The sequence below is a fragment of the Pinus tabuliformis genome, chromosome 8 (genome assembly GCF_031772625.1).
Source record: "Pinus tabuliformis cultivar Carrire ecotype Pingquan chromosome 8, CPIR1, whole genome shotgun sequence".
NCBI lineage: Eukaryota > Viridiplantae > Streptophyta > Pinopsida > Pinales > Pinaceae > Pinus > Pinus tabuliformis.
In genome coordinates, this window is record NC_142294.1 from 518979096 (window position 1) to 519051184 (window position 72089).

At 34.8% G+C, this 72089-nt stretch overlaps 2 protein-coding genes across 2 annotated transcripts; both read right to left on the minus strand.

Moving 5' to 3' along the window:
* Positions 1 to 5585: 5585 nt before the first annotated feature.
* Positions 5586 to 7189, minus strand: LOC149236420 (polygalacturonase-like). Its single transcript, XM_089368902.1, has 5 exons — positions 7120 to 7189; positions 6828 to 6909; positions 6621 to 6729; positions 6339 to 6455; positions 5586 to 5813 (listed from the first exon to the last, which is right to left on the minus strand). The coding sequence occupies exons 1-5, from the start codon at positions 7187 to 7189 to the stop codon at positions 5586 to 5588; spliced, it is 606 nt and encodes a 201-aa protein (XP_089225028.1).
* Positions 7190 to 34361: 27172 nt separating this feature from the next.
* Positions 34362 to 37649, minus strand: LOC149236421 (polygalacturonase-like). The gene is made up of 10 exons (XM_089368903.1): positions 37632 to 37649; positions 37334 to 37478; positions 36721 to 36839; positions 36474 to 36644; positions 36229 to 36252; positions 35873 to 36080; positions 35581 to 35662; positions 35397 to 35505; positions 35115 to 35231; positions 34362 to 34589 (listed from the first exon to the last, which is right to left on the minus strand). The coding sequence occupies exons 1-10, from the start codon at positions 37647 to 37649 to the stop codon at positions 34362 to 34364; spliced, it is 1221 nt and encodes a 406-aa protein (XP_089225029.1).
* Positions 37650 to 72089: the final 34440 nt, after the last annotated feature.

Below are 72089 nucleotides of genomic sequence, written 5' to 3' on the forward strand. Positions count from 1 at the left end.
CTATGTGATCATCCAACTGTGGGCCAAGGGTTTTAGGAATTTTATTGTATGAAAACTTAGGAAGGTTTTCATAAGGGACGTTTGTGCAACAATGGAACGTCCCTCATCGCTCTAAAACCATGGGTCGAACTCAATCAGGGGGCGTGGTAAAGGACACGCTTTGAACAACCACACAAAGGGTCATTGGTGTGGTAGTATTGATCATTTGGGTAATGTAGCAGCTAACACATACAGAATAGGAACTCCTTCGCGGGCCAGAAATATAATTAGTGAATGGAGGGAGGAAATTAGAGTTGAGATGGATCCCAACGACCAAGAGATTTTGGCTAACTTTGGTGATATTTTACCATACCCATGTGAGACGCATGGTAGACGAACCTTGTTAATGAAAAATATTCATATCTATTAGATGATGAAGGCTTTGTTGGCTAAGGCATTAATGTTGCCACTTACAGGTATCCCAGAGCCCTTAGAAGATATTCATGAAATTCATAGGGAAGTCCAACTAATTGAGTGTCAAATCCAGCGGCAGAATGCAAGTGTGGCATGCATTGAAAGACATATTTCGTGCATGCCTGTGAGACAACAACCAAGATCTAGTGCAAAATATCCATATCCAGTTGAATCTTCAGATGATTAATGCCTCTTAGATGTAGAGGAAGGATTTTTTGGCGTTATTGTGTAGGTTGGTCGATATTAAAGAATATAAAGACAATTATTTGCTGGAAAAGCTTATGCATTTCCATTTTTGGACTGGTTATAACACAACGAGATGGTGAAGATATCTGGTTTCCTAATGGGCAGGTTGAGGCCATTTGGACACGGATGCTTATGTTGTAATACCTATTATAGTTTGAAGTAATAGAAAGGCACCACCCAAACATACAAAAACAAATTAAGGAAATTAATTTTCCAATTGTACGCTGTATTTATTTATAAATATTTTAAATTATTAATAATCTTAAATAAATATATATATATATATTAGCTTTTTATATCAAACAATACAAAATATGAAACTTTTGTTAAATATAATAATAATTTATATTTGTAAGTGTTTCAATATTTTTAAATACAAGTTTTTGTTTGGAAGTTATGTGAATATATAAAGTAAATGTTAATACAAGATTTTATGTTTAAATCTTCGAGATATTAACCCATGGAATTGTACTGAGTTAAGTTGGCAAAGATCAACCTAGAGATTATAGTGGTATAAAATCAACCATTATATATATATATATATATAGAAAGTAAGTAAACACAAAGAACCAAATTAAACAACCATTAAACTAAAATAAAAATATAAAACATTCTTGTTAAAATTTACCATAACAATATAGAAATTTAATCTGAATTTGAGTAAATTTGGTCATAACAAAATAAATGAATTATCCCATTAAATATATGCTTTAGAAGAAATAAAAAGGACCTCACTAGTTTTCAAGGCAGCTGGGTGGCGACGTAGTTCCAAATCCATTCCCAACTCATATATTGATTTAGCCTTATTTAGGGTCATTGACATTATCTAAACATTTGTCAAAGTAATTCTTGTGCACACAATTATTTACTTGCACATAAAATTCACCGCCACATTGGTCTATGCCATTATGTCGATTCTTTTATAAGTGACATCTTGTATTTGTACTGTAAATGCATAAAGAAAACTATATGCGACAACCTGTATTTGTACCATAAAATCATAAAATTCACAGCTACATTTTTCAAATGGATGCTTTTATAAGTGACATAATGTACTTGTACTCTAAAATCATAAAATTCAGAGTCACATTTTTCAAATGGATGCTTCTATAAGTGACATCATGTATTTGTATTGCAAATGGTTGCACGCAACGCCATCACAAACATTATTACTAATTCCAAACTTCAAAACCAATATGCTCAAAAATCATTGTCATATATTTCGATTGAGTTTGTCATATATATATATTAGGAACAAGTAATCTATTTGAGAAGAAAATTGTAAACAATGTCTCAAAATATAGGAATAAGTAATCTATGTGAGAAGAAAATTGTAAACAATGTCTCAGAATATAAGAGTAGGCATGAAATGGTGATTGCAAATGATTCTTTCGTGTGTTAATGATGTAATAGCTAAGCTGATGGCGTCTCACAAGGGTGATGTAAATTAAAAAAAGGAGGTATAAATATTAAATGTTATTTGAGTGAATTTTAGAGATATGCTACAAAAGTTTCGATTATATATATTTGGATAGTGTTTATTTCAATCCTAAAATTTTAATATTATCTATTAAATTATTAATATCATCAATTAATTTTTTTGTAGGAGCTCATCTAATTTTTTATTTTACAACTTGTAATTTATTTATTAATATCAATATAATTTTAATAGTTATCAATATCAGTAAGAATGTTTATGTAATTTCATTTTGTATCCATCAAATTATTTTGTGATTTGTTCATATTATCTTCTTTAATAGTTAAAAAAAAATATTTAAGCGCTTAACCTTGTCTCCTCATAAATTGTGCAAACTTTTTATATATAAATAATTTAGTAAACTATTAATAATTTTACTACTCTTTTTTTGCTTAAGCAAGAGACGGTCCTTCTGTTAACTTAGGTAAAAAATATTTTACACAGGTTACAACAGACGTACAGAGGCACAAACTCCCACAAAGGGAGAGTGAAAATACCCAAAGTACACATAAAACCCTCCAAAAATCAAACAGAAACAAGGCCTAGACTGCCCTGGAACCAAAAGTGGGCAAGTGGATCGAAAGTCTGTTGATCTGTCTTCTAACAATCCGGCAGTCAAAATTCAACCCACGCGGAGGCGAAGCTCGCAGAAAAACCCTTAAGTTGCACGATCAACGCTGATTGTTGACCTTTTCCTTCTGATCCTACGGCTGGTGTCCATATCGCGCGGCTTAAAAGCCCGCTGAATACCGCGCGATGAACGCGGTTTGCTTTTCTGGTCCTCCACCATGTGTTGCTTCCTGAGTGGAATCACTGACTTTTCATTAAAAAAGTCTGTGGTTTGGATGGCGCTTGATGATGGTGGTAAACCATTAGTGGTTTTATCCTTTCAGGCCCACCAACTTGCACGCCAAAAGGTGGCCATTGATCTTCCCTCTTTGGATCTGACGGCCACAAACCAAATTGGACCGCACATCCTCTCGCGGATTACCCAACGATTTTACTATTCATATATAAAATCATCCTTATGATTATTTATTTAATTTTTAATTTATTTTCAAGCTTTTTTTTATTCATCTGTCATTATTTATTTTTATTATTTCATTGCATGTTTAACATAATTTGATATTTATCATGATTAGTAACTCTAGATACTTTCATTCTCGTAAAATAATAATTTTTAATTAATTTTCAACAGTTTTTTTCTTTTTTCAATGTGAAGAGTAGCTATTTTTAATTATAATTCTAAATATTTTGAAAATATCATATTCATATATTTAAAGTAACTAGATATTTTATATAATATAAATTTTAATTAAACCCATAGGGTGTAGTGTTTTTTCATGGTACCTGATGTTGTAAAGGTTATAAGTTTGATACTCTCTCGACTGGTGTGGTTGAGGAATCCATTCGTGCTTAGGGCTGGTGTGGGTAAGGATAGGTCTAGTGTGCCCCACGATGAGTAGATTAGGCATGCTAGTCATCTTAGGACTCACATAAGTGTGCTCTCTCTCTCTCTCTCTCTCTATAATTTGATTATTAACTTGCAAACTAAAAACATATTATCTCTCTCTATAATTTGATTATTAACTTACAAACTAAAAAACGTATTATCAAAATTTAGCTATTTTCGATATCGAAGTATTGCATTATTTTCTCTATTATTAGGAATTTTCATTTTTTCAAATAAATTTATTATCAAAATTTATTAAATTCTTATTTTTTTTTTTTTTACCTGGAACGAAAGTAGAGGAAACTGGTAGCACTTCATCGTGAATGTTAAATTGAATGGCAAGTCATGTTTGCGGGACACAAGGTAATTAAAGAGTCAAACCTAGAACCAACAACAACAAGAACCTCGTGTCTAGGTCTACACCACTTGGGCTAACTCTTGAGAATAAACCAATTTTTATTGATTTATTATAATCATTTTAAAACCTAAAATAAACCTTTTATAAAAAAATAAAGTTATTATCATTAAATTTTTATTCGTCTTTATAATTATCTTTTATAATATTTTTTTATTGATTATAATTGCGTGTTTGATATTTTTCCTTTTATTTATTAAAGTGATTATAATTGAGTTTGATATTTGTTCATTTATTTATTAAAATATTCATAAATATTAGATCAAAAAAAATAATTTTAAATCAATTTTATGATGTAAGTTATTACAATTTGTTTTTTTCTCATAACAAAATATAGAATATATATTTTTAATATAATCCACTTCGTTTTTCCCCAAATTCTCAATAATAATGATGATTATACAATTAAACAATTATATTCATCAAGTTATTATTTTTTAAAATTATATATTTAATTTTACTAAATACATTATGTATATTTTAATGGTTTTATCATTATAAAAAGTATATGACTATGGAATGCATTTTACCTGAAACCACGATTTGAATGTTTTGTCATTTTTTTTCTCTCCATTTATGATTTAATATTCTTTTAACAATTTTTCTTATAACATTTAAGATAACATAATGAATTTCCAAAATATATATTTGAATTATATATCATTTAATTCAAAATTATTACTATTCATTTTAAACATGTATGAATCTAAATGTATTTTAATGCTCAATCTATTATATATTGAGGAGGAGTGAATTCTAAGTACAAGTAGTAATTTTGAATACAAAGTATTGTAAAAGATTAGTATAAGATGTAAACTAATTGAAAATTTGACATTCATATATACAATCCTTACTTTGGAGTGTAAAAACATTTAATATTGAAGTAAGAGGCGTATTAGTAATGGATAAAGAAAAATAAATATAACTAACATAGCCACTTACTCTACACCAATAAGAATTCAATTTATGCTTAAGTGTTTTCCTACAAGATAAACACCAAGAACTAGTTTCAAATATGAATATACATAAGATTTTATTCAAGACAAACGAATTATTTCAAATTGAGGAAAATATTGTTTTTCGGTCAAAATTACACACTTTATTTCTAATTATAAATCTTTTGAATTATTGTATTTTTAAATATGAGTTTTTTTTAGGAAGTTCACTTAGCAAGTTTGTGAAAATGTAAAGTAAATGTTAATAGAAGATTCCATATCCAAATATTTGGGATATGAAGTCATGGAATTGTACGAGTTAAGATGACAAAGATCCACGAGGAGGTTGTAGTGGTAGCAAGATGAATCAACCATCAAAGTATAGATAAGCATATAATACAATATCTTAGTCTAATATAATAGAAAGTAAGCAGACAGACGCAAAGAACCAAATTGAACTCACGTTATTCAAGAAAACAATATAAATGAATCTTCTTAATTTTAGCAATAATAATATAAATGAATCTTGTTAACTTTGGCCATAACAATATAAATGAATTTGGCCATGTTTTATTATGAAGCTTTTGAACAAATAGAAGGACCGCACTAGTCTTTAAGGCAGCTGGGTGGCGAAGTAGTCCCCAAAGCCACTCCCACCGCATTGGTACATATTGAATTTGCTGCGTTTGTAGCCGTTGAACTTATGTGAACATTTTCCAAAGTAATTCCTATGCACGGAACTGTTTCGCTGCACGAAAAATTCACAGCCACATTCGTCGATGACGTTCCGTGGATGTTTTTAAAAGTGACATCCTTTATTTGTACTGCAGATGACTGCACACAACATCATCACAAACATTATTGCTGATTTCAAACTTCAAAACCAATATGTCCAAAAGATATTGCGATAACCGATATGTATGAAAATTATTGTGTTATATACTATTTGTCATTTCTATGCATTTAATATGGCGAAAAATTATATCAGAGACATGATTACTGATTCCAAACTTCAAAACCAATATCCAAAATTTGTTTATAATTGGAGTAGTTGTAACTAATGATGCTAAAAATAATTAATTTCCTATTTCAAGCGAATAGATACTAAAGGGAAAGAAATTGTACTTTCGTGCTTATTATATGCACATACACTAGTATTTCAGAATTGACGACATATATGGGAACTATATACCCACAGACTTCAAACTGATATTTGAAGAACAACTGGAACAAAACGCAATCTTAAAAGAGACAAAAGTACTATGATACCCAATTAATTAAGATGCGTGTTGTATATGTTTTTCCCTCGGGTATGTTATGAAAACAACATGGAATTGTGCACAAAAGTTAGGTGATCACCTGAATTCTGCATGGTGAAGACGAATCACAATAATACTGATCAATGATAATCGGATTCTTGACATTATCAACAACTATGTCCTCAAATGTGATATTCCGTGTGTAGCCAGAACCACCCTGTATATTTAGAAAAATCATGAATTATGATATAATCATGGTAGATAATGAAGATTAATATCAATTACAAATTGTAATGGATTGTTGTTGCATAGTGAAAATTTCAAGAGAAAATTTTAAAATCAATAGAAATAGTTAAAAGAGTCATACACATGCTAAACCAACCTGCCAAGTCTTGATTCTAGCTCCGTTGGATGTTCCGCTAAAAGTGATGTTTTGGACAAGAATGTCATCAATTTTGGCTACTTCTCCATTTTCTCCCAGGCTTCCAATACTGCAGAAAATAAGAAGTACAATTAAAATTGCATTCTTAATGTCTCATCTGACTGTATTGTATTTTCTGCATGATAAGAGCAAAAATACATATCTCACCTGATGCCATGGCCTGGGCCACAATTTATATTTTTGACATTAATTGTAGATGAGCCCGACGAAATGGAAATGCAATCATCCCCTGGTATACAATATTTACAATCATAATTAGCATGTTTGTCAATTTGAAGTTTAGATAGGTAAAATTAAGGTTTGCAGTTATAGCAACGTTAAGATAGGTCTAAGCTAGACGGAAATATACTAAATTATTATTAAGCTATTGGATCTATGATAAATGGGTTTATGTGAATGAACAAATTAACACAAAGCAGTGAAATTAATAGTTTCCAACCTGTCTCGATGACACAGTTGTCGATTTGGGCATTCTGAACTCTTTCTATATGGATACCATCAGTGTTCATTTTTAACATGGGTATTCATTTTTAACATCACTTGGTGCTCATTATCTTTTAATAAATGCTTCTTCCTTCCCACGAAATCTTACATAAACTCAAGTCAAAATTTAAAAAACATGCCTAAAATACCAAAAGGCTCCATTTTATGTGCGACGTTTTCGTAATCAGGAAATCAGTCTAGTCGTCTCAGTGTGTCGCTGTCCGTCTTCTTCTGCGTACTTAACAATAGCAACCGTTGTTGTCAACGAACTGCTCGTACTTATCCATTTTGTGGTCAATACGAGCGCCAAGTATTTTCTTTCTGTTTGATTGTAGAGAAAAGTTGAGAAAGAGAATGTGGGTGCAATCGCAGGTGTGGCGGAAATATAAGTTTTTCTTCATCCACGTAGAGCTGTAGGACGACCCAGAGATAATAAAACTGCCGACTCTAATTACAAACGTCCCATTTTCTTCATTGCTACAACCGACTACGCCCCAAATCCTCCTGTTGTTGCACTATAAACGTGTCAAACCTGATCTACTCTGAAATGAATGCTCAAACCGAGCTCTCAATTCCGCAGTCGACCCGCGCTATAAACGTGTAAAGCCTAAATCAACTAGTCTGAATGAATGCAATTTTTGTGTTTTACAACTCTTCCTAACTGAGCGCTCAATTTCGCAGGGGACCATATAGAATCTAACCTCCTGTTAAACGCATCTTCTAAAATTCCTCCATCCATGCATGCCTGCGTCAACTCATACATTTTTCTACACAAACTTTTCTTTTCCTTTCAATTTTGTACAAATCTCGAAATTTCTCCGGTGGGAAAAAAAGTATTAAAAAAAAAATTAGTGTTTGGAAAATATAATTAGGTGGGTAGATCTGTTTAATTAGGTGGGCATAGATAGTTAGGTTGACCGATGTGTTTATATGGAAAAAAAAATTCCTTCTAAATAATTATTACGCCCATGATAACTATTTAACTATTATATTTTTAATACTAACTATAAAATAATTAATACTAATTATAAAATAAATGGTTAAGATTTATCTAGAAAGTTATTATCTCTTTTTTGCCCAAGTATGCATCATGTGAACACGAGTTATGTTTATTTAAACATGTGAATTCTAAACTATTATTCTGGTTAAATTATTCTTGTGTAGGAGCTCCTTATATTCCTCTTCTACATTGTAATATATTTGTTAATTCAAGATCAATACAATTGCAATGGATAGTAAGGTCAGTGATGATGTTTACAAATTCATTCAAGAACTTATCTAACAAACATATGGAAACATTGTTTGGTTTTTAAAGTATACAAAAGTGAATTGTATTTTCATTTTAATTTCAACCAGAAGAACTTACACTTTGAATTAATAAACTTCATTGGCTTTTTTATTTCTCTTTATTTGAACTAAGTTGAGCCTCAACAACATTGGATGGAAGAACAATCACCAATGGAATGCTAGTATTCCTTTACATATTTGTAATATTTCCATAATAAACCCCCTTGCTATCTATTCACTTTTTCTACCCTAAGATAAGATGTTTATACCATTATATATGGTTTAGTTGGAAAGATAGTTTGAATATTACGTACATTTTTTCATGCACAAATTATTTGGTAAGTTATTAATATTTTCAGTTTGATATTATGATACTTCAGTTTGTGTCATTATGTATGGTTTATTTTAAAAATTAGTTCTACTATCGTGTAGATTTTATATGCATAAATGATTTAGCTAGTTATTAATATTTGAAGAATGGTTAGAAAGAAGAGGATACACTCAAATTATTCTTGAAAGGGACCAGATTACTGTGATCCCAGTTTAATTAATTAAGATGTCTACTATATATGTATTTCATTTAACCACATTGAGAAAATACATAAATACCTACTTGTAAAAAAAACTGTATGCATTTTCAATCACCATCTTTGTACGAGATTTTCACAAGTGGGCATGATCAGAAAATGCATGACATATTTTGTACTTCATAGATTAACATGACTAAAATGACTTTTCCTCCCTCGCTTTGAGGGACCAAATTTGAAAGGCATTTTGCCAGTGTTTGAGGTTCAGAATTTTTTAATGCTCGTCTCTCTTGATGTGTTTGAAACTATGTAAAACACGACAACCATTTTCCCAGTATTTGAGGTTTAGAATTTTTTAATGCTCGTCTCTCTTGATGTGTTTGAAACTATGTAAAACGTATTTTTGATGTTTTAGCTTTTTGTAGAAAACGTCATTAATACCCCATTAAGGAAATCCAAGGAACTAGAAATAGATATAATTTCATAGAAACTACGACATGTTACAAGCATTAGCAAAGGGAGTAGACATGTCATAGTGCTCACCCATCTCATGAGTCACAAGGAATTTTTCAAATATTTTCCTTGCCTCAAATATATTGGCCAAGTGCTTAACTAAACAAGAAATATATAGATGAAATTGAATGCAAAGACATAAGCAAAAAAACACAAGATTTTATGTGGTGAAAGCTTGACAGGGTGTCAAGGAAACATCCACCGGGCAAGGGATTGGATTATTTATTCAATCAAAAATTATTTTCCACGATTACTTTAGTTTGGGCATTCATCAGTTATATAAGAGCCTCCTTCATTACATAACTGCTGCTTCGGTATAAAATTAACTTACCAGTAACTAATACAATTTACACATATTTACTTAATTAGTTGTCAAATTCCAACAAACTCCACCTTGACAACAATTTTCCTAATCCCTTGCCCATGCCCATTCATCATCTCTTCTGCAAGCCAAGAGAAGCTAAACACCATTGCAGCTTCTCTATTGTAACTGGCTTCGTGAATATGTGTGCATAATACTCCCGTGTATGGACCCTCTTGAGAGCTATTTTTTCGCCATCGATCACATGTCTCAGAAAATGATACCTTACATCAATGTGCTTGGTATTTCCGTGATAAGCTGGATTTGTAGCCAAGTGAATAGCACTCTGACTGTCACATAGTACATTCACTTTCTCCTGCGTCCTTCCAATCTCATAAAGTAGACCCTTTAACCATATTTCTTCTTACTGGCATCTGAAGCAGCTATATATTCTGCTTCGGTAGTGGACAACACAAACGTTTCTTGAAGCTTTGACATCCAACTAATTGCTCCACCCGCAAGAGTAGAGACATAAGCTGTAGTAGATCTCCTTTTGCCCAAATCACCTGCATAATCAACATCCACGTATCCACAGACTGTTCCTCCACTGCCATTAAAGATGATGCAATGATCACTTGTGCCTCTTAAATATCAAAGCACCCATTTCACTGCTCGCCAATGTTCTTCACCTGGATTTTCCATGAACCTGCTGACAACTCCAACTGGATGTGAAATGTCAGGTCTTGTAGATACCATCGCATACATTAAGTTGCCTACAACATTCGCATATAGTACATGAGACGTATACTGCTTTTCTTCATCAGTTCTAGGACTCAAAACTGAAGAAAGCTTAAAATGGGAAGCTAATGGAACATTAACAGGTTTCACACTGTTCATACTTAACCTTTCAAGTACTCTTTCCACATACTCCTGCTGTGATAACCAAATCTTACCATTTTTTCTGTCTCTGTGTATCTCCATGCCCAAGATATGTTTTGCTGCTCCAAGATCCTTCATATCAAACGTCCTAGAGAGATAAGCCTTTAACTTGTTGATTTCTTCCATGCTTTTGCTTGAAAAAATAATATCCTCAACATACAAAAATAAGATAATGAATGTGCCACTGAAACTCTTGAAGTATACACAATGATCATACTCACTTCTAATAAAGTTCTCGCGCACCATGAAGGAGTCAAACTTCTTGTACCATTGCCCGGGAGACTGCCTTAGGCCATACAATGCTTTCTTGAGCTTGCAAACTAATCTTTTGTTGCGACCTTGTACAAAACCTTTTGGCTATTCCATATATATCTCTTCATCCAAATCACCATGTAGAAATGTTGTTTTAACATCTAACTGTTCTAACTCAAGGTTAAGTAATGCAGTTGGTGCGAACACAGTACGAATAGAAACAAGTTTTACAAGTGGTGAAACAATCTCATGAAAGTTAATACCTTCAACCTGAGAATACCCTTTTGCTACCAGTCTCGCCTTATACCTTTCGATACTCCCATCAACTTTCCGTTTGAAGACCCATTTGCATCCAAAAACACTTCTCCATTCGGGAAGTTCTACAAGATTCCAGGTATTGTTCTTGGCTAAGGAATCCATTTCTTCTTCCATAACCATTTTCCATTTTTCGTTATCCGTATCATCTACTACTTCTTGATAACAACAAGGTTCCCCATCTTCAGTAATTAAATCAAAAGATGAAGCAAAATCTTCATACCTTTTGGAAGTTTTTCTTTCCCTTGTAGACCTTCTTAGAGTGGTTGGTTGCTGAACTGGTTTAGAAACTTGAACAACTTCCTTTGTGTCTTCAACAAATTTTCCTCCAAAATTCTCTCCTTCTTTTCGACTTTCAAAAAACGGTCTAGCCTCCATCTGAATTTGTTGATTTGGCGATACCTGTTCCTGTTCAATTCTTTCAACATTTGATTTTAGAAGAGAAGATTCATCAAATGTTACATCTCTACTAATGACTATCTTTCGCGACGTAGGATCCCATAACCTATATCCTTTCACCGCATAGTCATACCCAACAAAGACATAAAATTTCGATTTTGGGTCTAATTTTGAACATTGATTTTTAGGAATAAGAGTATAGGCATCACAACCAAATATCCTTAAATGTTAACAATCACAAGACTGACCTGACCAAACTTCTTCAGGAATTTTACAATTAATTGCTATTGAAGGTGATCTGTTAACTAAATAACAAGCAATGGATACTGCTTCTATCCACAACTCCTTTTGCAGGTTAGCATTGTTGATCATGCTTCTGCCTCTTTCCATAAGAGTCTGATTCATACGTTCAACAATACCATTTTGCCGAGGAGTATAAACATCAGTTTTGTGTTTAACAATTCCTTCATCCTTACAATATTGTTCAAATTCTAGAGAAGTAAATTCACCACCATTTTCAGTTCTTAAAATTTAATTGATTTGTGTGTTCCTTTCTCTACCATTGCTTTAAATTATTTAAAGACACTGAATACATCAACTTTCTTTTTCAACATAAAGACCCAAACTTTATGGGAGAAATCATCAATAAATGTTAAAAAATATAAAGCACCTCCATATGATATAACAGGAGATGGTCCCCACAGATCAGAATGAATATAGTCCAAAATTTATTTACTATTATGACTTCCATTTTTAAACCTCTGTTTACACTATTTTCCATACACACAGAGTTTACAGAAATCCAACTTCAAGGATTTCAAATCAGGAAGTAATTTACGGTTCATCAGTACCTGAAGACCTTTCTCGCTCATGTGATCCAACTGCTGGTGCCATAGGCGAGAACCTTCTTCTTCTTTCTATGACACATTCGCTGCTTCACTGACTTGAGTACTTCCGTTGAGTCTGTAAACGTTAACACTAGTTAATTTTCTAACGGTGTTATCATACATTTTAATCCCGATATTTCCCATCCCAACAGTGTGACATGATACATTATTACCCATAAACACAGAACTACCATTTACGACTTTATATGAAGTGAACCAATTTCTATGTGGACACATGTGATGAGAAGCACCAGAGCTTAACATCCAACTTTCAAAATCCTGAGAGACATTACATACATGTAAAGTTTCATCTACCATACATAATTCTTCAGCAGATAAAACTTCGTCTATCATACCTGAATCAACCTGATTTGCTTCCTTCTTTGGTTATCAGACTCTTTTCGTTTACGAAAGTCTTTCTTGAGGTGTCCAATTTTATTGCAGTGCCAACATTTTGCCTTACATTTTTTCCCTTTGATTTTGGTCTAGAAGACCCCCTTGTTTTTTCTCCTCTCTCCTTTGACCATCCTCTGGCTATCATGGCTTTTGGTGCAGTTGTTTCAGTACTGGATTTCCTCTATACTTCTTCAGATAAGAGAGCTACCACAATTGATTTAAATTTCAAAGAATTTGCAGTGCTCAAATTGATTGAAGTTACTAAGTGGTCCCACGACTCGTGCAGAGAACACAACAAGGTTATATCTTTGTCTTGTTCCTAAATTTTAACTTCCATATCTGATAATTGGAATATAAGTGTATTAAAAATATTTAAATGTTTTGCAACTTTTATAAACTCCATCTGTAGACTATACAATTGTCTTTTCAAATAAATTCTATTGGTTAATGCTTTTGTGATATATAGTTTTTCCAGTTTTTCCCATAAACTTGCAACTGTACTCTCTTCAAAAATGTTGAAGAGAACTTCATCCGCCAGGCATAACCTGATGGTACTGAGAGCTCAAGCATCCAAGTCCTCCCAGTCTGAATCTATCATGCTAGCAAGTTTCTTATTTTCCCCTTCTAATGCTTTGTGCAACCCTTGTTGCACCAACAAATCCCTAACTTTCAGTTTCCATAGAGCAAAGTTGTTCTTGCCGATGAATTTCTCCACCTTGAACTTTGCATTCGTCATCTTGGCCATTTCTCTCCTCATAGGGTTTCAGTATTTCAACAAAATAAAAATTTGATTTGTCTTCTTCCAACAAGGGTTTTCCAAGTTTTCTTTTTTTAATTTTTCCTACTTCAATTTTATAAGAAATTTCACAAATTCCCAACCAAAATTCAGAATTTTACTTTCCCATTTTTTTTTCTCTTCAGATTGACTTAGAAAACCTACAACAGTTTTTCTGGAAGAATTCCCTTTCCTCAGTTCTTTAATGAAATAAAATCCTTTTATGGAAATAAGTGAAATCCTTTTCTGAAAAAGATTCGCAAATTCCCCTTCTTTTATTTAATTTACTTCACAGACTTCAAACCCTGAGATTTCCTCAAATACTCAGAAATTTTTATATTTAAAACTTCAAACAACTAAACAGATCTTCAAAAATATTCTGATTTTATTTTTTGAATAAATACCCAGAATTCTGATCGAAGGCTTTCTTCTGAGCTTCTCCTCCTGACTTCAAATTCGGGCTTTATGTGCATTCTTAGTGGTTTGTATGCAGGGACAGGGGGTCGACAGCTGCAAGTGGAGGCATCTCTCTCCAGCAACAACACGACTTCACCTCTACAGGATTCTTTCCAACATGGCTTCTCTCCCTCCAGCGTGCACGACTTCAATGTATAGGGTTTTCCAAAAGAACACAACGATTTCTTTTCCTTCAGCGACCGCTCCTTGTTGGACTGGCGGATTAAACAAGAAATGACGGGAATGAACCCTGTTCCCTTCAATCTTTCTTGGCTTAGACTGTAGATGAGCTTCTCTACTTCCTCACCGAGTTCAATGACCCTTGCCTAGGTCGGAATCTAAGCGAAAGCTTCACCGACTTCCATAAGAAAGGATCATGCACACTGGTAGCAACAGTGACAGATTTGGATGTTTCAGTTTCATTCATCGAAGATGATGTTGTTTTCGTAGAAATACAATGCCCCTGCAAACACGGCGTGTTCTGGATATAATGCAGAGACCGAGCAGCCTCCATCTGGACACTTATTCTGTTTCAGTCTTCCACATCTGATAAAATCTTTGCTGCTATACTCAAAGCTAAAATTTAGGAAATGTTTGGTGTAAATGACACAACCTTCCTTTGATACCATGCAGCACCTTCGAGGGCTCCCAATTTTCACGCAACACTGATACCACGTGGCGTCTTCGAGGGCTCCCAATTTTCACGCAGCGTCTCTCTTTCACCTTTTCTTATGCAGCGTCTCTCCTCGAGGGCTCCCCAGTTTTCTCAACTCAAATCAATAGCTCTGATACTAATTGTTGGCCAAGGGGTTAATTAAACAAGAAATGTATAAATGAAACTGAATGCAATGACACAAGTAAAAAAACACAAGATTTTACATGGTAAAACCTTGACAGGGTGTCAAGGAAACATCCACGGGGCAAGGGATTGAACTCTTTATTCAATCAACAATTATTTTGCACGATTACAATAGTTCAGGCATTCATCAGTTATATAAGAGCCTCCTCCATTACATAACTTCTGCTTCGGTATAAAACTAACTTGGCAGTAACTAATACAATTTACACATATTTACTTAATTAGTTGTCAAATTCCAACGAAATCATAATTGGATTCTCCATGGAAATACTTGGAATTTGGATCCATTCAACTAGGATGATCATTAAATACCCTAACTTTTATTGATTAGGGTGATGTAGGCCAATCCATAGTTTTAAAGCATCTTCGTTAATTTTTTTTGCACACAACACAACTATAAATGAATGGTGATGTAAATAATTTGATATCCAAATTGCATTTTTGCAATTTCTAACCTGTGCTCAGATCAAATTCTGAAACCAACCAGGCTATAAACGAACCAAACTGTTCCAAATACCAAAGGGAGAGAAAAGGCATCAAAGCCACAACGATTGTTCTTTTAAACTGAATCATTTACTCATTAAAATAAATAGAAAAACATTTGCATGTCAAATAACATATTTCATTTCAAAGATCAAATTATTTTAAGATAGGGAGTGCGACCGTACTGACAGTATTTAGTGGTGCAACCATTTGTAAGTGTAATAGATGTTTCTCTTTATATATATATATATATATATATATATATATATATATATATATATATATATATATATATATATATATATATATATATATATATATATATATATATATATAATCGAAAATTAAAAATATTAGAATATCAAATTTGAATAACGAATATAGTATGATTTTTTCATAACATTGAATTTATTTATACATTAACAATAATATTTTAAACCATCAAAAATAAAAATCTCATTCCAAATGTAATTTCTAACTTAAAAGGCAATAAATATCAAATTGGACAGCCCATTATATTCCATATTCTCACTCCAATTTCCCAGTCATCAATGCTGACCCTAATTGATGTGTACACTATTATAATTATAATTTTTTAATGGAGTTTATGCTTAGATAGAGTCCTTATTCACAACATGGTCTCCTCGAAATAAACTAAACATCCTAAAATTGTTTAGTCAAAATATTTGTTTCTTCCTCGAAAGCAAATATATTATCAAATATACGAAGATTCTCTTTAATTCCAGTAATAAAATGACAGTCGAAGAAAAGAACTACATGTGAATCAAACTACAGATGGGTCACCACATACTTACAGAATGCCGTGAAGAAATGAAATTAGGTGATTCAATGAATATTGACATAAATTAGAGAGGATTATGGATGAGGATTTAAAGGAAATGCGTGAGATAGAACAAATATTTGGTTGATTAAAAAAAAGTATTAATTTTGATAGGAAGTCACTCTCTTGATGTTTACAATAATAAATATAAGTTCCAATAACTAGATGAACTCTCGAGACTTGCACCTACAAGTGAACCCTTAGTTCTGTAAGTTAGGTAGCAAATCCATGCAAAGTCGTTTATATTTTACTTCTCTCAAAACGCTTATTGAACTCTTGTTTCAAATCATTTACTTAGGTATTCCTTCCTTTTAACATTCATGTAGTTAATTCATTTTTTACAATCAACACAACACTATTTTCTCTTCTATCTTGCTCCTTGATGATTAGTGCTGAGACCACTATAAACATAGGACACCATTGAATTTTCATACAACATTTATGTACAAACATATCAACAAAATTAAGTTATTTTCAATATCGAATTATTGCATGCTTTTCTATATTATTTATGAATTTTCATTATTTTAAATAAATTTAATATTAAACATCATTAAAATTAATATTGTTTTACTTACAATAAAAGGCAATGAAACCTCAGAATACTTCCCCGCATTTGATGGATACTAAACCATATAAATCTAGGTAAATTGTGAAGTGTGATTACAGGGGTCGACACTAGATAATCAAAGACAATAAAACCTATGATCAACAACAACTAAAAACAATATCAAAAAATTCCATATGTAACTATTGAGCACTTAAGCTAACATTTGAGAATAAAACAAATTTTGTATTTATTATCATTTAATATTAAACATCATTAAAATTAATATTGTTTTACTTACAATAAAAGCCAATGAAACCTCGGAATACTTCCCCGCATTTGATGGATACTAAACCATATAAATCTAGGTAAATTGTGAAGTGTGATTACAGGGGTGGACACTAGATAATCAAAGACAATAAAACCTATGATCAACAACAACTAAAAACAATATCAAAAAATTCCATATGTAACTATTGATCACTTAAGCTAACATTTGAGAATAAAACAAATTTTGTATTTATTATCATATTTTTCAAAAATAAAATGTACATTTTATAAAAATATAATATCTCTATTTAATATTATTGAATTATTATTGATATTTAAATTATCTCTTACAATAATTTTTTTTTTAGCATATAAGTTAGGGCTTGGAAAATCTTCTTTTATTTATGAAGGCAATTATACCTTGTTGAACAAAAAAAAAAAATCTCTTAAATTAATTTTATGATGCTAATTATTACAAATTGATTTTCATTTCTCAAAATAAAAATGTATAATATATATATTTTTAATGTATTGTATTTCTATTTAAATATAATAAGAAACTTTATTTTTTACAAAATTTCAATAATAAATTATCTTTAATTGTTGTCTATCATAATGATTATACATTTATATTCATCAAATTATTATTTTTTAAAATTATATATATAATTCGTACGCAGGTTTTAATATTTAGGCTCTTGATATGTTCGAGATTTAATAGTTAGGCTCTTGAGATGTTCATGGCTCACCTGGTTCTTCTAGTGGCATATCCAATCTAGGTTGCATATGCGATTTTGTGGTTCTGGCCGAAATCTATTAAGGCCTATGCATGTGAGATTGGTTTAAGGTCTCTCTCTTTCTTCAACATTTCTGGATATTGTATGACCTATGCCTATGGTAAGTTCTTATCTCTTAGGGCCCTAATAGGTAACCGATGGTGGTTCTAGGTTTTGTTTAAGATGTGCCTCTTAACAATGTTTATCGTGACAGGTGCTCCAGTAGAGGGCATTTCCTGGCCACTCGGGGTTGCTCATTTGTCTTTCAGTTAAGTGTTTGCAGGTTGATAGTTTGGTATTTTGAAGTCAACCGCATGGCTCGTGCAACAACTCGAAATAGCAGAGCCACCTGTGGCTACAATGGTCGTGGGAAATAGGTTAAATCACAACCTTTTAATTTAGGTTCCTCCTCTGGTAAACCCTGTGGACGAAAGCCCACCTCTAGGATAATTGAGGACACAGTGAGGGCATACCATGCAGGCTTGACCCCGGTATGCCAACTTATAGCTGAATGGGATGATTGTAGGAATTTACAGGGTAATTTCCTCAGAAAGAATACCAAAAGGACACCGCTCACAACAAGATCACAGATCAATACACCAATATTTTTGACGTGGTTAAAACCCTCAAAGTGCAAGGAGGGAAACAGTCCACGGCCTGTCCCAACGTGGGTACTACAGGCAATTTATTAATCAAAGAATGAAAATTTACATAAGCTTCTCTCATGCACGGATTACCCGAACAATGACCCTCCATGCGCTTTAAATAGAACTCATGGACCAATCGGGTGTCAAGCCACGGATCAAGTGTCGGTAATACCGAGGTGAGAGTGAACCGTCGGATCACTACATATCGTGACCGTCGGATTGTAAGTTACAAAATGTACAACGGTAAAGAAACACACTTTACCTAACTCTAACCTAACTCTATACTAGAACAAGTTGAACTTAACTATATCCTATGTGTCGGAATATCCTAACATCCCCCCTTAAGAACAACTTGGGATAGGATTGAAGGATTTACAAATATGACACAATAGGAGAAGGAAGGAGGCACTAGAGCCTATCCCCCCTTAGTGACAACTTCCTGAACTCCAAGCATATATCGAAGTTTAGTGAACTTCGCCTCTGTGAGAGCCTTTGTGAAGATGTCTGCAACCTGATCATCTGTTGGACAATATTGCACTTCAAGAACATGGTCATGAATGAGCTTTCTGATGAAGTGCATGTGTAGTTCAATGTGTTTGCTGCGCTGATGCTGGACTGGATCTTTGCATAGCTGAATGGCACTTTGATTATCACACCAAAGTGTGGTTGGATGCTGCTGCTCAAAGCCAAACTCTGATAGGATCTGACGAAGCCACAAGGCTTCCTTACTAGCTTCCACGGCACCACGATACTCTGCTTCTGCTGACGAAAGAGAAATGGCAGCCTGTTTCTTACAAGCCCATGTAATAGGTCCTGAACCAAGAGTGAAGACATAACCGGCAGTAGACTTCCGATCATCAGGGTCACCAGCCCAATCAGAATCAGTGAAACCAACTAACAGAGGAGCTGCTTTGGCACTGTAATGAATCCCAAACTGTACTGTACCTCGAACATAACGAAGTATTCTTTTAGCTGCTTTCCAATGACTTTCACGGGGGTTTTGCATAAAACGAGCAACAAGGCCAACAGCAAAGGAAAGATCAGGACGAGTATGGGTTAAATACAAGAGTTTTCCGACAAGTTGACGGTATAAGGTAGCATCAACTTCAGGAGAAGTACAAGAGACTGAAAGTTTGACTCCAGACTGAAAGGGAGAAGGGGCTGGCTTACAGTCTTCCATGTGAAAATGACGAAGAATATCACAAGCATACTTGGACTGGGAAAGGAAAATACCCTCCTGGGATTGCAAGACTTGAAGACCGAGAAAATAGTGTAAGTGTCCTAAGTCTGTCATTTCAAATTTCTTTTTAAGGCTGGACTTCACATGGTTTATAAGGTTGGGATCACTACCAGTAAGAATAAGATCATCAACATAAAGAACAAGGATGATAAGAGAGTTGCCCACTTTCTTGGTGTAGACAGTATTGTCAGAATGACACCTAGAAAAGCCAGATTCTAAAAGAAAGCTATCCATTTTGGCATACCAAGCCCGAGGAGCTTGCTTGAGGCCATAAAGGGATTTCTTAAGTCGACAAACAAGGCTGGAGTCTGTTTGTATGAAGCCAATGGGTTGTTCCATATAGATTTCTTCCTGCAAGTCCCCATGCAAGAAGGCAGATTTAACATCCATCTGATGGACTTCCCATTTTAAAGAGGCAGCAAGGGAAAGAACAAGGCGGATAGAGTTCATTTTGGCAACAGGGGAGAAGGTTTCAGTGTAGTCAATGCCTTCAACCTGTGAAAAGCCCTTAGCAACGAGACGAGCTTTATGTTTATCAACTTTCCCATCTGGTCCATACTTGGTTCTGTAAACCCATTTACATCTAACAAGTTTGCGTCCCTTTGGTAGAGGAACAAGATCCCATGTATCATTTGTCATCAATGAATGATATTCTTCATTCATAGCTGCTTCCCAATGTGGATGGCCTGAAGCTTCTGCAAAAGTGTCAGGATCATGATTTACTGGAGCTTGAGCCAGTAAAGAAGAGGCTCTTTCAAACTGAGAACGTGTACGTCGCTGATCTGTAGGATCACCTGCTGCATCCCGAGTAGCACGGACCCATCTTGGAAGTTGAGGATCCTGAGAAGGTGGGGGAGGATTATCATCCTCGCTTTCATCATCTGAAGAAGAAATGTTTTCAAAAGTAGAAGAGATAGGAAGAGGTGGCACATCCGCCGGACTAGGCTCGCAGGCCGATTTATTTTCATCAAATTTTACATCTCTTCTAATGATAACATTTTTGGACTTAAATGGAATAAGTCTATAACCTTTTACATCTTCAGAATATCCAACAAAAGTACATTTCTCACTCTTAGGTTCTAAAGCTTTATGCTTTTCATCTGGAATATGGGCCCATGCTTCACTTCCAAACACACGAAAGTGACTTACATCTGGTTTAATGGAACTCCAAGCTTCTTCTGGAGTGATATTCTCTAGAACCTTAGTAGGAGTGCGATTGATTATATAATTTGCACAATTAATTGCTTCGGCCCAAAAACTAAGACTGAGTCCTTTAGATTGCAGCATACAATTAGCCATTTCCTTTAAGGTGCGATTTTTCCTTTCAGCTACACCATTTTGTTGTGGAGTGTATGGAACAGTATGTTGCATTTGAATTCCATTTTCGGTGCAAAAGTTGATGAATGTGTTTTTAACATATTCTCCACCATTATCAGTTCTTAGCTTAAGAATTTGATGTCCAGATTGTTTTTCAACAAAGGCTTTGAAGGCCAAAAAAGTGTTAAATACTTCGCTCTTGAGTTTTAAGAAGTATACCCAAGTGCGTCTGGAGAAATCATCAATGAAAGTTAAGAAGTACTTGCAGCCAGAGAATGAAGCAACAGGAAGAGGACCACATAAATCACTGTGCACAAGCTGTAAAGGGGCTGAGGCGTGCCAAGAGGCACGTTTGTCAAAACTGTCCCGATGATGTTTTCCGAGTACACATCCGGAACAAACACCATCTCTGCAAGATACCATAGGAAGACCTGTCACCATATTTTCTTTACATAGATGCTGAAGGGAGCGATAGTTTAAGTGACCAAATCGCTCATGCCAAAGTTTGCTCACTTCATCATTATGAGCAACAAATACTGAGGGAAGATTTGATGACCCAAAGTTGTGAAACTTATACAACCTTTTGGAATCATCAGCAAGACCAGTAGCTAGAATCTGTTTAGGATCTTTTAGATCCTTGATTACAACATCATGAGGTGAAAATTCAACAATTTTACCTTCACCTGAATGAGTTATCTGATAGACAGATAGAAGGTTGCAGGATAAGGTTGGAACACATAATACATCATTAAACTGACCATTGTCTAGATGAACAGTTCCAGTCCCTACAACATTAAGAGATCTATCATCACCAATATATATATTTTTGGTGTTACAATCATTTAAAGAAGAAAACATGGCTTGGTTTTTGGCCATGTGATAAGAGGCTCCAGAATCAATGAGCCACTCATGAGAATGAGAAGAAGAAGAAGATACATTTAATGCATAACCAGACTGAGATGATTGACAACGACATGCAGAAAGTGCCATTCCGGAAGTTGAAGTTGAAGTAGGCTCCACATGGATGTTATGTTTCTTCATTGCGGCTTCCAAGGCTTCCATCTTCTTAAAGCATTTAGATTCTAAGTGGCCATCTCGATTACAAAAGTTACAATGTCTATCAGTCTTCTTCCATTTGTTTTTATTGGTCTTATCATTTTGCTGAAATGATCTTTCATTTTGAGGCTGAGATGGTTTAGGACCATTCTTTTGAGGATATGACTTCTTAGGATTCTTTGAATTTGGTTGCTGCTGGGCGGCTAACGCTTTCGTGGAAGAGTTTCCAAGATTAAGAAGACCAAGGTGTAAGAGTTTTTCTTGTTCTCTTATTAAGGAATCACAAAAGGAGTCAAAGGAAGGGGCCTTGTAGTCTTTTCCTTGACAAATGAAAGCTTCCCTTGTAGAATGGAAAGTGGAAACAAATACAGAGTAGGCTGGTCCCAACTTAGTAAGGATGGAATAAATAAGGTTACCATCTTCTTTCTTAACTTTAACACCTTCCAAGAGATATCTAAGGGTCTTGAATTTGGACAAGAAATCTTCAATGCAAGAAAAATTATTAGGATCCAAAGTAAGCAACTCATTTTCAAGTTGATGGGCTCTAATTTCATTTTTAATCCCAAAAACTTTAGCGAGTTTTTCTAATGCTTCATGAGGAGTCTCAAATTCTGCAATGTGGAATCTAAGATCAGGAGAAATAGACATCCCTATCAAACCACGTGCTTGATCTTGTCTATTTTCCCATTTTATAGCCTTGTCTTCATCTTTTGGTTTCTTCTCTTGGTCTGTGGCTATTCTGAAGAGACCTTTACTTCTAAGTAAATCTTCCATGTAGGCTACCCATTGGAAGTAGTTAGTGCTGTCAAGAATGACTTGGCATGGACTTTCCATTTTTAAAAAAAATTGAAGCTGAAGATGCTGAAAGTAAGTGTTCCAATGGATAGATCTCGAAAAAATAGGCGGTTTTAAAAAAAACGGCTCTGAAAAAGGCTTCCGGATGAAGAAGTTATGGCTTTTTGAAAAAAAAAAAATTGTTGACGTTGCCGGCAAAGTGCGCGAATGTGCGGGAATGAAAAAAAATCCGCCCCCACAAAATGGAGACTTGAACCCAAGACCTCTACTCTCTTAAAATAGCTTTGAACCAATTGATCTATACAAAAAATTTGAGAGAGAGAGAGAGAGAGAGAGGGGGGGGGGCCTTGGTTTGCGTGCTTGCCTTGAGAAAGCTCTTTTTCCCTACAAAACACAAAACACAAAACCCAACACGAATATGCAAAGAAAAACGAACCTTGCGGCTCGAAGTTAGCTTTAGCCAAAAAACTAGAAATTTTAAAAAAAATCTCAAAGTTAGCTTTAGCCGAAAAACTAAATATTTTTCTCAATGTTTCTGATTTTCCGAGATCACACTAAGGTGCAGGGAAAAGAGCATACGCATGAGAAAAATCCTTCCTTTCTGTTTCTGATTTGCCCAGATCGCACAGAGTCGCAGGGCAAAGAGCATACACAGAAATGAAAGGTATAGATCCGGTTAAAAAAAAGGCTAAATAAACTGAGACCGAAATAAGCAGAGAGAAAATAACAGTAAACTGCAAAAAACACTGTATACCTCCCGATCTGAAAAATGACGCAGCTAGGGCTACCGGAAACCTTTTCGCGTGAAACGAAAGGGGTTCCTCACTGGAACAGATGCTCCGAACGCAACAGAGCAGTCCTCTCAGCTCAAAAGCAATCAGAAATAGTAGATCTAGGAAACGACAGCCGCATGCAGTTCTACCGGCTTCAGATTTGGATCACCAACGGACGCGGCCCTCAAATAGCTCTGATACCATGTAGGAATTTACAGGGTAAGTTCCTCAGAAAGAATACCAAAAGGACACCGCTCACAACCAGATCACAGATCAATACACCAGTATTTTTGACGTGGTTAAAACCCTCAAAGTGCAAGGAGGGAAACAGTCCACGGCCTGTCCCAACGTGGGTACTACAGGCAATTTATTAATCAAAGAATGAAAATTTACATAAGCTTCTCTCATGCACGGATTACCCGAACAATGACCCTCCATGCGCTTTAAATAGAACTCATGGACCAATCGGGTGTCAAGCCATGGATCAAGTGTCGGTAATACCGAGGTGAGAGTGAACCGTCGGATCACTACATATCGTGACCATCGGATTGTAAGTTACAAAATGTACAACGGTAAAGAAACACACTTTACCTAACTCTAACCTAACTCTATACTAGAACAAGTTGAACTTAACTATATCCTATGTGTCGGAATATCCTAACAACGATGTGCTTGATGAGAAAGCAGGTATTCTCGATCCAAATTTGGAAGAATGGAAAGATTTGGTTCTAGACCCAGGCCACTCCCTGGGTCGCACCTCCCAATACAAGTAGACACTACACTTGTATTGGATGATGAAAAGCCTCTTGAGGAAAGAATTGGAACATATCCCCTTAGGATCGGTCACGTAGGTCTTGGCAGTCGTGGAATATAGTCAATATTTTCAGTAGCTAAAATTTCAGCTACAGTGGCAAAGTGGTCGCCTCAGTCGCAATGAGAGGCACATCCCTTGCATACCACAATTTGAACTCCCCAGATCGACTGCTAAAGATCTGGCCCTAGTTGATTCTGCGGAAGATCTTACAATAATAAATAAATTATAGACATAATTTACTAATTATACATAAATGATCTCTAATCATTATATTATTATGGTTATATATTTATACTCATCAAATTATTACTTTTTATAACTATAATAATTTTACTAAATATACATAATTTTTTTATCATTATAATAGGCATATGATTATCAAAACCTTTTCACTTCGAACTATCTTTTGTATGATTTTTCATTTATTTCTCGCTTCTATGATTTAAGATTTTTCAAAAGGACTTTTTATGTAACATTAAAGATAACAAAATAAATTTCAACAATATATATTTATAATATATATCATTTAATTCAAAATTATTATTATTGATTTTAAATCTATATGAATATAGATTTATTTTAATGCTCAAACTATTATGTATACAAGTAGTAATTTTGAATATAAAAGAATCTAAAAACATTGTAAACTATTAGTATATGATATAAACTAACACTGAATTTGGAATTTATAACTACAATTTTTAGTTTTGAATACAAAAACATTTAATATGGGAGTAGGAAACGTACATATATCAAACTAATTAGATGTATTAGTAATGGACACGGAAAAATAAATATAATTAATGTAACCACTCATTCTATACTAATAGGCGTTCGAGTACTAGAATCCATTTTCAAATATGAAGATACATAATATTTTACTCAATAGAAAATAAATTATTTCAAATTGAGGAATCCTTAATCGGGGTGTGAGTTGAGTAAGAAAGAATTGTGGGATTTAGGCCACAGTAATCATGTTAATGATGCTAATAAATGATGGGGGGTGGTGTGGATAACCCTACACATGTAAACTCGTGCATGGAAATCTTGGGAATATTAATGAGCATAGGTGGTGGCATATGACGATGAACGAGGTTAGTTGCGCAGTTGGTATAATATTTATCAAAATTTCAGCATGAAAGAGCTAGAAACTCTTAGCAAGTAAGAAGGAGCCAAGGTTGAGGGCAGCAGGCATTACATGGGGAGTGCCATGGGTAGTTTACTAGGCTAGTGTTCGAGTGACCCTGCCACATTGCCTTCTCTCTCGTGGGTACATTTTAGTCAGCCCATCTCTTTCTATTATATATTTAGTGATATGTATCAATGTAAAATAACTTTCTTATGTTTGTCTTTTTATCTAAATATTCCAGTTACGCGGCTATTTGTTGGGCATTATGTTTTCTTGTAAGCCTTCAATCTGCAGATCTGTTGATTCATGGAATCCCTCCTGTCCATTCCTAAATTTAAATCCCAAACGTGAGTAGGGAGGTTCGGGTCTTCTTCGTTTATGCTCCTTTGTTAGTAGCATGAGGCTTGGGCACGGGGGGTTTCTGGTGCATGTGGAGTCGTTTGGATGATGCCAACAATAGTCAAATATCTCTGTAAAGGGTAGCTTCGAGTCTAAATAATTTAAGGTCAATGGGAACTTGGTCCAACCGAGTGATAGGTTACAATCGGGGAAGAAGGTGGTTGACTCTTCCTTTATGAATGGGGTCTCTCAGCCCTTGATGTAATGAAGAGGTCAAGGCCCAGGGTAACACTCTGCAAGATAAGCCTCACATGTGGTCCTGGGGTAAGCCCCATCGAAGATGGACTAGTTTGGCAGAGATCATCCTTGTGCAACATCCCGAGAGGAAATTATGGGTCAGATTTATTGAAATGTTATCTATTCGTTGTTGTCTATTAGTTCTCACAGGAAAGCTCCACCCTCAGGAAACCAAGCCTCATATCTCTCTCTCCATTGGAGCTCGCCTATGTGATCAACGACCATGGGCCAATGACTCTAGGTCTTTTATTACAAGGAAACTTAGGAAGGTTTTTATAATGGGCCTTTGTGCAACGACGGTACACTTGTTATCCCTCTGAAGTCATGGCTTAACCCCAAGTCAGGGGCGTGGTCAAGGAAGCGATTAGAACAGGTCCACCAACGCCCAGTGCATGGTAGTATTGATCGTTTTTCGTAATGTAGCAGGTAACACATACAGAATTGGCACTCCTTTACGGTATAGAAACATAATTAGTGAATGGTAAGAGGAAAATTGAGCTGAGATTGATCTCAAAGAGGAGGAGATTCTAGCTTATTTTGGTGATCGTTTGACAGAAACAATCCACATGTGTGGTAAATGAACCTTGTTAATGCAAACTTTTCATATCTATTGGATGATGAAGAATTTTTTGGCTAAGGCATTAATGTTGCCACTTATACGTATCCTAGGGCCCTAAGAAGATATTCAACCAATTCAGAGGTTAGTTCAACTGATTGATTGTGAAATCCAGCTGCAGAATGCACATCTAGCACACATTAAAAAACATATACAATGCAGGCCTTCGACAGAACAACGTGGATCTAATGCAAGATATCCAACTCTGATTGAATATTCAGATGATTAATACCTCCTAGATGCATAGGAAGGTTTTTATGGCATTATTGTGTAGGCTAGTTCATATTATAGGATATAAAGGCAAATACATTTATTTAGCGTTGCTAGGAAAACTTAGACATTTTTGTTTTTGGACTTGTTATAATGCAACCAAATGGTCAACATACTTGGTTTCCCAATGGGTAGGTTGAGACCATTTGGACATGGACACATTCAAGTAATAGTACCGAATTTCAAATATGAAGATACATAATAACTTATTCAATATAAAACATATTATATCAAATTGAGGAATCCTTGATCAAGGTCCGAGTTAATCAAGAAACCACTATGGGATTTGGGTCACAGTAATCATGTTAATGATGGTCATAAACAACAGGGGTTGGCGTGGCTAGCCCCTCACATGTAAACTCATGCAAGGGAAGCTTGGGCATATCAATGAGGAGAGATGGTGGCATATGACAATGAATAAGGCCAGTTACATAGTTGGTATAATATTTATCAAAATTTCGAGATGAAAAAGCTGGAAATTTTGCAGGTAATCAGGAGTTTCGGTTGAGGGAAATGGCCATTGTGTGCGGAGTGTAAAGGGAGGTTTAAAAGGATAGTGTTCGAGAAACCTCACCACACTTCCTTCACTCTCGTGCATATGTTCCAGTGGGCCCATATCTTTCTATTATGTCTTCAGTGATGTGTATCAACGTCAAATCGCTTTGGTCTGTTTGTATTGTTCTCTCTATTTTGGTTTGGGAATATTCTAGTTATGTGCCTATTTGTTTGGAATTTTGTATTATGGTAACCCTTGCGTCCACGGGACTACTTCCCCTCCACCAACAACCATTCTCCAAGTGTCCTCACAGGATTGGACCACATGCCAACTATATAACCAAGCCAACCTAATGATGTCAGCACCACATAAGCGTATGGATTTCCACGTGCCAACCATACATTTATAATTAACCCTACACATTGAATTTTTTATGCTCCTTTGTTAGTAGATTTAGGCTTGTGCATGGGGGTTTTCTTGTGCATGCGGAGTCGTTTAGGCGATGCCAAGAGCATTCAAATATATTTGGAATGGGTCGCTTCGGTTCTGAAGAATTTAAGGTCAATGGGAAGTCAACCCAAATGGGTGATAGGTTACATTCGAGGAGGAAGGTGGCTGAGTCTTCATTTACGCATGGGGTCTCTCAGCCCTCGATTTAACGAAGAGGTAAAGTCCCAGGATCACACTCTGCAAGATAAGCTTGATATGTTGTCTTGGGATAAGCCCCATCGAAGATGGAATGGTTTTTGCTAAGATCATCCTTGTGCAACATCATCAGAGGAAATTATGGGTCAAATTTATTGAAATTTTATCTAGTCATTGTTCTTTGTTAGATCTCATAGGAAAGTTCCACCCTTGGTACAACAAGCCCCATATCGCCCTCTCTCTCCACTCGATCCTCCCTATGTGATCATCCAACTGTGGGCCAAGGGTTTTAGGAATTTTATTGTATGAAAACTTAGGAAGGTTTTCATAAGGGACGTTTGTGCAACAATGGAACGTCCCTCATCGCTCTAAAACCATGGGTCGAACTCAATCAGGGGGCGTGGTAAAGGACACGCTTTGAACAACCACACAAAGGGTCATTGGTGTGGTAGTATTGATCATTTGGGTAATGTAGCAGCTAACACATACAGAATAGGAACTCCTTCACGGGCCAGAAATATAATTAGTGAATGGAGGGAGGAAATTAGAGTTGAGATGGATCCCAACGACCAAGAGATTTTAGCTAACTTTGGTGATATTTTACCATACCCATGTGAGACGCATGGTAGACGAACCTTGTTAATGAAAAATCTTCATATCTCTTAGATGATGAAGGCTTTGTTGGCTAAGGCATTAATGTTGCCACTTACAGGTATCCCAGAGCCCTTAGAAGATATTCATGAAATTCATAGGGAAGTCCAACTAATTGAGTGTCAAATCCAACGGCAGAATGCAAGTGTGGCATGCATTGAAAGACATATTTCGTGCATGCCTGTGAGACAACAACCAAGATCTAGTGCAAAATATCCATATCCAGTTGAATCTTCAGATGATTAATGCCTCTTAGATGCAGAGGAAGGATTTTTTGGCGTTATTGTGTAGGTTGGTCGATATTAAAGAATATAAAGACAATTATCTGCTGGAAAAGCTTATGCATTTCCATTTTTGGACTGGTTATAATACAACGAGATGATGAAGATATCTGGTTTCCTAATGGGCACGTTGAGGCCATTTGGACACGGATGCTTATGTTGTAATACCTATTATAGTTTGAAGTAATAGAAAGGCACCACCCAAACATACAAAAACAAATTAAGGAAATTAATTTTCCAATTGTACGCTGTATTTATTTATAAATATTTTAAATTATTAATAATCTTAAATATATATATATATATTTTAGCTTTTTATATCAAACAATACAAAATATGAAACTTTTGTTAAATATAATAATAATTTATATTTGTAAGTGTTTCAATATTTCTAAATACAAGTTTTTGTTTGGAAGTTATGTGAATATATAAAGTAAATGTTAATACAAGATTTTATGTTTAAATCTTCGAGATATTAACCCATGGAATTGTACTGAGTTAAGTTGGCAAAGATCAACCTAGAGATTATAGTGGTATAAAATCAACCATTATATATATATATATATATATATATATATATATATATATATATATATATATCTGTGTGTGTGTGTGTGTGTGTGTGTGTGTGTGTGTGTAGAAAGTAAGTAAACACAAAAAACCAAATTAAACAACCATTAAACTAAAATAAAAATATAAAACATTCTTGTTAAAATTTATCATAACAATATAGAAATTTACTCTGAATTTGAGTAAATTTGGTCATAACAAAATAAATGAATTTTCCCATTAAATATATGCTTTAGAAGAAATAAAAAGGACCTCACTAGTTTTCAAGGCAGCTGGGTGGCGACGTAGTTCCAAATCCATTCCCAACTCATATATTGATTTAGCCTTATTTAGGGTCGTTGACATTATCTACACATTTGTCAAAGTAATTCTTGTGCACACAATTATTTACTTGCACATAAAATTCACCGCCACATTGGTCTATGCCATTATGTCGATTCTTTTATAAGTGACATCTTGTATTTGTACTGTAAATGCATAAAGAAAACTATATGCGACAACCTGTATTTGTACTATAAAATCATAAAATTCACAGCTACATTTTTCAAATGGATGCTTTTATAAGTGACATAATGTATTTGTACTCTAAAATCATAAAATTCAGAGTCACATTTTTCAAATGGATGCTTCTATAAGTGACATCGTGTATTTGTATTGCAAATGGTTGCACGCAACGCCATCACAAACATTATTACTAATTCCAAACTTCAAAACCAATATGCTCAAAAATCATTGTCATATATTTCGATTGAGTTTGTCATATATATATATTAGGAACAAGTAATCTATTTGAGAAGAAAATTGTAAACAATGTCTCAAAATATAGGAATAAGTAATCTATGTGAGAAGAAAATTGTAAACAATGTCTCAGAATATAAGAGTAGGTGTGAAATGGTGATTGCAAATGATTCTTTCGTGTGTTAATGATGTAATAGCTAAGCTGATGGCGTCTCACAAGGGTGATGTAAATTAAAAAAAGGAGGTATAAATATTAAATGTTATTTGAGTGAATTTTAGAGATATGCTACAAAAGTTTCGATTATATATATTTGGATAGTATTTATTTCAATCCTAAAATTTTAATATTATCTATTAAATTATTAATATCATCAATTAATTGTTTTGTAGGAGCTCATATAATTTTTTATTTTACAACTTGTAATTTATTTATTAATATCAATATAATTTTAATAGTTATCAATATCAGTAAGAATGTTTACAACTTCATTTTGTATCCATCAAATTATTTTGTGATTTGTTCAAATTATCTTCTTTAATAGTTAAAAAAAAAATATTTAAGCGCTTAACCTTGTCTCCTCATAAATTGTGCAAACTTTTTATATATAAATAATTTAGTAAACTATTAATAATTTTACTATTCTTTTTTTGCTTAAGCAAGAGACGGTCCTTCTATTAACTTAGGTAAAAAAATATTTTACACATGTTACAACAGACGCACAGAGGCACAAACTCCCCCACAGGGAGAGTGAAAATACCCAAAGTACCCATAAAACCCTCCAAAAATCAAACAGAAACAAGGCCTAGACTGCCCTGGAACCAAAAGTGGGCAAGTGGATCCAAAGTCTGTTGATCTGTCTTCTAACAATCCGGCAGTCAAAATTCAACCCACGCGGAGGCGAAGCTCGCAGAAAAACCCTTAAGTTGCACGATCAACGCTGACTGTTGATCTTTTCCTTCTAATCCTACGGCTGGTGTCCATATCGCGTGGCTTAAAAGCCTGCTAAATACCGCGCGATGAAGGCGGTTTGCTTTTCCGGTCCTCCACCATGTGTTGCTTCCTGAGTGGAATCGCTAACTTTTCATTAAAAAAGTCTTTGGTTTGGATGGCGCTTGATGATGGTGGTAAACCATTAGTGGTTTTATCCTTTCAGGCCCACCAACTTTCACGCCAAAAGGTGGTCGTTGATCTTCCCTCTTTGGATCTGACGCCCACAAACCAAATTGGACCGCACATCCTCTCGCGGATTACCCAGAGATGAAGGCGGATTACCCAACGATTTTACTATTCATATATAAAATCATCCTTATGATTATTTATTTAATTTTTAATTTATTTTCAAGATTTTTTTTATTCATCTGTCATTATTTATTTTTATTATTTCATTGCATGTTTAACATAATTTGATATTTATCATGATTAGTAACTCTAGATACTTTCATTCTCGTAAAATATTAATTTTTAATTAATTTTCGACAGTTTTTTTTTTTTTTCAATGTGAAGAGTAGCTATTTTTAATTATAATTCAAAATATTTTGAAAATATCATATTCATATATTGAAAGTGACTAGATATTTTATATAATATAAATTTTAATTAAACCCATAGGGTGTAGTGTTTTTTCATGGTACCTGATGTTGTAAAGGTTATAAGTTTGATACTCTCTCGACTGGTGTGGTTGAGGAATCCATTCATGCTTAGGGCTGGTGTGGGTAAGGATAGGTCTAGTGTGCCCCACGATGAGTAGATTAGGCATGCTAGTCATCTTAGGACTCACATAAGTGTGCTCTCTCTCTCTCTCTCTCTCTCTCTCTCTCTCTATAATTTGATTATTAACTTACAAACTAAAAACATGTTATCTCTCTCTATAATTTGATTATTAACTTACAAACTAAAAATGTATTATCAAAATTTAGCTATTTTCGATATTGAAGTATTGCATTATTTTCTCTATTATTAGGCATTTTCATTTTTTCAAATAAATTTATTATCAAAATTTATTAAATTCTTATTTTTTTTTTTTACCTGGAACGAAAGTAGGGGAAACTGGGAGCACTTCATCGTGAATGTTAAATTGAATGGCAAGTCATGTTTGCGGGACACAAGGTAATTAAAGAGTCAAACCCAGAACCAACAACAACAAGAACCTCGTGTCTAGGTCTAAACCACTTGGGCTAACTCTTGAGAATAAACCAATTTTTATTGATTTATTATAATCATTTTAAAACCTAAAATAAACCTTTTATAAAAAAAATAAAGTTATTATCATTAAATTTTTATTCGTCTTTATAATTATCTTTTATAATATTTTTTTATTGATTATAATTGCGTGTTTGATATTTTTCCTTTTATTTATTAAAGTGATTATAATTGAGTTTGATATTTGTTCATTTATTTATTAAAATATTCATAAATATTAGATCAAAAAAAATAATTTTAAATCAATTTTATGATGTAAGTTATTACAATTTGTTTTTATCTCATAACAAAATATAAAATATATATTTTAAATATAATCCACTTCGTTTTTCCCCAAATTCTCAATAATAATGATGATTATACAATTAAACAATTATATTCATCAAGTTATTATTTTTTAAAATTATATATTTAATTTTACTAAATACATTATGTATATTTTAATGGTTTTATCATTATAAAATGTATATGACTATGGAATGCATTTTACCTGAAACCACGATTTGAATGTTTTGTCATTTTTTTTCTCTCCATTTATGATTTAATATTCTTTTAACAATTTTTCTTATAACATTTAAGATAACATAATGAATTTCCAAAATATATATTTGAATTATATATCATTTAATTCAAAATTATTACTATTCATTTTAAACATGTATGAATCTAAATGTATTTTAATGCTCAATCTATTATATATTGAGGAGGAGTGAATTCTAAGTACAAGTAGTAATTTTGAATACAAAGTATTGTAAAAGATTAGTATAAGATGTAAACTAATTGTAAATTTGACATTCATATATACAATCCTTACTTTGGAGTGTAAAAACATTTAATATTGAAGTAAGAGGCGTATTAGTAATGGATAAAGAAAAATAAATATAACTAACATAGCCACTTACTCTACACCAATAAGAATTCATTTTATGCTTAAGTGTTTTCCTACAAGATAAACACCAAGAACTAGTTTCAAATATGAATATACATAAGATTTTATTCAAGACAAACGAATTATTTGAAATTGAGGAAAATATTGTTTTTCGGTCAAAATTACACACTTTATTTCTAATTATAAATCTTTTGAATTATTGTATTTTTAAATATGAGTTTTTTTTAGGAAGTTCACTTAGCAAGTTTGTGAAAATGTAAAGTAAATGTTAATAGAAGATTCCATATCCAAATATTTGGGATATGAAGTCATGGAATTGTACGAGTTAAGATGACAAAGATCCTCGAGGAGGTTGTAGTGGTAGCAAGATGAATCAACCATCAAAGTATAGATAATCATATAATACAATATCTTAGTCTAATATAATAGAAAGTAAGCAGACAGACGCAAAGAACCAAATTGAACTCACGTTATTGAAGAAAACAATATAAATGAATCTTCTTAATTTTAGCAATAATAATATAAATGAATCTTGTTAACTTTGGCCATAACAATATAAATGAATTTGGCCATGTTTTATTGTGAAGCTTTTGAACAAATAGAAGGACCACACTAGTCTTTAAGGCAGCTGGGTGGCGAAGTAGTCCCCAAAGCCACTCCCACCGCATTGGTACATATTGAATTTGCTGCGTTTGTAGCTGTTGAACTTATGTGAACATTTTCCAAAGTAATTCCTGTGCACGGAACTGTTTCGCTGCACGAAAAATTCACAGCCACATTCGTCGATGACGTTCCGTGGATGTTTTTAAAATTGACATCCTTTATTTGTACTGCAGATGACTGCACACAACATCATCACAAACATTATTGCTGATTTCAAACTTCAAAACCAATATGTCCAAAAGATATTGCGATAACCGATATGTATGAAAATTATTGTGTTATATACTATTTGTCATTTCTATGCATTTAATATGGCGAAAAATTATATCAGAGACATGATTACTGATTCCAAACTTCAAAACCAATATCCAAAATTTGTTTATAATTGGAGTAGTTGTAACTAATGATGCTAAAAATAATTAATTTCCTATTTCAAGCGAATAGATACTAAAGGGAAAGAAATTGTACTTTCGTGCTTATAATATGCACATACACCAGTATTTCAGAATTGACGACATATATGGGAACTATATACCCACAGACTTCAAACTGATATTTGAAGAACAACTGAAACAAAACGCAATCTTAAAAGTGACAAAATGACTATGATTCCCATTTAATTAAGATTTGTGTTGTATATGTTTTTCCCACGGGTATGCTATGAAAACAACATGGAATTGGCCACAAAAGTTAGCTGATCACCTGAGTTTTGCATGGCGAAGACGAATCGCAATAATACTGATCAATGATAATCGGATTCTTGACATTATCAACAACTATGTCCTCAAATGTGATATTCCGTGCGTAGCCAGAACCACCCTGTATATTTAGAAAAATCATGAATTATGCTATAATCATGGTAGATAATGAAGATTAATATCAATTACAAATTGTAATGGATTGTTGTTGCATAGTGAAAATTTCAAGAGAAAATTTTAAAATCAATAGAAATAGTTAAAAGAGTCATACACATGCTAAACCAACCTGCCAAGTCTTGATTCTAGCTTCGTTGGATATTCCGCTAAAAGTGATGTTTTGGACAAGAATGTCATCAATTTTGGCTGCTTCTCCATTTTCTCCCAGGCTTCCAATACTGCAGAAAATAAGAAGTACAATTAAAATTGCATTCTTAATGTCTCATCTGACTGTATTGTATTTTCTGTGTCACCTGATGCCATGGCCTGGGCCACAATTTATATTTTTGACATTAATTGTAGATGAGCCCGACGAAATGGAAATGCAATCATCCCCTGGTATACAATATTTACAATCATAATTAGCATGTTTGTCAATTTGAAGTTTAGATAGGCGAAATTAAGGTTTGCAGTTATAGCAACGTTAAGATAGGTCTAAGCTAGACGGAAATATACTAAATTATTATTAAGCTATTGGATCTATGATAAATGGGTTTATGTGAATGAACAAATTAACGCAAAGCAGTGAAATTAATAGTTTCCAACCTGTCTCGATGACACAGTTGTCGATTTGGGCATTCTGAACTCTTTGTATATGGATACCATCAGTGTTCGGGCTATCCTCGAGAGCTTGTATCTGCAGCCCGCTTAGTTGGATATCCGAAGAGTCCACCACTGCGAGATGCATCTGTTGGCTATTGACAAATTGCAGATTTCTAATCAAAACATTCGAACATCCAGTGATAGACATTGCCTGTAAGACCAACGCATAATCCAAACCCATTGCATGAGAACAGTCGCCTTCAATTAAAATTTACAGAAAAATAAATAAAAAATAAACTATTTATAACATCATGTCTCTCTTCAAGCAAATAAACAAGGTGATTAGGTTGGAAACAAACCGTCGGAGCCGCATCGAGGCAACCCTGCACACATGAACGTTTCTGATGATTAATATAAATTGAAGCAGATGGTTTATGCTTGTTGTATTGATGTTTAATGTTAAATGTTAAGAGTTGGAGAGATGAGTGCGGATGGTGCTAGTGGGTGGAGTCGTACGTGGATATTCAATGGAGGAGAGATGATGGAATATTAGAGAATGCGACACAATGGTGACAAAAAGGCCAGGTGAAATAGAAATGCTTACTTGTTGTTCGTGCACTTTGCAGGACTTCGACCACCAAGCCTGGCCTTGACCATCAATGACACCACCACCTTCTATGGTCAACCCAGATATACCAGAAAATCGGAGCCACATACGACGTTCATTGCTATTCCATGCAGATTGTTGATTGGGTGCAACTATTGTTCCTGTAATCTGCAAGTAATCTATGTCAGCATACTTTGCGTCTATTGTCATCACAAGTAGACAACCCGACATCCAACTTTCTTACCTCTACTGAAATATGAGACTTGCAAGGACCAAGAAACGTCACTGGCGTAACTAGAAATTTCTTTCCCGACGGTACTTGGAACACTGCATCGGAAGGTGTCGTGCATGCTGCTTGCCATGCTTCTTAGAATGCCTAAAATAACAAGAAAATAACAATAAACATCGAGTTAATAACCACAAAAGAAGAAATAATGATAACAATATTAATAATTTAATTAGTCACATTTTCTTGTGGGGGAAGAAAACATATTCTCATCAATAAGATTTAATTGGTTGTAAAGATCTTAATTAGATTACACAGTATATATAATCTATTTTCCCAAATTTCAGTTAGAGTGAAAGGTATATGAAGGAACACGTATATTTTCTAAATTGGTTGTAAAAAATTTAATTAGATTACAAAGTAATAAAATATATCAAGGAACAATTATGTTTTCTGGACGGTTAGAAGAAAGAAAAACCTATTCCCACTATAAAAATACTGCAGTGAGTCGAAGGGGAAGGGCAAGGGCAAGGTATGCTCAGCGCATCAAACTTTGCAGGAGTATCAAAAGAATATTGAACATATATAATAATTGATTAAAAGGTAGTCACCGTCCGATCATCGTTTAGACCGCTGCCATGTGCGCCGTAGTCCATGACATTGAAGATCGGTGAAGCGCTGGAATCACTTTTGGTCAGCTGCACCTTTCTATGAGTAGCCCAACTTGAATCCACCATTAACAGGGCCATAAAAGCAACCGCTGAAGCGAATGTAGTCTGCAGATAATTTCTTTGTTAAAAGCGTCTTATCATTTTTTCACACACACAGACTGACTGCAGATAATTTCTTTGTTAAAAGCGTCTTATCATATTTCCACACACATCATATTGTTTGCAACCTACAGAAGCATAGTGTGGTTTAGTCATTACCAATGATTTAAAAGCCATTGCGAAAATTTTGAAGCCGAACCTTTGTTGCAGCCTACAGGTGATCGAAACGTGTTTCATGGCAATGAGAAGAGCGGGGATTTTATAGTGCTAAAAGCCATTTCCTATTTCTTCTTTTCTTTCTATCTCAGGGACTCGATTTGGTCCGCTTTATTTTTTTCTGACCGCAATGTGCCCATCAAAATTGACTTAACTGTCACTGGGCATTGTGGAGACTGTGCTGCTGTAACATATCCAAATTCCAGTTTGATTGTTGTTCAATTTGTGATATCCAAATTCCAGTTTGATTGTTGTTCAATTTGTGATATCCAAATTCCAGTTTGATTGTTGTTCAATTTGTGATCGCTGACGTATTTATCTTTGGACCATGCAAGTCGGAATGATGGTAGAAGTACTTTCCCCGCATTATGCCGTGCTGCGGAACCAAAAAAACACTGACCTTTGTGTACTATTCGAACATTCTCATTTTGCACGACCGTTGTTTATCTTAACGGAAAGGCTGCGTGTGAGTCGCTCCCTTTGACTAATACAGTTTACGTCATTCAGTTGCGTCACTGGCGTAGAATGCGCGAAAGTCTTTGCATGTATGTATCTTTGTTCGTTGAAATATAGTTCATGTTGTAAACATGCATTTTGTTTTTTGTTTTGGCGGGTGTGCATTAAATTGCTTAATTGCATTAATTATAGTTCCGAGAAAGAGTGCTCTGGAAAGGCCAAGATCAACATCATTTAGGCTCTTAAGAAACAAATAGAATAAAGTGTAAATCTTTTGATGCGCAAATAATTTAGTAAGTTATTCATATTTTTATTTTTTTTCACTTTTCATTTACTCTATGGAAAATTCATATACATAAAAGGATAAAACTCATGTTGCAGTTAAAAAATGATTTGTAATTTGGATTTTTTATTATCTAATTTTGAAAGTACTATGAAAGACACCATTAAACATATAATGTATTTATTAATTTGTTTTTTAATTAATCTGATTTTCTAATTTTTAATTATATGAAACTGATATATATATTTTGACAAGTAACTACTATACTTTAACACGTAACTATTAGTAAACTTGTGGGATCTATAGATTTCATGTCAACTCCAACCAAAAAGATTCAATTCGAAAAATGGGTTAACGAAACTCACAAACCAGCAACCGTGAAACCTGCATATTGCTGAATTGCATGAACCAACCACCATGAATATTCAATTTTAAAAGCCACGTTAACAAATATTCGGAAGTTGCAAACCAACAACCGTGCACATTTCTGAATTGTACGAACCAACAACCATGGGTATTCATTTTTAACATCACTTGGTATTCGCAAACTATTCATTATCTTTAAATAAATGCTTCTAGCTTCCCACGAAATTTTACATGAACTTAAGTCAAAATTTAAAAAACATGCCTAAAATACCAAAAGGCTCCATTTTATGTGCGACGTTTTCGCAATCAGGAAATCAGTCTAGTCGTCTCAGTGTGTCGCTGTCCGTCTTCTTCTGCGTACTTAACAATAACAACAGTTGTTGTCAACGAACTGCTCGTACTTATCCATTTTGTGGTCAATACGAGCGCCAAGTATTTTCTTTCTGAGAAAAGTTGAGAGAGAGAGAAAGAGAATGTGGGTGCAATCGCAGGTGTGGCGGAAATATAAGTTTTTCTTCATCCACGTAGAGCTGCAGGACGACCCAGAGATAATAAAACTGCCGACTCTAATTACAAACGTCCCATTTTCTTCATTGCTACAACCGACTACGCCCCAAATCCTCCTGTTGTTGCGCTATAAACGTTTCAAACCTGATCTACTCTGAAATGAATGCTCAAACCGAGCGCTCAATTCCGCAGTTGACCCGTGCTATAAACGTGTAAAGCCTAAATCAACTAGTCTGAATGAATGCAATTTTTGTGTTTTACAACTCTTCCTAACCGAGCGCTCAATTTCGCAGGGGACCATATAGAATCTAACCTCCTGTTAAACCCATCTTCTAAAATTCCTCCATCCACGCATGCCTGCGTCAACTCATACATTTTTCTACACAAACTTTTCTTTTCCTTTCAATTTTGTACAAATCTCGAAATTTCTCCGGTGGGAAAAAAAGTATTAAAAAAAAAAATTAGTGTTTGGAAAATATAATTAGGTGGGTAGATCTGTTTAATTAGGTGGGCATAGATAGTTAGGTTGACCGATGTGTTTATATGGAAAAAAAAATTCCTTCTAAATAATTATTACGCCCATGATAACTATTTAACTATTATATTTTTAATACTAACTATAAAATGATTAATATTAATTATAAAATAAACGGTTAAGATTTATCTAGAAAGTTATTATCTCTTTTTTGCCCAAGTATGCATCATGTGAACACGAGTTATGTTTATTTAAACATGTGAATTCTAAACTATTATTCTTGTGTAGGAGCTCCTTATATTCCTCTTCTACATTGTAATATATTTGTTAATTCAAGATCAATACAATTGCAATGGATAGTAAGGTCAGTGATGATGTTTACAAATTCATTCAAGAACTTATTTAACAAACATATGGAAACATTGTTTGGTTTTTAAAGTATACAAAAGCGAATTGTATTTTCATTTTAATTTCAACCAGAAGAACTTACACTTTGAATTAATAAACTTCATTGGCTTTTTTATTTCTCTTTATTTGAACTAAGTTTAGCCTCAACAACACTGGATGGAAGAACAATCACCAATGGAATGCTAGTATTCCTTTACATATTTGTAATATTTCCATAATAAACCCCCTTGCTATCTATTCACTTTTTCTACCCTAAGATAAGATGTTTATACCATTATATATGGTTTAGTTGGAAAGATAGTTTGAATATTACGTACATTTTTTCATGCACAAATTATTTGTTAAGTTATTAATATTTTCAGTTTGATATTATGATACTTCAGTTTGTGTCATTATGTATGGTTTATTTTAAAAATTAGTTCTACTATCGTGTAGATTTTTTATGCATAAATGATTTAGCTAGTTATTAATATTTGAAGAATGGTTAGAAAGAAGAGGATACACTCAAATTATTCTTAAAAGGGACCAGAGTACTGTGATCCCAGTTTAATTAATTAAGATGTCTACTATATATGTATTTCATTTAACCACATTGAGAAAATACATAAATACCTACTTGTAAAAAAAACTGTATGCATTTTCAATCACCATCTTTGTACGAGATTTTCAGAAGTGGGCATGATCAGAAAATGCATGACATATTTTGTACTTCATAGATTAACATGACTAAAATGACTTTTCCTCCCTCGCTTTGAGGGACCAAATTTGAAAGGCATTTTGCCAGTGTTTGAGGTTCAGAATTTTTTAATGCTCGTCTCTCTTGATGTGTTTGAAACTATGTAAAACATGACAACCATTTTCCCAGTATTTGAGGTTTAGAATTTTTTAATGCTTGTCTCTCTTGATGTGTTTGAAACTATGTAAAACGTATTTTTGATGTTTTAGCTTTTTGTAGAAAACGTCATTAATACCCCATTAAGGAAATCCAAGGAACTAGAAATAGATATAATTTCATAGAAACTACGGCATGTTACAAGCATTAGCAAAGGGAGTAGACATGTCATAGTGCTCACCCATCTCATGAGTCACAAGGAATTTTTCAAATATTTTCCTTGCCTCAAATCTATTGGCCAAGCGCTTAACTAAACAAGAAATGTATAAATGAAATTGAATGCAAAGACATAAGCAAAAAAACACAAGATTTTATGTGGTGAAAGCTTGACAGGGTGTCAAGGAAACATCCACGGGGCAAGGGATTGGATTATTTATTCAATCAAAAATTATTTTCCACGATTACTTTAGTTTGGGCATTCATCAGTTATATAAGAGCCTCCTTCATTACATAACTGGAGCCTCCTTCATTACATAACTGCTGCTTCGGTATACAATTAACTTACCAGTAACTAATACAATTTACACATATTTACTTAATTAGTTGTCAAATTCCAACAAACTCCACCTTGACAACAATTTTCCTAATCCCTTGCCCATGCCCATTCATCATCTCTTCTACAAGCCAAGAGAAGCTAAACACCATTGCAGCTTCTCTACTGTAACTGGCTTCGTGAATATGTGTGCATAATACTCCCGTGTATGGACCTTCTTGAGAGCTATTTTTTCGCCATCGATCACATGTCTCAGAAAATGATACCTTACATCAATGTGCTTGGTATTTCCGTGATAAGCTGGATTTGTAGCCAAGTGAATAGCACTCTGACTATCACATAGTACATTCACTTTCTCCTGCGTCCTTCCAATCTCATAAAGTAGACCCTTTAACCATATTTCTTCTTACTGGCATCTGAAGCAGCTATATATTCTGCTTCGGTAGTGGACAACGCAAACGTTTCTTGAAGCTTTGACATCCAACTAATTGCTCCACCCGCAAGAGTAGAGACATAAGCTGTAGTAGATCTCCTTTTGCCCAAATCACCTGCATAATCAACATCCACGTATCCGCAGATTGTTCCTCCACTGCCATTAAAGATGATGCAATGATCAAAGCACCCATTTCACTGCTCGCCAATGTTCTTCACCTAGATTTGCCATGAACCTGCTGACAACTCCAACTGCATGTGAAATGTCAGGTCTTGTAGATACCATCGCATACATTAAGTTGCCTACAACATTAGCATATGGTACATGAGACATATACTGCTTTTCTTCATCAGTTCTAGGACTCAAAACTGAAGAAAGCTTAAAATGGGAAGCTAATGGAACATTAACAGGTTTCACACTGTTCATACTTAACTTTTCAAGTACTCTTTCCACATACTCCTGCTGTGATAACCAAATCTTACCATTTTTTCTGTCTCTGTGTATCTCCATGCCCAAGATATGTTTTGCTGCTCCAAGATCCTTCATATCAAACGTCCTAGAGAGATAAGCCTTTAACTTGTTGATCTCTTCCATGCTTTTGCTTGAAAAAAGAATATCCTCAACATACAAAAATAAGATAATGAATGTGCCACTGAAACTCTTGAAGTATACACAATGATCATACTCACTTCTAATAAAGTTCTGGCGCACCATGAAGGAGTCAAAATTCTTGTACCATTGCCCAGGAGACTGCCTTAGGCCATACAATGCTTTCTTGAGCTTGCAAACTAATCTTTTGTTGCGACCTTGTACAAAACCTTTTGGCTATTCCATATATATCTCTTCATCCAAATCACATGTAGAAAAGTTGTTTTAACATCTAACTGTTCTAACTCAAGGTTAAGTAATGCAGTTGGTGCGAACACAGTACGAATAGAAACAAGTTTTACAACTGGTGAAACAATCTCATGAAAGTTAATACCTTCAACCTGAGAATACCCTTTTGCTACCAGTCTCGCCTTATACCTTTCGATACTCCCATCAACTTTCCGTTTGAAGACCCATTTGCATCCAAAAATACTTCTCCATTCGGGAAGTTCTACAAGATTCTAGGTATTGTTCTTGGCTAAGGAATCCATTTCTTCTTCCATAACCATTTTCCATTTTTCGTTATCCGTATCATCTACTACTTCTTGATAACAACAAGGTTCCCCATCTTCAGTAATTAAATCAAAAGATGAAGCAAAATCTTCATACCTTTTGGAAGTTTTTCTTTCCCTTGTAGACCTTCTTAGAGTGGCTGGTTGCTGAACTGGTTTAGAAACTTGAACAACTTCCTTTGTGTCTTCAACAAATTTTCCTCCAAAATTCTCTCCTTTTCGACTTTCAAAAAACGGTCTAGCCTCCATCTGAATTTGTTGATTTGGCGATACCTGTTCCTGTTCAATTCTTTCAACATTTGATTTTAGAAGAGAAGATTCATCAAATGTTACATCTCTACTAATGACTATCTTTCGCGGCGTAGGATCCCATAACCTATATCCTTTCACCGCATAGTCATACCCAACAAAGACATAAAATTTCGATTTTGGGTCTAATTTTGAACATTGATTTTTAGGAATAAGAGTATAGGCATCACAACCAAATATCCTTAAATGTTAACAATCACAAGACTGACCTGACCAAACTTCTTCAGGAATTTTACAATTAATTGCTATTGAAGGTGATCTGTTAACTAAATAACAAGCAATGGATACTGCTTCTATCCACAACTCCTTTTGCAGGTTAGCATTGTTGATCATGCTTCTGCCTCTTTCCATAAGAGTCTGATTCATACGTTCAACAATACCATTTTGCCGAGGAGTATAAACATCAGTTTTGTGTTTAACAATTCCTTCATCCTTACAATATTGTTCAAATTCTAGAGAAGTAAATTCACCACCATTTTCAGTTCTTAAAATTTAATTGATTTGCGTGTTCCTTTCTCTACCATTGCTTTAAATTATTTAAAGACACTGAATACATCAACTTTCTTTTTCAGCATAAAGACCCAAACTTTATGGGAGAAATCATCAATAAATGTTAAAAAATATAAAGCACCTCCATATGATATAACAGGAGATGGTCCCCACAGATCAGAATGAATATAGTCCAAAATTTCTTTACTATTATGACTTCCATTTTTAAACCTCTGTTTACATTGTTTTCCATACACACAGAGTTTACAGAAATCCAACTTCAAGGATTTCAAATCAGGAAGTAATTTACGGTTCATCAGTACCTGAAGACCTTTCTCGCTCATGTGATCCAACTGCTGGTGCCATAGGCGAGAACCTTCTTCTTCTTTCTATGACACAATCGCTGCTTCAATGACTTGAGTACTTCCGTTGAGTCTGTAAACGTTAACACTAGTTAATGTTCTAACGGTGTTATCATACATTTTAATCCCGATATTTCCCATCCCAACAGGGTGACATGATACATTATTACCCATAAACACAGAACTACCATTTACGACTTTATATGAAGTGAACCAGTTTCTATGTGGACACATGTGATGAGAAGCACCAGAGCTTAACATCCAACTTTCAAAATCCTGAGAGACATTACATACATGTAAAGTTTCATCTACCATACATAATTCTTCAGCAGATAAAACTTCGTCTATCATACCTGAATCAACCTGATTTGCTTCCTTCTTTGGTTATCAGACTCTTTTCGTTTACGAAAGTCTTTCTTGAGGTGTCCAATTTTATTGCAGTGCCAACATTTTGCCTTACACGTTTTCCCTTTGATTTTGATCTAGAAGACCCCCTTGTTTTTTCTCCTCTCTCCTTTGACCGTCCTCTGGCTATCATGGCTTTTGGTGCAGTTGTTTCAGTACTGGATTTCCTCTATACTTCTTCAGATAAGAGAGCTACCACAATTGATTTAAATTTCAAAGAATTTGCAGTGCTCAAATTGATTGAAGTTATTAGGTGGTCCCACGACTCGTGCAGAGAACACAACAAGGTTATATCTTTGTCTTGTTCCTAAATTTTAACTTCCATATCTGATAATTGGAATATAAGTGTATTAAAAATATTTAAATGTTTTGCAACTTTTATAAACTCCATCTATAGACTATACAATTGTCTTTTCAAATAAATTCTATTGGTTAATGATTTTGTGATATATAGTTTTTCTAGTTTTTCCCATAAACTTGCAACTGTACTCTCTTCAAAAGTGTTGAAGAGAACTTCATCCGCCAGGCATAACCTGATGGTACTGAGAGCTCAAGCATCCAAGTCCTCCCAGTCTGAATCTATCATGCTAGCAAGTTTCTTATTTTCCTCTTCTAATGCTTTGTGCAACCCTTGTTGCACCAACAAATCCCTAACTTTCAGTTTCCATAGAGCAAAGTTGTTCTTGTCGATGAATTTCTCCACCTTGAACTTTGCATTCGTCATCTTGGACATTTCTCTCCTCATAGGGTTTCAGTATTTCAACAAAATAAAAATTTGGTTTGTCTTCTTCCAACAAGGGTTTTCCAAGTTTTCTTTTTTTAATTTTTCCTACTTCAATTTTCTAAAAAATTTCACAAATTCCCAACCAAAATTCAGAATTTTACTTTCCCATTTTTTTTTTTCTCTTCAGATTGACTTAGAAAACCTACAACAGTTTTTCTGGAAGAATTCCCTTTCCTCAGTTCTTCAATGAAATAAAATCCTTTTATGGAAATAAATGAAATCCTTTTCTGAAAAAAATTCGCAAATTCCCCTTCTTTTATTTAATTTACTTCACAGACTTCAAACCCTGAGATTTCCTCAAATACTCAGAAATTTTTATATTTAAAACTTCAAACAACTAAACAGATCTTCAAAAATATTCTGATTTTATTTTTTGAATAAATACCCAGAATTCTGATCGAAGGCTTTCTTCTGAGCTTCTCCTCCTGACTTCAAATTCGGGCTTTATGTGCATTCTTAGTGGTTTGTATGCAGGGACAGGGGGTCGGCAGCTGCAAGTGGTGGCATCTCTCTCCAGCAACAACACGACTTCACCTCTACAGGATTCTTTCCAACATGGCTTCTCTCCCTCCAGCGTGCACGACTTCAATGTATAGGGTTTTCCAAAAGAACACAACGATTTCTTTTCCTTCAGCGATCGCTCCTTGTTGGACTGGCGGATTAAACAAGAAATGACGGGAATGAACCCTGTTCCCTTCAATCTTTCTTGGCTTAGATTGTAGATGAGCTTCTCTACTTCCTCACCGAGTTCAATGACCCTTGCCTAGGTCGGAATCTAAGCGAAAGCTTCACTGACTTCCATAAGAAAGGATCATGCACACTGGTAGCAATAGTGACAGATTTGGATGTTTCAGTTTCATTCATCGAAGATGATGTTGTTTTCGTAGAAATACAATGCCCCTACAAACATGGCGTGTTCTGGACATAATGCAGAGACTGAGCAGCCTCCATCTGGACACTTATTCTGTTTCAGTCTTCCACATCTGATAAAATCTTTGCTGCTGTACTCAAAGCTAAAATTTAGGAAATGTTTGGTGTAAATGACACAACCTTCCTTTGATACCATGCAGCCCCTTCGAGGGCTCCCAATTTTCACGCAACACTGATACTGTTGGAAATAATACTGAGAGGGGGGGGTGAATCAGTATTATACAATTCTTTTAATAGATCTTCTTTGTTTGTTCTTTGAATTATTTTTTGCATGTCAGTACCATAAAATAATGAGCATGAACAAAAGAAAACAAATAGTCACACCAAAGAACACAATATGTAAGGTGGAAACCCAATGTGGGAGAAAACCACCTGCTGCAATATGTCTCTATCTTCTTTCAAATTAGAAACTCCTTTTACAATGGTTTTGTACTGGTGCAGTCCTTTACCAGTACGCAGGCTGCAACCTGCAGAGAGCTACAACTCTCTCTCGTTTTCCAGTCTTTCCTGGAAGGGAGCTACAACCCCCTACTTCTTTTCATAAAGCATCAAATGATCATCAAGTACATAAAGGTTACAGTCCACTACAGTTATCAGATCAGAAATAACAGAACTAACCCAGAACACCTTATCAACAAAAAGATTCAATCAACAGAACATTTTAAGACAGGGACGCAGTTTTCCCTTCTGTGGCCTGCGTGCCCACGCACTGTTCCTTTAACCGCACTGCGTACTATTACTGCAGGGACGCACCCAAATATACTATCGCGCCACGTACTTTTACTATGCGGACGCACCTGAACCTTAGTTGCTCTGCGTACCGACGCAGCTCTCCTTCTTCTGCTCTGCGTACCGACGCAAGTCTCCTGTGTCTGCTCTGCGTACCGACGCAGATCTCCTATTTCTGCACTGCGTACCCCTAGGCATAGATGATTTCAAGACTTCAGAAGTAACCCAGACAGTCAGATCTACAGATCTGAACATGCGCCGAAGAGATCTCGGTCCATCAGTAGATTCGCCTTGTTTAGATCTAGACCAGATCTAGCCCTCATGAGATATTCAACCCAAAACATGCTCAAGCCAAATGATCTCCTTTGCTTTATATAGGCAAGCTCCTCCTAAAATCATGGAACAATACCACGAGCCGACACCATAGTAACCCAATACCGTCGGCTAAATACCAAGAGTAACACATAAGAAAACCCCACATGTGAATTTCTTTGCCTTGAAATGTGTGCACTGGGGGGACGCACCTCCTGAACGGCTAGCCTGCGTGCCTGGACGCGGTCCCTACATGGTGTACCTGCAGGTACGCACCTTCTGAACTGATTACCTGCGTACTTCTTAATTTTCAACAAATTGAGAGCCTTGCCACGGGAGTTGCCATCAAGTACAACATCTGTAACATATAGCCATACCAGAAACATAATGCCAACAATCTCCCCCTTTGGACTTGATGGCAACCTCACAAACTTCAGCTTCATTCTCCCCCTTTGACATCAAGGGCAAAGGGGTATGCTCCCCCTAAGATCATGCACCCCCTGAAAATGAACCAGATTTGCAGCAAAGAACCATAATCCACCATGAAAGAGATAGAGACATATTGCAGCTATTTCCAAGATCTCCTTCTGACCATCCTCCATAATGCCAACAATGCATTATATGCTCCCCCTGAACCTGTACCATCAATTAGAAAAGGTTCAACAATAAGATGATGCATCAACAACCCCCAGCTTTTGCCTGAGGTATTCAAAAGTGTCCCTGGGCAATGGTTTGGTGAAAATATCAGCAACTTGTTCCTTAGAAGGAACATACTCCAACTTGACCTTCTGTTCAAGTACTTGTTCCCGGAGAAAATGGTACTTGATTGGTATGTGCTTGGTTTTTGAATGCATAACCGGATTCTTTGAGATGCTGATTGCACTTGTGTTATCACATAAGATGGGGATAGGTGGTGTACAAGTGATTTGAAAATCCTGCAAAGTCTGCATCATCCAAAGGAGTTGAGTGCAACAAGATGCAGCAGCAACATATTCCGCTTCAGCTGTAGACAAGGCAATCGAACTCTGTTTCTTGCTGAATCAAGATATCAGTCTGGAACCCATAAAGAACGCACCACCACTTGTGCTTTTCCTGTCATCCACGCTTCCGGCCCAATCTGCATCTGTATAAGCATGAAGTGTAAGATCTGTATCTCTAGGATACCATAAGCCATAATTTTGAGTCCCTTGAAGATATTTGAAAATTCTCTTCACTGCCTGAAGATGAGTCTCCTTCAGATTTGCCTGAAATCTTCCAACTATTCCAACTGCATGCATGATGTCCGGTCGGGTACCTGTCAAATAAAGTAAACTTCCAATCATAGATCTGTAGGTTGGTTGATGTACTGCTGCAGATTCATCATTTGCACTGAGGCTACATCCTGTGACCATGGGTGTACATACTGGTTTTGCATCTTCCATACCATATTTCTTCAAAATCTGTTTGAGATATTTGGTTTGAGATAAAAAGATTCCTCCTTCTTTTTGTTGGATTTGCAAACCAAGGAAATATGTCAATTCTCCTAGCAAAGACATTTCAAATTCTTTCTGCATGACCGAGGCAAAGCTTTGACTCATAGCTTCTTCATTGCTCCCAAAAATAATGTCATCTACATACACAACAAGCATTAGCAATTTGTCATTTTCAACTTTTATATAAAGATTGCTATCTGCTGATCCTTTTGAGAAACCTTGTTGATGAAGATATTTGTCCAAACGGTAGTACCAAGCCCTTGGAGCTTGTTTGAGACCATAGAGAGCCTTTTTCAATCTGCATACAAGATTTGGATCATTTCCAAGAATGAACCCATCTGGCTGTTCAATGTATACTTCTTCTTCCAAGTCTCCATTCAGAAAGGCTGATTTCACGTCCATTTGAAATACTTTGAAGTTTTGAAAACTTGAGAGAGCAAGGAACATTCGGATGGCCTCAAGTCTTGCAACAGGAGCAAAGGTTTCTTCAAAGTCTATTCCTTCTTGCTGCGCATACCCTTTACAAACAAGTCTGGCTTTGTTTCTAATTACTTCCCCATTTTCATTCAATTTGTTTTTGAAGACCCATTTTGTTCCGATAACATTCTTATCCTTTGGTCTAGGAACCAGCTCCCAAGTGTTGTTCTTTTCGATTTGCTCAAGTTCTTCATCCATTGCTTTCACCCAACATTCATCTTTGCATGCCTCTTTCACATTTTGTGGTTCAGTGGAGGAGAGTAATGCCAAATAGCTTGAGGCTTCTACAACTGTTCTTCTTGTTTGTACACCTGCTTCTTTCTGCCCCACAATCTGAGATTCTGGATGATTCTTCTGAGCATATCTGGATGGGGTTTTCTCTTCTATTCTTGTCTGCTCCTCTGGTTCTTCTTGAGGTTCTTCTTGAGGTTCTTCTTCTTCATCATTCTGTCTTTGAGGGTAGCCTTCATCTTCTTCGATGTCTTCATGATGTACTTGCCTAGGAATGTATCCCTTCTCATCAACCACTACATCAATGCTGTCAACAATTCTGCCAAGTCTTTTATTGTAGCATTTGTATGCTTTCCTATGTGGAGAGTAACCAAGAAGAATGCCTTCATCTACTCTAGGTTCAAGTTTGCCAAGCTGCTCATCAGTATTCTTGATATAGCATTTGCTCCCAAAGATTTTGAAGTGCTTTACCGAAGGAGTCTTACCATTCCAGAGTTCATGAGGAGTTTGAGTGTTGTTCACCCGGACATTTGTTTTGTTGAGAATAACAACCGCAGCATGTGCAGCTTCACCCCAGAAAGTTACGGGAGTTCCTGATTCATCAAGCATAGCACGAGCCATTTGTTGGACTGTTCTGTTCATTCTTTCCACAACTCCATTTTGCTGAGGAGTTCTAGCTGTAGAGAATTCTCTTCTTATCCCATGTTCTTCACAGAAATCGAAAAATTCATTTGAAGTAAACTCCCCACCTCTGTCGGATCTGAGGCACTTAATTTTGTGACCTGATTCATTTTCAACCAAGGCTTTGAAGGATTTGAATTTTTCGAATGCTTCATCTTTGTGCTTCATAAGTCCTAGCCAGACAAACCTGGAGAAATCGTCAATGAATAATATCAAGTATTCTTCTCCTCTAGGTGTTCTTTTCCTGAATGGACCGCATGTATCTGTATGTACTAGCTCAAGAGGCATGCTAGCTGATCCTTCCTTCTCTGGAAAGTTAGTTCTGGTTTGTTTTCCAAACTGACATGATTTGCATATGGTGTTGTCAGGAATTTTGATATCTGGAAGATCGCGAACTGCCTAATATTTGCATGCTTTCCTTATTTGTGAAAAGCTTAGATGCCCCAGCCTCCGATGCCATAACCAGTGCTCATCATCCTTGCTCAGATAGCATTGTTGTTGTCCTTCTTCAAATATGTACAGATTATTTGGAGTTCTTTTTCCTTTGATCACTGTTTTACCTGTATCAAGATCACGAACAAGACATCCATTTGATCTGAATATAACCTCGGTTCTTTGATCACACATCTGGCTGACACTTAGAAGATTATGCTTCAATCCATCAACATACAAAACATTTCCAGCCTTGACCTTTTCTTTTAACTGAGCAATGCCTTTTCCTTTTATAGTTGCAGGAGTATCATTTCCAAAAGAGACTTTCTTTCCCTTTTCTAGAGCAGAATAAGACTCAAGTTTTTCTTTATCACCTGTCATATGCTTCGAACATCCACTGTCAATGTACCATAGATTTTCCTGTCCCTCTGCATAGAATGCTATCCCACATCTTTCTGTTTGAGGTTCCTTTATTCTCCATGTTTTGGTGCCTGAGGCTTGTTCCTTTTTCTGCTGAAACCTGCTCCTGCATTCAGAGTCTTCATGACCAAAGTTATTGCAAATAGAGCATTCAACTTCATTTTCAAGAACCGAAAAGTTGTTATAGGTCCTTTTTGTAATCCCTGTCATACTTCTTTGTTTTTGAGCTTCCCTAGTCATGATCGTTTTATATGCAACACATTGAGCTGCTTTGTGACCAAAGTTATGGCAAGAAAAGCATTGTCCATTGAAAAAACTTCTGCGGTTATTGAATCTACCAGCCAACTGATTGTAATTTTCATCTATTCTTGAACCAAATTGAGAAGATTTTACCTGTGGTTGGTTGTAGCTTTTGTTCACCCTTAAGATGGATTGCCCTTGATAGTTTCTGTTTGTAATTCGTCCCTGCTTTACCTGTTGATCTTCATTGTTCTTTTGCTCATTTCTTCTTGCTGCATCAAGATAACTTTTTGAGGTGGATGCTTGAGAAGTTTCTCCATTATAGCCCAGACCTATCTTGTTTAGTGGAGACCGCTGCACATTGATAATCTCATCCAAAGTTTTAGATCCTTTGACAAACTTGAGATTAATAGCTTTTGTTTTCTCAATCTCTTTTCTAAGACCAACAATTTCACCTTCTAGTTTTTCAAGATGTTTTTCCTTTTCATCAATTTGAAATTGTAGAGTATCAATGATCATGTTCTTTTCTTCTATACATCTCTTGAGTCTAGTAATTTCATCATACAGGTTATCCACATCTACAGCATCCATATAAACATCATCTTCAAATGCCATTAATAACTTATATTCATTACCTTGTTCATCTTCATCACTGTTTGATATACCATCACTATCTTCATGAGTGTAGTAGCTTTTCTTATTTGCGTTCTGTTTCTTGTTCCATCTAGCAGGTTCCTTTCCTTTATCCTTATGAGGACATTTTGCAGCATAATGACCTACTCTTCCACAAGCAAAGCATTTAAAAGGTAACTTACCTCTGAACCTTCCAGAACCCCTTTGAAGATTTCTGACAAAATTTGATTCTTCTTCCTCTTCTTCTAGGATGTGGCTTGCTTCATAATAATCTCCTTTGCCTGATGCCTTGAAAGCAGCTTCTCTTCTGTTTGATGGACCTCCCTTTCTCATTTCATAAGCAGTTAGAATTCCATGTAGCTGAGACATAGTAAGAATTCGTAGATTTTCCTTTTCTTCTATTGCAGATACTTTAGATTCAAACTTGGGGGACAATGATCTTAGGACCTTTTCAACCACAATAGCCTCTTTTATTTCTTCACCCAAATTTTTCATACAATTAACAACCTCATCTACCCGAAGAAAATAGTTAGCCACACTTTCATCATTATACAATTTGAGAGTCTCATACTGAATTCTGAGAGTTTGAAGTTTAGCACGCTTTACCTGTTCGTCTCCTTCATAGCTCGTGACAATTTTGTCCCATATCTCTTTTGCGGATTTATAGTGCATTACCTTCATGAATTCTGATTGAGATATACATCCTAATAGAGTACTGACTGCTTTCGCATTTGTTTCATACTTCTTTTTCTCGGCTGCATCTGTAGGAGTAGCTGAAGGAAAAGCATAGCCTGTCTCTACAATGTCCCAAACTTCTGTACCAAGAGATTGAAGATAGGCAGTAACTCTTACCTTCCAATAGTTGAAGTTTGTCCCATCAAAAACCGGTGGCCTGATTGATGCTTCTCTCTCGTAGTTGCTCATGATGAACGATCTACCTTCAAGCGATCAAGCTTCTCTGAAGGACCTGCTCTGATACCAATTGTTGGAAATAATACTGAGAGGGGGGGTGAATCAGTATTATACAATTCTTTTAATAGATCTTCTTTGTTTGTTCTTTGAATTATTTTTGCATGTCAGTACCATAAAATAATGAGCATGAACAAAAGAAAACAGATAGTCACACCAAAGAACACAAGATGTAAGGTGGAAACCCAATGTGGGAGAAAACCACCTGCTGCAATATGTCTCTATCCTCTTTCAAATTAGAAACTCCTTTTACAATGGTTTTGTACTGGTGCAGTCCTTTACCAGTACGCAGGCTGCAACCTGCAGAGAGCTACAACTCTCTCTCGTTTTCCAGTCTTTCCTGGAAGGGAGCTACAACCCCCTACCTCTTTTCATAAAGCATCAAATGATCATCAAGTACATAAAGGTTACAGTCCACTACAATTATCAGATCAGAAATAACAGAACTAACCCAGAACACCTTATCAACAGAAAGATTCAATCAACAGAACATTTTAAGACAGGGACGCAGTTTTCCCTTCTGTGGCCTGCGTGCCCACACACTGTTCCTTTAACCGCACTGCGTACTATTACTGCAGGGACGCACCCAAATATACTATCGCGCCGCGTACTTTTACTATGCGGACGCACCTGAACCTTAGTCGCTCTGCGTACCGACGCAGCTCTCCTTCTTCTGCTCTGCGTACCGACGCAAGTCTCCTGTGTCTGCTCTGCGTACCGACGCAGATCTCCTGTTTCTGCACTGCGTACCCCCGGGCATAGATGATTTCAAGACTTCAGAAGTAACCCAGACAGTCAGATCTACAGATCTGAACATGCGCCGAAGAGATCTCGGTCCATCAATAGATTCGCCTTGTTTAGATCTAGACCAGATCTAGCCCTCATGAGATATTCAACCCAAAACATGCTCAAGCCAAATGATCTCCTTTGCTTTATATAGGCAAGCTCCTCCTAAAATCATGGAACAATACCACGAGCCGACACCATAGTAACCCAATACCGTCGGCTAAATACCAAGAGTAACACATAAGAAAACCCCACATGTGAATTTCTTTGCCTTGAAATGTGTGCACTGGGGGGACGCACCTCCTGAACGGCTGGCCTGCGTGCCTGGACGCGGTCCCTGCATGGTGTACCTGCGGGTACGCACCTTCTGAACTGATTACCTGCGTACTTCTTAATTTTCAACAAATTGAGAGCCTTGCCACGGGAGTTGCCATCAAGTACAACATCTGTAACATATAGCCATACCAGAAACATAATGCCAACAGATACCACGCAGCGTCTTCGAGGGCTCCCAATTTTCACGCAGCGTCTCTCTTTCACCTTTTCTTATGCAGCGTCTCTCCTCGAGGGCTCCCCAGTTTTCTCAACTCAAATCAATAGCTCTGATACTAATTGTTGGCCAAGGGGTTAATTAAACAAGAAATGTATAAATGAAACTGAATGCAATGACACAAGTAAAAAAACACAAGATTTTACATGGTAAAACCTTGACAGGGTGTCAAGGAAACATCCACGGGGCAAGGGATTGAACTCTTTATTCAATCAACAATTATTTTGCACGATTACAATAGTTCAGGCATTCATCAGTTATATAAGAGCCTCCTCCATTACATAACTTCTGCTTCGGTATAAATCTAACTTGGCAGTAACTAATACAATTTACACATATTTACTTAATTAGTTGTCAAATTCCAACAAAATCATAATTGGATTCTCCATGGAAATACTTGGAATTTGGATCCATTCAACTAGGATGATCATTAAATACCCTAACTTTTATTGATTAGGGTGATGTAGGCCAATCCATAGTTTTAAAGCATCTTCGTTAATTTTTTTTGCACACAACACAACTATAAATGAATGGTGATGTAAATAATTTGATATCCAAATTGCATTTTTGCAATTTCTAACCTGTGCTCAGATCAAATTCTGAAACCAACCAGGCTATAAACGAACCAAACTATTCCAAATACCAAAGGGAGAGAAAAGGCGTCAAAGCCACACCGATTTATCTTTTAAACTGAATCATTTACTCATTAAAATAAATAGAAAAACATTTGCATGTCAAAGAACAAATTATTTTAGGATAGGGAGTGCGACCGTACTGACAGTATTTAGTGGTGCAACCATTTGTAAGTGTAATAGATGTTTCTCTTTATATATATATATATATATATATATATATATATATATATATATATATATATATATATAATCGAAATTAAAAATATTAGAATATAAAATTTGAATAACGAATATAGTATGATTTTTTCATAACATTGAATTTATTTATACATTAACAATAATATTTTAAACCATCAAAAATAAAAGTCTCATTCCAAATGTAATTTCTAACTTAAAAGGCAATAAATATCAAATTGGACAGCCCATTATATTCCATATTCTCACTCCAATTTCCCAGTCATCAATGCTGACCGTAATTGATGTGTACACTATTATAATTATAATATTTTAATGGAGTTTATGCTTAGATAGAGTCCTTATTCACAACATGGTCTCCTCGAAATAAACTAAACATCCTAAAATTGTTTAGTCAAAATATTTGTTTCTTCCTCGAAAGCAAATATATTATCAAATATACGAAGATTCTCTTTAATTCCAGTAATAAAATGGCAGTCGAAGAAAAGAACTACATGTGAATCAAACTACAGATGGGTCACCACATACTTACAGAATGCCGTGAAGAAATGAAATTAGGTGATTCAATGAATATTGACATAAATTAGAGAGGATTATGGATGAGGATTTAAAGGAAATGCGTGAGATAGAACAAATATTTGGTTGATTAAAAAAAAGTATTAATTTTGATAGGAAGTCACTCTCTTGATGTTTACAATAATAAATATAAGTTCCAATAACTAGATGAACTCTCGAGACTTGCACCTACAAGTGAACCCTTAGTTCTGTAAGTTAGGTAGCAAATCCATGCAAAGTCGTTTATATTTTACTTCTCTTAAAACGCTTATTGAACTCTTGTTTCAAATCATTTACTTAGGTATTCCTTCCTTTTTGACATTCATGTAGTTAATTTATTTTTTATAATCAACACAACACTATTTTCTCTTCTATCTTGCTCCTTGATGATTAGTGCTGAGACCACCATAAACATAGGACACCATTGAATTTTCATACAACATTTATGTACAAACATATCAACAAAATTAAGTTATTTTCAATATCGAATTATTGCATGCTTTTCTATATTATTTATGAATTTTCATTATTTTAAATAAATTTAATATTAAACATCATTAAAATTAATATTGTTTTACTTACAATAAAAGCCAATGAAACCTCAGAATACTTCCCCGCATTTGATGGATACTAAACCATATAAATCTAGGTAAATTGTGAAGTGTGATTACAGGGGTCGACACTAGATAATCAAAGACAATAAAACCTATGATCAACAACAACTAAAAACAATATCAAAAAATTCCATATGTAACTATTGAGCACTTAAGCTAACATTTGAGAATAAAACAAATTTTGTATTTATTATCATTTAATATTAAACATCATTAAAATTAATATTGTTTTACTTACAATAAAAGCCAATGAAACCTCAGAATACTTCCCCGCATTTGATGGATACTAAACCATATAAATCTAGGTAAATTGTGAAGTGTGATTACAGGGGTGGACACTAGATAATCAAAGACAATAAAACCTATGATCAACAACAACTAAAAACAATATCAAAAAATTCCATATGTAACTATTGATCACTTAAGCTAACATTTGAGAATAAAACAAATCTTGTATTTATTATCATATTTTTCAAAAATAAAATGTACATTTTATAAAAATATAATATCTCTATTTAATATTATTGAATTATTATTGATATTTAAATTATCTCTTACAATAATTTTATTTTTAGCATATAAGTTAGGGCTTGGAAAATCTTCTTTTATTTATGAAGGCAATTATACCTTGTTGAACCAAAAAAAAAAACCTCTTAAATTAATTTTATGATGCTAATTATTACAAATTGATTTTCATTTCTCAAAATAAAAATGTATAATATATATATTTTTAATGTATTGTATTTCTATTTAAATATAATAAGAAACTTTATTTTTTACAAAATTTCAATAATAAATTATCTTTAATTGTTGTCTATCATAATGATTATACATTTATATTCATCAAATTATTGTTTTTTAAAATTATATATATAATTCCTACGCAGGTTTTAATATTTAGGCTCTTGATATGTTCGAGATTTAATAGTTAGGCTCTTGAGATGTTCATGGCTCACCTGGTTCTTCTAGTGGCATATCCAATCTAGGTTGCATATGCGATTTTGTGGTTCTGGCCGAAATCTATTAAGGCCTATGCATGTGAGATTGGTTTAAGGTCTCTCTCTTTCTTCAACATTTCTGGATATTGTATGACCTATGCATATGGTAAGTTCTTATCTCTTAGGGCCCTGACAGGTAACCGATGGCGGTTCTAGGTTTTGTTTAAGATGTGCCTCTTAACAATGTTTATCGTGAAAGGTGCTCCAGTAGAGGGCATTCCCTGGCCACTCAGGGTTGCTCATTTGTCTTTCAGTTAAGTGTTTGCAGGTTGATAGTTTGGTATTTTGAAGTCAACCACATGGCTCGTGCAACAACTCGAAATAGCAGAGCCACCTGTGGCTACAATGGTCGTGGGAAATAGCTTAAATCACAACCTTTTAATTTAGGTTCCTCCTCTGGTAAACCCTGTGGACGGAAGCCCGCCTCTAGGATAATTGAGGACACAGTGAGGGCATACCATGCAGGCTTGACCCCGGTATGCCAACTTATAGCTGAATGGGACGATGTGCTTGATGATAAAGCAGGTATTCTCGATCCAAATTTGGAAGAATGGAAAGATTTGGTTCTAGACCCAGGCCACTCCCTGGGTCGCACCTCCCAATACAAGTAGACACTACACTTGTATTGGATGATGAAAATCCTCTTGAGGAAAGAATTGGAACATATCCCCTTAGGATCGGTCACGTAGGTCTTGGCAGTCATGGATTATAGTCAATATTTTCAGTAGTTAAAATTTCAGCTACAGTGGCAAAGTGGTCGCCTCAGTCGCAATGAGAGGCACATCCCTTGCATACCGCAATTTGAACTCCCTAGATCGACTGCTAAAGATCTGGCCCTAGTTGATTCTGCGGAAGATCTTACAATAATAAATAAATTATAGACATAATTTACTAATTATACATAAATGATCTCTAATCATTATATTATTATGGTTATATATTTATACTCATCAAATTATTACTTTTTATAACTATAATAATTTTACTAAATATACATAATTTTTTTATCATTATAATAGGCATATGATTATCAAAACCTTTTCACTTCGAACTATCTTTTGTATGATTTTTCATTTATTTCTCGCTTCTATGATTTAAGATTTTTCAAAAGGACTTTTTATGTAACATTAAAGATAACAAAATAAATTTCAACAATATATATTTATAATATATATCATTTAATTCAAAATTATTATTATTGATTTTAAATCTATATGAATATAGATTTATTTTAATGCTCAAACTATTATGTATACAAGTAGTAATTTTGAATATAAAAGTATCTAAAAACATTGTAAACTATTAGTATATGATATAAACTAACACTGAATTTGGAATTTATAACTACAATTTTTAGTTTTGAATACAAAAACATTTAATATGGGAGTAGGAAACGTACATATATCAAACTAATTAGATGTATTAGTAATGGACACGGAAAAATAAATATAATTAACATAACCACTCATTCTATACTAATAGGCGTTCGAGTACTAGAATCCATTTTCAAATATGAAGATACATAATATTTTACTCAATAGAAAATAAATTATTTCAAATTGAGGAATCCCTAAATCGGGGTGCGAGCTGAGTAAGAAAGAATTGTGGGATTTAGGCCACAATAATCATGTTAATGATGGTAATAAATGACGGGGGGTGGTGTGGATAACCCTACACATGTAAACTCGTGCATGGAAATCTTGGGAATATTAATGAGCATAGGTGGTGGCATATGACGATGAACGAGGTCAGTTGCGCAGTTGGTATAATATTTATCAAAATTTCAGCATGAAAGAGCTAGAAACTCTTAGCAGGTAAGAAGGAGCCAAGGTTGAGGGCAGCAGGCATTACATGAGGAGTGTCATGGGTAGTTTACTAGGCTAGTGTTCGAGTGACCCTGCCACATTGCCTTCTCTCTCGTGGGTACATTTTAGTCAGCCCATCTCTTTCTATTATATCTTTAGTAATATGTATCAATGTAAAATAACTTTCTTATGTTTGTCTTTTTATCTAAATATTCCAGTTACGTGGCTATTTGTTGGGCATTATGTTTTCTTGTAACCCTTCAATCTGCAGATCTGTTGATTCATGGAATCCCTCCTGTCCATTCCTAAATTTAAATCCCAAACGTGAGTAGGGAGGTTTGGGTCTTCTTCGTTTATGCTCCTTTGTTAGTAGCATGAGGCTTGGGCACGGGGGGTTTCTGGTGCATGTGGAGTCATTTGGATGATGCCAACAATAGTCAAATATCTCTATAAAGGGTAGCTTCGAGTCTAAATAATTTAAGGTCAATGGGAACTTGGTCCAACCGAGTGATAGGTTACAGTCGGGGAAGAAGGTGGTTGACTCTTCCTTTATGAATGGGGTCTCTCAGCCCTTGATGTAATGAAGAGGTCAAGGCCCAAGGTCACACTCTGTAAGATAAGCCTCACATGTGGTCCTGGGATAAGCCCCATCGAAGATGGACTAGTTTGGCAGAGATCATCCTTGTGCAACATCCCGAGAGGAAATTATGGGTCAGATTTATTGAAATGTTATCTATTCGTTGTTGTCTATTAGTTCTCACAGGAAAGCTCCACCCTCGGGAAACCAACCCTCATATCTCTCTCTCCATTGGAGCTCGCCTATGTGATCAACGACCATGGGCCAATGACTCTGGGTCTTTTATTACAAGGAAACTTAGGAAGGTTTTTATAATGGGCCTTTGTGCAACGACGATACACTTTTTATCCCTCCGAAGTCATGGCTTAACCCCAAGTCAGGGGCGTGGTCAAGGAAGCGATTAGAACAGGTCCACCAACGCCTGGTGCATGGTAGTATTGATCCTTTTTCGTAATGTAGCAGGTAACACATACAGAATTGGCACTCCTTTATGGTATAGAAACGTAATTAGTGAATGGTAAGAGGAAAATTGAGCTGAGATTGATCTCAAAGAGGAGGAGATTCTAGCTTATTTTGGTGATCGTTTAACAGAAACAAGCCACATGTGTGGTAAATGAACCTTGTTAATGCAAACTTTTCATATCTATTGGATGATGAAGAATTTTTTGGCTAAGGCATTAATGTTGCCACTTATACGTATCCTAGGGCCCTAAGAAGATATTCAACCAATTCAGAGGGTAGTTCAACTGATTCATTGTGAAATCCAGCAGCAGAATGCACATCTAGCACACATTAAAAAACATATACATTGCAGGCCTTCGACAGAACAACGTGGATCTAATGCAATATATCCAACTCTGATTGAATATTCAAATGATTAATACCTCCTAGATGCATAGGAAGGTTTTTATGGCATTATTGTGTAGGCTAGTTCATATTATAGGATATAAAGGCAAATACATTTATTTAGCACTGCTGGGAAAACTTCGACATTTTTGTTTTTGGACTTGTTGTAATGCAACCAAATGGTCAACATACTTGGTTTCCCAATGGGTAGGTTGAGACCATTTGGACATGGACACATTCAAGTAATAGTACCGAATTTCAAATATGAAGATACATAATAACTTATTCAATATAAAACATATTATATCAAATTGAGGAATCCTTGATCAAGGTACGAGTTAATCAAGAAACCACTATGGGATTTGGGTCACAGTAATCATGTTAATGATGGTCATAAACAACACGGGTTGGCGTGGCTAGCCCCTCACATGTAAACTCATGCAAGGGAAGCTTGGGCATATCAATGAGGAGAGATGGTGGCATAGGACAATGAATAAGACCAGTTACATAGTTGGTATAATATTTATCAAAATTTCGAGATGAAAAAGCTGGAAATTTTGCAGGTAATCAGGAGTTTCGATTGAGGGAAATGGCCATTGTGTGCGGAGTGTAAAGGGAGGTTTAAAAGGATAGTGTTCTAGAAACCTCACCACACTTCCTTCACTCTCGTGCATATGTTCCAGTGGGCCCATATCTTTCTATTATGTCTTCAGTGATGTGTATCAACGTCAAATCGCTTTGGTCTGTTTGTATTGTTCTCTCTATTTTGGTTTGGGAATATTATAGTTATGTGCCTATTTGTTTGGAATTTTGTATTATGGTAACCCTTGCGTCCACAGGACTACTTCCCCTCCACCAACAACCATTCTCCAAGTGTCCTCACAGGATTGGACCACATGCCAACTATATAACCAAGTCAACCTAATGATGTCAGCACCACATAAGCGTAAGGATTTCCACGTGCCAACCATACATTTATAATTAACCCTACACATTGAATTTTTTATGCTCCTTTGTTAGTAGATTTAGGCTTGTGCATGGGGGTTTTCTTGTGAAGGCGGAGTCGTTTAGGCGATGCCAAGAGCATTCAAATATATTTGGAATGGGTCGCTTCGGTTCTAAAGAATTTAAGGTCAATGGGAAGTCAACCCAAATGGGTGATAGGTTACATTCGAGGAGGAAGGTGGCTGAGTCTTCATTTACGCATGGGGTCTCTCAGCCCTCGATTTAACGAAGAGGTAAAGTCCCAGGATCATACTCTGCAAGATAAGCTTGATATGTTGTCTTGGGATAAGCCCCATCGAAGATGGAATGGTTTTGCTAAGATCATCCTTGTGCAACATCATCAGAGGAAATTATGGGTCAAATTTATTGAAATTTTATCTGGTCATTGTTCTTTGTTATATCTCGTAGGAATGTTCCACCCTTGGTACAACAAGCCCCATATCGCCCTCTCTCTCCACTCGATCCTCCCTATGTGATCATCCAACTGTGGGCCAAGGGTTTTAGGAATTTTATTGTATGAAAACTTTGGAAGGTTTTCATAAGGGACGTTTGTGCAACAATGGAACGTCCCTCATCGCTCTAAAACCATGGGTCGAACTCAATCAGGGGGCGTGGTAAAGGACACGCTTTGAACAACCACACAAAGGGTCATTGGTGTGGTAGTATTGATCATTTGGGTAATGTAGCAGCTAACACATACAGAATAGGAACTCCTTCACGGGCCAGAAATATAATTAGTGAATGGAGGGAGGAAATTAGAGTTGAGATGGATCCCAACGACCAAGAGATTTTGGCTAACTTTGGTGATATTTTACCATACCCATGTGAGACGCATGGTAGACGAACCTTGTTAATGAAAAATCTTCATATCTATTAGATGATGAAGGCTTTGTTGGCTAAGGCATTAATGTTGCCACTTACAGGTATCCCAGAGCCCTTAGAAGATATTCATGAAATTCATAGGGAAGTCCAACTAATTGAGTGTCAAATCCAGGGGCAGAATGCAAGTGTGGCATGCATTGAAAGACATATTTCGTGCATGCCTGTGAGACAACAACCAAGATCTAGTGCAAAATATCCATATCCAGTTGAATCTTCAGATGATTAATGCCTCTTAGATGCAGGGGAAGGATTTTTTGGCGTTATTGTGTAGGTTGGTCGATATTAAGGAATATAAAGACAATTATCTGCTGGAAAAGCTTATGCATTTCCATTTTTGGACTGGTTATAATACAACGAGATGGTGAAGATATCTGGTTTCCTAATGGGCAGGTTGAGGCCATTTGGACACGGATGCTTATGTTGTAATACCTATTATAGTTTGAAGTAATAGAAAGGCACCACCCAAACATACAAAAACAAATTAAGGAAATTAATTTTCCAATTGTACGCTGTATTTATTTATAAATATTTTAGATTATTAATAATCTTAAATATATATATATATATATATATATTAGCTTTTTATATCAAACAATACAAAATATGAAACTTTTGTTAAATATAATAACAATTTATATTTGTAAGTGTTTCAATATTTTTAAATACAAGCTTTTGTTTGGAAGTTATGTGAATATATAAAGTAAATGTTAATACAAGATTTTATGTTTAAATCTTCGAGATATTAACCCATGGAATTGTACTGAGTTAAGTTGGCAAAGATCAACCTAGAGATTATAGTGGTATAAAATCAACCATTATATATATATATATATATATATATATATATATATATATATATATATATATATATATATATATATATATATATAGAAAGTAAGTAAACATAAAGAACCAAATTAGCCAACCATTAAACTAAAATAAAAATATAAAACATTCTTGTTAAAATTTACCATAACAATATAGAAATTTAGTCTGAATTTGAGTAAATTTGGTCATAACAAAATAAATGAATTTTCCCATTAAATATATGCTTTAGAAGAAATAAAAAGGACCTCACTAGTTTTCAAGGCAGCTGGGTGGCGACGTAGTTCCAAATCCATTCCCAACTCATATATTGATTTAGCCTTATTTAGGGTCGTTGAGATTATCTAAACATTTGTCAAAGTAATTCTTGTGCACACAATTATTTACTTGCACATAAAATTCACCGCCACATTGGTCTATGCCATTATGTCGATTCTTTTATAAGTGACATCTTGTATTTGTACTGTAAATGCATAAAGAAAACTATATGCGACAACCTGTATTTGTACTATAAAATCATAAAATTCACAGCTACATTTTTGAAATGGATGCTTTTATAAGTGACATAATGTATTTGTACTCTAAAATCATAAAATTCAGAGTCACATTTTTCAAATGGATGCTTCTATAAGTGACATCATGTATTTGTATTGCAAATGGTTGCATGCAACACCATCACAAACATTATTACTAATTCCAAACTTCAAAACCAATATGCTCAAAAATCATTGTCATATATTTCGATTGAGTTTGTCATATATATATATATATTAGGAACAAGTAATCTATTTGAGAAGAAAATTGTAAACAATGTCTCAAAATATAGGAATAAGTAATCTATGTGAGAAGAAAATTGTAAACAATGTCTCAGAATATAAGAGTAGGCGTGAAATGGTGATTGCAAATGATTCTTTCGTGTGTTAATGATGTAATAGCTAAGCTGATGGTGTCTCACAAGGGTGATGTAAATTAAAAAAAGGAGGTTTAAATATTAAATGTTATTTGAGTGAATTTTAGATATATGCTACAAAAGTTTCGATTATATATATTTGGATAGTGTTTATTTCAATCCTAAAATTTTAATATTATCTATTAAATTATTAATATCATCAATTAATTGTTTTGTAGGAGCTCATCTAATTTTTTATTTTACAACTTGCAATTTATTTATTAATATCAATATAATTTTAATAGTTATCAATATCAGTAAGAATGTTTACAATTTCATTTTGTATCCATCAAATTATTTTGTGATTTGTTCATATTATCTTCTTTAATAGCTAAAAAAAAATATTTAAGTGCTTAAACTTGTCTCCTCATAAATTGTGCAAACTTTCTATATATAAATAATTTAGTAAATTATTAATAATTTTACTATTCTTTTTTTTGCTTAAGCAAGAGACGGTCCTTCTATTAACTTAGGTAAAAAATATTTTACACAGGTTACAACAGACGCACAGAGGCACAAACTCCCACAAAGGGAGAGTGAAAATACCCAAAGTACACATAAAACCCTCCAAAAATCAAACAGAAACAAGGCCTAGACTGCCCTGGAACCAAAAGTGGGCAAGTGGATCCAAAGTCTGCTGATCTGTCTTCTAACAATCCGGCAGTCAAAATTCAACCCACGCGGAGGCGAAGCTTGCAGAAAAACCCTTAAGTTGCACGATCAACGCTGACTGTTGATCTTTTCCTTCTGATCCTACGGCTGGTGTCCATATCGCGCGGCTTAAAAGCCCGCTGAATACAGTGCGATGAAGGTGGTTTGCTTTTCTGGTCCTCCACCATGTGTTGCTTCCTGAGTGGAATCGCTCACTTTTCATTAAAAAAGTCTTTGGTTTGGATGGCGCTTGATGATGGTGGTAAACCATTAGTGGTTTTATCCTTTCAGGCCCACCAACTTGCATGCCAAAAGGTGGCTGTTGATCTTCTCTCTTTGGATCTGACGGCGACAAACCAAATTGGACCACACATCCTCTCGCGGATTACCCAGAGATGAAGGCGGATTACCCAACGATTTTACTATTCATATATAAAATCATCCTTATGATTATTTATTTAATTTTTAATTTATTTTCAAGCTTTTTTCTACTCATTTGTCATTATTTATTTTTATTATTTCATTGCATGTTTAACATAATTTGATATTTATCATGATTAGTAACTCTAGATACTTTCATTCTCGTAAAATAATAATTTTTAATTAATTTTCAACAGTTTTTTTTTGTTTTTTCAATGTGAAGAGTAGCTATTTTTAATTATAATTCTAAATATTTTGAAAATATCATATCCATATATTTAAAGTAACTAGATATTTTATATAATATAAATTTTAATTAAACCCATAGGGTGTAGTGTTTTTTCATGGTACCTGATGTTGTAAAGGTTATAAGTTTGATACTCTCTCGACTGGTGTGGTTGAGGAATCCATTTGTGCTTAGGGCTGGTGTGGGTAAGGATAGGTCTAGTGTGCCCCACGATGAGTAGATTAGGCATGCTAGTCATCTTAGGACTCACATAAGTGTGCTCTCTCTCTCTCTCTCTCTATAATTTGATTATTAACTTACAAACTAAAAACATATTATCTCTCTCTATAATTTGATTATTAACTTACAAACTAAAAACGTATTATCAAAATTTAGCTATTTTCGATATTGAAGTATTGTATTATTTTCTCTATTATTAGGCATTTTCATTTTTTCAGATAAATTTATTATCAAAATTTATTAAATTCTTATTTTTTTTTTTTTACCTGGAATGAAAGTAGGGGAAACTGGGAGCACTTCATCATGAATGTTAAATTGAATGGCAAGTCATGTTTGCGGGACACAAGGTAATTAAAGAGTCAAACCCAGAACCAACAACAACAAGAACCTCGTGTCTAGGTCTACACCACTTGGGCTAACTCTTGAGAATAAACCAATTTTTATTGATTTATTATAATCATTTTAAAACCTAAAATAAACCTTTTATAAAAAAAATAAAGTTATTATCATTAAATTTTTATTCGTCTTTATAATTATCTTTTATAATATTTTTTTATTGATTATAATTGTGTGTTTGATATTTTTCCTTTTATTTATTAAAGTGATTATAATTGAGTTTGATATTTGTTCATTTATTTATTAAAATATTCATAAATATTAAATCAAAAAAAAAAATTTAAATCAATTTTATGATGTAAGTTATTACAATTTGTTTTTTTCTCATAACAAAAATATAGAATATATATTTTTAATATAATCCACTTCGTTAATCCCCAAATTCTCAATAATAATGATGATTATACAATTAAACAATTATATTCATCAAGTTATTATTTTTTAAAATTATATATTTAATTTCACTAAATACATTATGTATATTTTAATGGTTTTATCATTATAAAAAGTATATGACTATGGAATGCATTTTACCTGAAACCACGATTTGAATGTTTTGTCATTTTTTTTCTCTCCATTTATCATTTAATATTCTTTTAACAATTAAGCAGGTGTCCTGGAGATCATTACTGGACAAATTAGAATCTAAGCTCTCATCCTGGACCTTCAGAGCTCTAAATCTAGCCGGCAGGTTAGTTCTCATCAAATCAGTTCTACAAGCTATGCCGCTTTATTTATTCTCTATCTTAGCAGCTCCAAAAGGGGTTCTAAAAGAAATACGCAATCTTCAGCGAAACTTTCTCTGGGGATCCACAAGCCTGAACAGGAAATGGGCACTTGTTAAATGGACAGAGGTATGCAAAATCAAATCTGAGGGAGGATTAGGTCTTCGAGATCCGCTTCAAAGCAATAACACCATGGGAGCTAAAATTTGGTGGAACTGGGTCTCCAAGCCAAGCACCCCCTGGGCCCAACTTTGGCAGGCTAAATATGCCAGAGGAAGTCAATGGAATGACCTCATTAGAATCAGTCCAACTGCGCCGGGATCACTCATATGGAACAATGCAAAAACACAAAGTCGCTTCATCCAAGATCATAGCTTCTGGGAACTCCACTCAGGCAAGGCGGCTAGATTCTGGGAAGATTCGTGGCAACAACTTCCCAAATTAGCCAATCTGTTCCACAAACCTCTCTGGCAGGCTCAAATGAACCAAGAAAGCATCCCTTTGGTACACCAGTTCTGGCAGCCCTCTCAGAACCATGACTTCCAAACATGGAAACCGGCGAGACTTTGGCAAATAGATTGGCAGGGAGAAGAGTATACAGACATTGAACAGGAACTCAACAATAGGAAGATCCGCCTCTCCAATCAGCAAGACAAACTCAGATGGGGCTACACAACCAAAGGCACCTTCACCACCAAAGAAGCTCATCACCTGCGATATTCCAACCTCCAGGAAGCTAAAGATCAACTATGGGAACAAGTCTGGCAAGCTGGGCATTGGCCCAAAATCTCAACTTTTTTATGGCTACTCAGCAGAAAGCGCATTCTTACCTGGGACAATCTGATAAAAAGAGGAATGGTAGGGCCATCCAGATGCCCAAATTGCAACATAAATTGTGAAACCATCCATCATTTAATGGAAGAATGCCCATTAGCAAAACAAATCTGGGAGAAAGTCGAAAAATGCAACATGAGAGCTCACCCCAGAACGGAGGACATAACGACAACCATAAGGACCTGGGAAAAACACCCTTTCAAGTGCAGGATCCTCAACTCTTTATGGCGCATCATACCGGGATTTCTGTATTGGACCCTCTGGAAGGAGCGCAACCACAGAATTTTCAATAGCACTTCTAGATCCATCGATGATCTTTGGCTCACACTCAAAAAAAACATTCAGGAAACTCTGGCCATCAGAGTATGGAATGATAATGATATGCCAGAAGTCCCCCAGGAGCGTCGCATTTTGAAGGAATGGAATTTAGAACTCAAATCCCTAATCAAGACCACCACTAAACCGTCCACAAGATCCGCTTCACCATCATCTTGGTCCCCGCCGGCACTCAACGCATACAAGCTGAACTTCGACGGCGCTGCCAAAGGCAATCCTGGCCCAGCAGGATTTGGAGGAGTAATTCGGGGTCATAATGGAAAAGAGAAACTTGTATACTATGGAACAATAGGGAAAGATACTAATAATGCAGCGGAGCTAGAGGGTCTTTGGAAAGGAATATGTTTAGCTGAACAGCACCACCTCTCCCCTCTGGAGGTAGAAGGTGACTCTCTCATTCTAATAGAGGCAGCTAAAAGAATGCAGGCGGGAGCAAAGGCTGTCAAGATAGCGAAAAGCTGGAGATTGCTAAGCCGTATGGAATCCTTGGAGGAAAAACTCCACGCTCCCCACAACTTATCCTTCCATCATGTAAGAAGAACTGCTAACCAGGTAGCAGATCGGCTAGCAAATCAAGGAGTGTCACATACGACACATTACTTCTCAGGCACCCTAGACATGGTTGAAGATGCTAGACTCAAACAAGACTGCATCGCTTTGGTGCACAAAGACATCCCTCCCGCTGATGAGGATTAGTTCTGAAGCCGCTGCCCCCATGGCCAGGAATGCTGCTCTCCATCCAGTTCCTTCTGTTCTCTGCGTTTGTTTGTTTGGTATGAAGTCAATGTCTGTCGCGAAGGATTGCGTGTCCACTATGTTAGTTTACGTGTCAAATGTGTTCAGTTATGTGTTCATCGTGTCAAGTCACAAGTCCGTTGTGTTGGCTCAAACGCCCGATGTGTCTACAATATGCTGGTTATGTTGGAGGAAAGAAACAGGTCCTTTTTTGCCTGCTGCTTAGATTGGTCTATCTTGGAAATTCTCTTTGGAGATGCAAGGCTTCGGCCCTTTGTAATTTTGGATGTAATTTTGATTTTTGTAATATAAATTAGTGCAGTTTTACGTAGAAAAAAAAAACATAATGAATTTCCAAAATATATATTTGAATTATATATCATTTAATTCAAAATTATTACTATTCATTTTAAACATGTATGAATCTAAATGTATTTTAATGCTCAATCTATTATATATTGAGGAGGAGTGAATTCTAAGTACAAGTAGTAATTTTGAATACAAAGTATTGTAAAAGATTAGTATAAGATGTAAACTAATTGTAAATTTGACATTCATATATAAAATCCTTACTTTGGAGTGTAAAAACATTTAATATTGAAGTAAGAGGCGTATTAGTAATGGATAAAGAAAAATAAATATAACTAACATAGCCACTTACTCTACACCAATAAGAATTCAATTTATGCTTAAGTGTTTTCCTACAAGATAAACACCAAGAACTAGTTTCAAATATGAATATACATAAGATTTTATTCAAGACAAACGAATTATTTCAAATTGAGGAAAATATTGCTTTTCGGTCAAAATTACACACTTTATTTCTAATTATAAATATTTTGAATTATTGTATTTTTAAATATGAGTTTTTTTTAGGAAGTTCACTTAGCAAGTTTGTGAAAATGTAAAGTAAATGTTAATAGAAGATTCCATATCCAAATATTTGGGATATGAAGTGATGGAATTGTACGAGTTAAGATGACAAAGATCCACGTGGAGGTTGTAGTGGTAGCAAGATGAATCAACCATCAAAGTATAGATAAGCATATAATACAATATCTTAGTATAATATAATAGAAAGTAAGCAGACAGACGCAAAGAACCAAATTGAACTCACGTTATTCAAGAAAACAATATAAATGAATCTTCTTAATTTTAGCAATAATAATATAAATGAATCTTGTTAACTTTGGCCATAACAATATAAGTGAATTTGGCCATGTTTTATTGTGAAGCTTTTGAACAAATAGAAGGACCGCACTAGTCTTTAAGGCAGCTGGGTGGCGAAGTAGTCCCAAAGCCACTCCCACCGCATTGGTACATATTGAATTTGCTGCGTTTGTAGCCGTTGAACTTATGTGAACATTTTCCAAAGTAATTCCTGTGCAGGGAACTGTTTCGCTGCACGAAAAATTCACAGCCACATTCGTCGATGACGTTCCGTGGATGTTTTTAAAAGTGACATCCTTTATTTGTACTGCAGATGACTGCACACAACATCATCACAAACATTATTGCTGATTTCAAACTTCAAAACCAATATGTCCAAAAGATATTGCGATAACCGATATGTATGAAAATTATTGTGTTATATACTATTTGTCATTTCTATGCATTTAATATGGCGAAAAATTATATCAGAGACATGATTACTGATTCCAAACTTCAAAACCAATATCCAAAATTTGTTTATAATTGGAGTAGTTGTAACTAATGATGCTAAAAATAATTAATTTCCTATTTCAAGCGAATAGATACTAAAGGGAAAGAAATTGTACTTTCGTGCTTATTATATGCACATACACCAGTATTTCAGAATTGACGACATATATGGGAACTATATACCCACAGACTTCAAACTGATATTTGAAGAACAGCTGGAACAAAACGCAATCTTAAAAGAGACAAAAGTACTATGATGCCCAATTAATTAAGATGCGTGTTGTATATGCTTTTCCCTCGGGTATGTTATGAAAACAACATGGAATTGTGCACAAAAGTTAGCTGATCACCTGAATTTTGCATGGCGAAGACGAATCACAATAACACTGATCAATGATAATCGGATTCTTGACATTATCAACAACTATGTCATCAAATGTGATATTCCGTGCGTAGCCAAAACCACCCTGTATATTTAGAAAAATCATGAATTATGCTATAATCATGGTAGATAATGAAGATTAATATCAATTACAAATTGTAATGGATTGTTGTTGCATAGTGAAAATTTCAAGAGAAAATTTTAAAATCAATAGAAATAGTTAAAAGAGTCATACACATGCTAAACCAACCTGCCAAGTCTTGATTCTAGCTCCGTTGGATGTTCCGCTAAAAGTGATGTTTTGGACAAGAATGTCATTAATTTTGGCTGTATTGTGTAGGTTGGTCGATATTAAAGAATATAAAGACAATTATCTGCTGGAAAAGCTTATGCATTTCCATTTTTGGACTGGTTATAATACAACGAGATGGTGAAGATATCTGGTTTCCTAATGGGCAGGTTGAGGCCATTTGGACACGGATGCTTATGTTGTAATACCTATTATAGTTTGAAGTAATAGAAAGGCACCACCCAAACATACAAAAACAAATTAAGGAAATTAATTTTCCAATTGTACGCTGTATTTATTTATAAATATTTTAAATTATTAATAATCTTAAATATATATATATATATATATATATATATCTATATATATATATATATATATATATATATATATATATATTATATATATATATATATATATATATATATATATTTTAGCTTTTTATATCAAACAATACAAAATATGAAACTTTTGTTAAATATAATAATAATTTATATTTGTAAGTGTTTCAATATTTTTAAATACAAGTTTTTGTTTGGAAGTTATGTGAATATATAAAGTAAATGTTAATACAAGATTTTATGTTTAAATCTTCGAGATATTAACCCATGGAATTGTACTGAGTTAAGTTGGCAAAGATCAACCTAGAGATTATAGTGGTATAAAATCAACCATTATATATATATATATATATATATATATATATATATATATATATATATATATATCTATATATATATATATATATATATATATATATATCTAGAAAGTAAGTAAACACAAAGAACCAAATTAAACAACCATTAAACTAAAATAAAAATATAAAACATTCTTGTTAAAATTTACCATAACAATATAGAAATTTAACCTGAATTTGAGTAAATTTGGTCATAACAAAATAAATGAATTTTCCCATTAAATATATGCTTTAGAAG

What these genes read in the sequence shown, in the direction of transcription:
- LOC149236420 (XM_089368902.1), bottom strand. Translation starts at nt 7,189, where the DNA reads ATGAACACTGATGGTATCCATATAGAAAGAGTTCAGAATGCCCAAATC. An exon ending in CTAGAATCAAGACTTGGCAG is followed by an intron (nt 6,456 to 6,620) that starts GTTGGTTTAGCA and finishes CTAAATATACAG; the next exon opens with GGTGGTTCTGGCTACACACG. An exon ending in CTTCACCATGCAGAATTCAG is followed by an intron (nt 5,814 to 6,338) that starts GTGATCACCTAA and finishes TGTTGTGTGCAG; the next exon opens with TCATCTGCAGTACAAATAAA.
- LOC149236421 (XM_089368903.1), bottom strand. An exon ending in GCCTCGATGCGGCTCCGACG is followed by an intron (nt 36,081 to 36,228) that starts GTTTGTTTCCAA and finishes TTGGTCTTACAG; the next exon opens with GCAATGTCTATCACTGGATG. An exon ending in GGCCCAGGCCATGGCATCAG is followed by an intron (nt 35,506 to 35,580) that starts GTGACACAGAAA and finishes TATTTTCTGCAG; the next exon opens with TATTGGAAGCCTGGGAGAAA.